General features: G+C 42.0%; 1 protein-coding gene across 1 annotated transcript; it reads left to right on the top strand.

Moving 5' to 3' along the window:
* The first annotated feature begins 18,215 nt into the window (after positions 1-18,215).
* On the top strand, positions 18,216-50,728 carry MYLK4 (myosin light chain kinase family member 4). The gene is made up of 14 exons (XM_081918207.1): positions 18,216-19,148; positions 30,376-30,442; positions 31,422-31,860; positions 32,570-32,844; positions 34,456-34,561; positions 35,458-35,551; positions 36,474-36,583; positions 38,565-38,706; positions 39,737-39,807; positions 40,908-41,036; positions 41,210-41,362; positions 42,532-42,610; positions 44,527-44,593; positions 48,956-50,728. Exons 1-13 carry the CDS (start codon positions 18,501-18,503, stop codon positions 44,572-44,574), a joined length of 2,361 nt encoding a protein of 786 aa, XP_081774333.1. The 5' UTR covers positions 18,216-18,500; the 3' UTR covers positions 44,575-44,593; positions 48,956-50,728.
* Positions 50,729-72,089: the final 21,361 nt, after the last annotated feature.

The following is a 72,089-nucleotide window of genomic DNA, read 5'->3' as shown; positions in this document are numbered from 1 at the left end:
AGGCTATGGGAAAGAAAACAAAAGTGCTCCAAGAATATAGTAATCCCAAAATGCTTCATAAGAAAAGAAAGAATCACCACACCACTGACTTTTTAAGACAGGAAGGCTTGTGCCGTGGTACCTCGGGCTACATACGCTTCAGGTTACATACACTTCAGGTTACAGACTCTGCTAACCCAGAAATAGTACCTTGGGTTAAGAACTTTGCTTCAGGATGAGAACAGAAATCGTGCTCTGGCGGCAGCAGCAGGCCCGATTAGCTAAAGTGGTGCTTCAGCTTAAGAACAATTTCAGGTTAAAAACGGACCTCCGGAACGAATTAAGTACTTAACCTGAGGTACCACTGTACTCATACTTTACTACTAAAGAAGACGCTAAATAGACTATAACTCAGAGCCAAGACAGAACATGGTTACTGGATTTTACTGGACTGCAGTCAAAGAACAGCGGGTACTTGCTTTTGTAGGAGAAAGGAAAGCGTTTTTCTCAAGCGACCTTGCTCAAGCTCTGGCTTTTGGCAGAGGCCAAACCAAATAGTGTTGGAGTTGCTAAAGCTGATGAGCTGCAGCAGTAGCTTCTAGGATAACATAGGTAAGTTCCAGCTTGGAAGCTTTGAACCCCTGAGCTACAGCTTGGGTAAGGGTCTAGGGTTGCCGTTTTTGAGCTATTTTTATGGGGAAATGGCAAAAACGGCACTGCCGACATGGGCTGCCGTACGTCTGTATTTTCCAGGACATTTTCCCAATTTCCACCCGGACACTGCTGCTGACTGAAGTATTCAGGATATCTCCAGGAAAATCTAGACATATGACACCCCTAGCGTGGTCCTCAGTCATATCCCTATATGCATGACGTTAAATATTCATCGTTTCGAATATCTGAACTGAAGTGTGGCTAGATTTGCTTCTCGTCAGCAAGAAGAAAAAACCTGGTCTAAATTAGAAATAGGGTTTCATTCAAGCTTATCGTAAAGAAACCATTTTTTAAAAATCCCTCTAAGTCAACTGTCCCTCAGACCTTGGGGGGGGGGGGTTGACTATATTTCGAAAATAAATAAATAAATGAACGAATTTCTATGCCCCACAAATAACCCAGAGATGCGTTCTAAATAAAAGGACTCATTCTGCTCATGTAAAAACACTCTGATTCCCGGAACATCCGCGGGCTGGATTTAGAAGGCGATTGGGCCGGATCTGGCCCCCGGGCCTTAGTTTGCCTACCCATGCTATAAGTGGTCTATTTATAACTTGCCTGTGTAATTCTGCATTAATTTGATACTGCATTAATTTGTAATGCTATGTGTTAGTGTTTTTTATAGTAATTTACAATGTGCAAAATAGGTAGCAAAACCATGGTTCTTAATGTATGTTATAGATGCCAATTCCCTGGAGCCCTGGGTGCCTGAACATCCACCAAATTCCCCATGAAGGGGCCAGGCACCCACAAATTTTGGTGCCAGGGCCATGGCAGCCATGGTCGCGGGGCCAAGTTGACACTCCTAATGCATGTGTCTTATGCTACAATCCTGAATAAACTGGTTTTGAGTACCACAGGGTAGTACTACAGAGTTGGTATGTTAGGATTAATGGGTTTCAAGATGGTGACCAAATTAGATCTTACTGGTCGAATGTATGATGTGGGACAAAGAAAGCAACTGAAAAGTTAAATGTACATTCTTAACAGTCTTATTGGAGCATGCTCCCAAACACAATAAAACTCCACTATTTCTCTATTGTCTCAGGGCATTCTGACCGGTGTGCAACTAAAGAACCAGTCTATTTATTTTCTTTACTGTATAGGAAGTTGGGTAGGGAAAAAACCCCCACAGAGCTGTGTTTATATACTCCAAATAAATAGTACAAGTGAATCCTTGAGAAATTAGAAGGGAGAAGTAGAGTGGGTTGACAATAGGAGAGCAATCCCTTAGGAATTTGAAGGCCACAAGGGATAGCGGAGCTTTCTTTGTCACATATTGCACAAGGCCATGGCATTTCCCCAGTGATTTCTGCATCCACAGCTTGTGGCAAAGGAGTTTTGAGTAGCATCCTTTTAGTTCTACAAATAGAACGGGGAGGTGGGGGGGGGGAGAGATAGAGCTGATGGGGCCAAATTAGGGGACAGGAGAAGAGGGCCTCTGAGGTAAATGGAGAGTCTGTTTCATAACAAGATGCTGCTCTTCTCAAGTTTCTCCATCCCAAGAGTGGAACCACTTGACACAGCAGTAATTTACAGCCAGTCTTTCTCCAAAGAAAAAGAAAGGCTTTCCCCCCCCCCTGCAAAAAAACCATCAGTCATTTGGATTATTTCTTGTCACCATTAATTAAAAGCCGATCTGTCCTTTCCATTTACAGTGGGGGTGGAGGAATCTTATGTCCATTTCCCTTTCCTCCTGCCATATTAGATTCCTGGGTTACATATCTACAGCCTATTCCTTAAAATTGGGTGGATTTTGTAACTTGAGAAAATTACGCTCCAGTTGCTCGTTCATAATTTTGTGGTGGTGATTGTTTGGTTCAGCAATATAGAGGGCCAGGTTCCACTACACAGTTGCAGTAGTTGGAGACAGCACAACAAGTCCTTCTAGGACAATGAGGCTCATCTCCCTCTTCCCCTCATGGGCCCCCATCCCCCAATCAGTTTTGGGGTTTAGGTATACCCTCAGAACGGTTCGTGGAGGAGGAAAGGGGAGATTGCTCCATCAGGAAAGAAGAAAATTGCAATCTCCTTAGTGCCGCAACCTTATTGTGTCCAGCTCTGCTTTTACATGTATGGAAGTGAGAGCTGGACCATAAAGAAGGCTGATCACCGAAGAATTGATGCTTTTGAATTATGGTGCTGTAGGAGACTCTTGAGAGTCCCATGGACTGCAAGAAGATCAAACCTCTCCATTCTTAAGGAAATCAGCCCTGGGTGCTCATTGGAAGGACAAATCGTGAAGCTGAGCCTCTGATACTTTGGCCACCTCATGGGAGGAGAAGACTCCCTGGAAAAGACCCTGATGTTGGGAAAGGTTGAGGGCACAAGAAGAAGGGGACGACAGAGGACGAGATGGTTGGACAGTGTTCTCGAAGCTACAAACATGAGTCTGACCAAACTGCGGGAGGCAGTGGAAGACAGGAGTGCCTGGCGTGCTCTGGTCCATGGGGTCACGAAGAGTCGGACACGACTAAACGACTAAACAACAACAATGCTTTTACAATAGAGACCAGAGACGGGGAGCCTGTGATCTCCAGATGGTAGACCACAACTCTCATAATCCTTGACCACTGGCCATCCTGGTGTGGGCAGTTGTAAAGATGGGAGTTTGAATCCATCTTCATCGAAAGGGTGATGGGCCCTCCAACCTCAATATAGTTGATTGATGCAGATCTGACAGCACAGCAAAATCGGAATCATTGGCTTTAATGGAACAAAGTTGCAGATAAGTGTGTATAGGATTAAAGCCTAAAGGTATGTGCAAGTGTCTCTGCATGTGTGCATCTCTTTGTAGTTAAGGCTGTAGTTAAGTGGTAGAAACTCTGTCTTGCATGCAGAAGGTTTCAGGTTCAATTCTTGGCAACTCCAAATAGGGCTATAAAAGACTCACACCTGAAACACTGTGAAGCTACTGGCCAATCAGCATAGGCAATCATGAGCTAGATGGACCAATGGGCAGATTTGGTATTAGGAAGCTGCCTGCGTTCCTATAAAGAAAAGGTTGGAAAGTCCAAAACAACCAAGATTGAAAGCCCCACATCTAAAGGAAAAAGAGTCTGGGACAGCACTGAGATGGGGTCCACATTTTGCTCCAATGTTGAGAAACCCAAAGGCTCACATCCCCATTTCCCCATGAAGCTCATTGGGTGAGCTTGGGAACGCCAATGACTCTCAGTCTAACCAGACTCACAGTCTGGTTGTGGTGATAAAATGGGGATGAGGAGAGGTCATGTACATCATGTTGAGCACCTTGGAGGAAAGGTGGTTTATGAATGCAATAAATAAACCTGCAAATTTGTAAATTAAGTGATCACAAGAAGGACATTTTGAAATTCTGGTGCTATCTCTTTGAAAGGAATTGTACCTCAGGAAGATTGCCTAGAACTTTGCAATATTTGGGGAAGGAGGGTGGTATGAAATTGCCTGTGAGGATTCGGCAGCAGCAGAACTATGTGAAAAGTGCTGCTGATTAAAAAATTATTGAGCAAAATGTTGGGAACGTTTGAGAAGTCTGAGGTAACTTTTGTGTTGCAAGGACTTTCAAATTAAAAGTAATGGTTGTGGTTAACAGTTTTACTCAGAGTGAAGCCCTGAAATGAATGAGCCTAAGTTAGTCATGTTCATTAAGTTCCATGGGTCTTCTCTTAGCCATGGAATACAAGATTGTTGAATACAAGATTCCCCCCCGCCCTTATACCTTGCTTAACCCTCTTTTCTTACTGGATTCCTTTAGCTATTAAGTACTGCTTGCCAGAAGTGCATTAACCATGAAAATGTTCAGATCTCTTGGTGAGATAGTATCTTCCCTTTTATCCATACAAATTTAACAAGTTGCCAAGTTCCTTTCCCACGTCTTTCTGTTCTCCATTCCATGTTCACTTAATTCTTGCAACCTATGAATGGCATTTGCATTAAGCCCTAAGATGTTGAGGTGGTGGTTGTTGAGGTGTTTTGGGTTTTTTTGCAACGTTTTGGAAGTATTACTTTGACACAGAACATTAAGGAGGTTGTGAGATTGCCAAGGTGTAGCGATTTTGGGCAGGCGGGAGGCTACGTCCTGTTCTATTAGTCCATGAAAGAAGCCAGCTGTGTTTGCTGGACTGGCACCAGATCCAGCCAAGCCTGACTTGAAAAACAAACATACAAAACAAAACAAAACAAAACATGCATATTGCTTATATTAAGACACTCAAGCCTATCAAAGGGCAAAAGTATGCCTACGAAAATGAGCATAGTAGCAGGTGTGAGAAACAGGGGATGAAGCAGGTGAATAGCTCTCTCTGTGTGTGTTTGTGTCACTCTCTCTTTGTGTGTGTGGAGGCGGGTGGCACTGTGGTCTAAACCACTGAGACTCTTGGGTTTGCCGATCAGAAGGTCAGCAGCTCAAACCTCTGTGATGGAGTGAGTTCCCGTTGCTCTGTCCCAGCTCCTGCCAACCTAGCAGTTCGAAAGCACGCCAGTGCAAGTAGATAAATAGGTACCGCTGTGGTGGGAAGGTAAATGGTGTTTCCGTGCGTTTTGGCACTCGTCACGGTCCTCCGTGAGCCAATAGCAGTTTAGTCATGCTGGCCGGATGATCCAGAAAGAAGCTGTCTGTGGACAAATGCCTGCTCCCTCAGCCTGAAAGAGAGGTGTTTGTGTGTGTGTGTGTGTGTGTGTGTGTGTGTGTGTGTGTAGAGATAGTTATAGTGAATCCAGAGTGAGGCTCTGCATTTCTGTACAAACTTACCTTGGCAGTAAATTCCATTGAACATGTATAGGGCTGCATCTCTAGGCATCTATTCTAGGAATGACTGAGGCTGGATCCAACTGTTTTAGAACATGTTGCTGATAATGCCAAGGATATCAATTCAATCCCTGTGTGGGACTGTAGGGGGTTGGTTTCTAGATGATCCTCAGGGTCCCTTCCACCTCTACAATTCAATGATTCTATGGTTGTAATTTTGTTTTTGTTTTTTTTCCTATGGGAAGAAAATGCGGGCTATAACAATGAAAAGAAATGAAAGTGCCACAGAGCTAGGAAACTGTAGTAAGGAAGCTTGGCTCTGGAAACATTCGGTCTAAAGGTCAGGCTTAAATGTTCAGCAGAAGCAAGTGGTTAAGGTTTCCCTAGACCAGCTGTTCTCAACCTGTGAGTCCCCAGATGTTGTCAGACTACAACTCCCATCATCCCTGAGCTCTGGCTTTGCTAGCTAGGGGTGATGGGAGTTGTAGTCCAACAACATCTGGGGACCCACAGCTTGAGAACTGCTGCCCTAGACTGTCCCTGTTTGGGGTGCAAGTGTCAGGGTTGTAGGAAGGGGGGGTGCAGCCGTCCAGTCCACCCCGGATGACATCCCTGAAGGCATGACAAAATGGCACACCGCAAGAGGCGGCACTTACCGCGGGGCCTGGCCTGCAGCGCACTGAGTCACACGTCTCTCCTGGGAGTGGCACAGGCCCCCGTGCTGCCCAAAATGGCAGTGTGGGGCTTGCGTCCGCCAGGCAGACTCCGTGGGCAGCTTGCTGCGGCGCCCCTCTGAGTGGATCGCCGTGGTGCTCCCATGGGCGGCTCGCCCCACCCCGCCCCCGCCGCTCTGGGTGCCGGAGCTGCTAGCTACACCCCTGGCAGGTGTGCTTGAATGTTGTTGTTGTTTAGTCGTTTAGTCGTGTCCAACTCTTCGTGACCCCATGGACCAGAGCACGCCAGGCACTCCTGTCTTCCACTGCCTCCCGCAGTTTGGTCAAACTCATGCTGGTAGCTTCTATAACTCTGTCCAACCATCTTGTCCTCTGTCGTCCCCTTCTCCTTGTGCCCTCAATCTTTCCCAACATCAGGGGCTTTTCCAGGGAGTCTTCTCTTCTCATGATGTGGCCAAAGTATTGGAGCCTCAGCTTCAAGATCTGTCCTTCCAGTGAGCATTCAGGGCTGATTTCCTTCAGAATGGATAGGTTTGATCTTCTTGCAGTCCATGGGACTCTCAAGAGTCTCCTCCAGCACCATAATTCAAAAGCATCAATTCTTCGGCGATCAGCCTTCTTTATGGTCCAGCTCTCACTTCCATACATCACTACTGGGAAAACCATAGCTTTAACTATACGGACCTTTGTTGGCAAGGTGATGTCTCTGCTTTTTAAGATGCCATCTAGGTTTGTCATTGCTTTGTGTGCTTGAATGCTCTCTTGCAAATAGCAGCCATGCATTTAGAAAAACATTATGTGGGATAGAAGAAAAGCAGTTGTACAAAAGCACTTATACTGTTCCCTGTGGCTGTTCTTATATGTGCAAAAAGGGTTGTTGTTGTTGTTTTGTTTAGATTTGCAATAATTCAGCATGCAATACCCCATTGGTATCCTAGAGTGGCATATTCCAATGTCAAGGCTTCATTCTGCTGAATGTATATTCAAGCCTGACGTATAAAATGCTAATATGAAATCCAAACCGTGGAAAGAAGCTGGCAGGGAGAGAGCCGCAGTGTTATAGGTGGAATGTCAAGGACGAGGAGCAATTGCGTAAGAACAACCAAGAAGACAGTGAAAGTTAGAAATGGAACATGCAGATTAAAAGAATGAACTTTGCGGTGGCAGTGATTACATTTCTGCAAATTGATGCCAGCTATAGATGAAAGGCTTCGGCTGAATGCAATTCAGCAATTCATCGAATCGTGTCGTAATTGAATGAAAAGCAGCCTGGCTGTGTGTGTGCAACTATACCAAGCTCTAAAAGAGCTGTAAAGAAAAATAAATCTTTGGAGAAACATGCTAGCCTGCATTCCCAGACAGAACGGAACGTGGATCCAGGCAATAATTTTTAAAAGAAGTGCTTGCAAAAACTGCAGATGCTAAGCACAGTTTTAAGAGGCATTCTGTCCCCATTTCCACACTTGGGAGGAATGCCATTTCTAAAACGATGTCTGCTGAAATATAAGTGTGCGTCATCTAAAAATAATGCATTTTCATTTTACCCAGATGTAAATGTATGCTATTTTAATTTATGGTTTAATGGGTTAATAAACTAAAACTTGCATGATCAATAAATTTATTTAACTGAGTTGCAGCACTAGTTATGTTTATTTTATTATTATTATTATTATTCCCCCCCCCCAGCCACTCTGGGGGGCTCACAGAATATATAAAACATAATAAAGCATCAAACATTAAAAACATTAAAATGAATATCCCCAAACAATCTCATGAAATTTACGGTATTGAAAATGCATCCAAGTTTCACTGTATAAAAGCCACTGTAGCCTATCTATTTAATTTATTTATTTCATAAAATTTATGCATTACTTGATTGTAAACAACAGCAACAACAACAACACCCTCAAAGCAGTTTTCAAAACAATAAACAATAAAATCAATAAAAAATTTACAACCCTACATTAAAACACTTGAAGTGGTTCACATGTTGGACTAGAACTTGGGACACAAGGCTTCAAATCCCGACACAATCTAATCCCCATGAAATTCACTGCATGACCTTCGGCTAATCACTGTATTTTAGTCTAACCTAAATGGGAACAGGTTGAATCGTATACACCACCTTGAGCTTCTTAGACGGAAGGTGGGGTATCAGTGCAGAAATCATATACGCAAAAGCTTGCTTTGCACCTTGAAATGAATTATAGAGACAATATTTCTTCAGTCGGATAGTAACACCTTGGGATAGGCTGCTGTCAAGCCTGTTGTTCATAAAGTGCCATTTACGTAGATGATGCCACATTAGTAGTAGTGGTAGTGGTAGTGGTAGTAACAACAACAACAACAACATATGATGATGACGAAGAAGAAATTCTTACTCTTCAGATTGGAGCAATGTGCACTCACCTTGTAATCACCAAGAAGTTTGCTTGTATAGTTTGCAACTTCTTTCTATGATTTTCCAGAAACAATTGCTTGCTTGCAGAGATTCCTAAATCATGGAAGGAAGGACGTGATTTCTACACACACACACACACACACTTGTATCTGCTGAACAGGGGTTACTGGATTTTTCACAAATCCTTTTTCTTCTGTTGTTTCCTTACTGATTTACAAAGAAGTTGTAGTTCTCAAAACATTCCCAACACCATCAAAGAGCAACAGATTTCTACATAAGGATATGAAAGCAAATTCCTACAGTGATAATTTCTCCCCCTCATCCCTGGTTGTTGCATACAGGTGATGTGACATGGTGCAGAAGTGTGGGAACATGATATTTACTCCTGACAGGAAAATGATGCAAAAAATGAAATCTTTTTTTAGGCATCTTCAGTTATTGGGTTGACGGAAGAGAAGCAATGTTTATTTAAAGGGCAAAGTTGGCTGCAGAAGACAATTTATGTTAACTTACTTTCACAATGTTTAATCTCAAATAGCTTAAATCTATTAAAAACACACATAGACACAGACACACATGTCTAGGATAGAGTTAGTAGCAACAATAAGAGAAGATAGCGGAAACAGATCTAGGTCAGGAGCTCTAAAATTTAAGCACCACATTCCCTCAGCTTAATCTGTGGCAGTGAGTGAAGCTGAAGCCAGTGGTGGGGGTGGCTGACTAGATTGCCCAGCCTACACTGATTCCCTAAGATATTGGAATTATTACTGAATTCCTTAATCCTTTGGTATTGATAATGGACCTCACCTGATTTGCCTTGAAGATAATATTCTGAACTGCTGTGAGCCACAACCCTATGGAATGTATTAGTGTGTATATTGATGGTTCTGCTGAATACAAGACCATGGACTCAGCTATACAGCTGCAAATAAAACGTTTTAAATGTGTTCTAAAGTGCAATATACAAATGTGACACTAGGCGGTGACACTGAGCTATGCAAAATCCAATGTGTTTTTTAAAACGTTTTTTAAAAAATCATTTTCACAGCGCTTTTTATATGTGTGTAGATTACACTCATGCCAAAGTTAGAATGCTGTTATCATTCTCCTAGGTATAAATGCCACTGAAGAGGTATTACGCAGGGACCTATTACCAGTGCTGTTATGTAACTGTACTGGCAAATCATGGCTCCCACAGTGCGATTGATCAATGAGGTATGATTCAGACATTAAGCACCGCTGATGCCCATTGATTACAATGGAAGCATGCAGAACATGCATTATTTCCCCATTGAAGTGGTTGAACTTAAATGTGCTCAATTTTGGCTGGATTGTACCCATTACTAGAGAGCACCAAGGAAGTTTTCAAGGCTGTTGAATGAGAGTATTGTTCAAATAATAATTTGGTTTACATCCAAGGATGTTTTAGTAGTATGTAGCAGTTAATCACTGTCTGAGCATATTCTCAGTGTTGGTGTATGCTTGGAGCAAATTTTCCCATGATCATGATGCTGTTTACGCAATCAAAGGAGAGCTAAAGACCTCTAATTAGTTGAGAGCTTTCCCCACTCTCAGAACCCAATCTACCTTTGATCCAAGGATAAATAACTTCCCCAGATTCCACCTCCAAGTGTCTTACAAAATGCTGGTCATTCACTAAAATGATGTTCTAACAGCACATCTAAAGAAGGTGATTTGGTCAGTACCCCAGTTTTAATGAACAAAGGAAACAGTAAGAATATCCACCAGTGTAGTGCAATTTTAATACTGTATTTTTCGCTCTATAAGACGCACCAGACCACAAGACGCACCTAGTTTTTCGAGGAGGAAAACAAGAAAAAAAATAATTCTGAATCTCAGAAGCCAGAACAGCAAGAGGGATTGCTGCGCAGTGAAAGCAGCGATCCCTCTTGCTCTTCTGGCTTCTGGGATAACTGTGCAGCCCGCATTCGCTCCATAAGACGCACACACATTTCCCCTTACTTTTTAGGAGGGAAAAAGTGAGTCTTATAGAGCAAAAAATACGGTACTTTATGAAGGAGTTAAGGTCCCAATTGAAGGAACAATCTGAAAGCTCCAACCTGACCATTCTTACGCAAAATTTTGATCAGTGTAACTTTCCTTCCCATGGAAATCGCATTTGCTATATTTTTAGTTGATTCCGACAGAGTGAGAAGCCGTTACTCGCATCCAATTTTCCACATAACTGCTTCTGACTGCTGTCCCTTTTAAAGTCTTTTCAGGCTATCCATCCAGAATTAACTTTCTTTTAAGAAAAGGCCTTTTGTGGTTTATAAATTTTTAAATGCAGGATGGGAGCTGCCAGAACAGCTTTGGAGAGCAACCAAAGATTTGAAGCAGTCTCCGTAACATGAAATGAGGTACAACTCCGACTGCACCTGGAGACAGTACCTCTTTCATTCGCCGTCTTCGGAGTTATGACACCTCTGGCTTTCGCCTCAGAACATCAGGAATTTTCCTTCAAACTGGCTTCTTGGAACGAGGCTTGTGCACTATTAGGGGATAATTTATCACATCATATTTCTCTGACTTGAGAAATCCAGCTTTTTCTTCTTCTTTTCAACAGAGTGGTATTAAAAAAGGAAAGAGAAAGAGAAACACGACAGCAAGGGCTGCTAAACTCATGCAGGAATCTTCAAATGGGGCCAGAGATAATGGACAATGGGGACTACAAGAGAGCTAACAGGCCACAGGGGGATAGTAGTCACCATCAATTATAACTGTACATAAAACTTCTCATTAAATTCCTGGTCCTCCATTCTTCGCCTGTAATTCACAAAGAGTTTCATTGATATTTGTTAGGCTAGTTTCGCGAGAGACCTCTGGTCGGCCAGAGTCAATTCTTCTCAGTAGTATAACACTGCTTTCCATCCTTGGTGGTTCAGGCATCTTTGCACTTAATGTGCAAGGATTTATTTATTTTTATATGCAAATTGCATCAGAGGAGGAGGAAGGGCTGATAATTGAAGGAATCAGAACTGGCACTGGAGGGCGAATTTAACTATTTTCTCCCCCTCTGCAATGCTCAGAAGGTTCCCCTTTCCAAAGCTACTGTTTTCCTTGGGGGGGGGGGCGGCGAGTAGGGGAATCCCCCATTGTAAAATTATTGCAACTCCCCCACCCCCCAAAAAGCTGAAACAACATGCATTTTTTTGGTAAAAAAGAAAATGCTGATCCAAAGATGTATATGTGTCATCTTGGCTCTGAGTAATTGTTGGGAATATTTAGGGTGGTGGCTCTGAGAAAAAAAGAGGACAGGCTTATAAATAGTCCTTTTGTACAACTCAAACATTTGGGCTCCCTGTTACCTTTCACCCAATATCTGTAAGTGAGACATGTTTTAACTAATTTAGTATGAAGATGTGGCTCACTTAGAGATTGTACAAACCTTGAGTTATGATTGCTGCCATAAATCAATCCATAGGAATTTTGGTTGAATATATAAAGTAATTGCTGAGATAGATACAGTGGTACCTCAGGTTACAAACGATTCAGGTTACAGATGCTTCAGGTTACAGACTCCGCTAACCCAGAAATAGTACCTCGGGTTAAGAACTTTGCTTCAGGATGAGAACAGAAATGCAGGAGGCCCCATTAGCTAAAGTGGTGCTTCAGGTTAAGAACAGTTTCAGGTTAAGAACAGACCTCCAGAACGAATTAAGTTCTTAACCCGAGGTACCACTGTAGATAGATAAATAGATGATAGATGATAGATAGATAGATAGATAGATAGATAGATAGATAGATAGATAGATGATAGATAGATGATAGATAGATAGATAGATAGATAGATAGATAGATAGATAGATAGATAGATAGATGATAGATAGATAGATGATAGATAGATGATAGATAGATAGATAGATAGATAGATAGATAGATAGATAGATGATAGATAGATAGATAGATAGATAGATGATAGATAGATAGATACACACACACATGCGCGCGAACACGAACGACCAAATAGTACCTAACTCCCACTTGATTGAACAAAATGTATCCAACAATTAGTGATCAATGCTGAGGGTGTAAAGAACCCAATGCAAATTTGGTAATACAGATCTTTTGAGAATCCGCTTTTACAGAAATAACATATATATCATTGGCTACAGTCTTCCAGGCTAAATCACAGAAAACATAAAGCTGCAAGGGATTAGAGGGGTCAATGAGGCCAGTCATCCCCCAACAGTGTAAGACAAGTCCCTGTCAACACTAGAGGGAAGGCACAGAAATCAAGGAGGGAAGGAAATGATAATAACACAAGGGAGAAAAGCAGGCAAATGTTTAGGCTGTGCTTCATTTGGACTAGGAAATTGATGTGCTTCTACCCTTAATCCTAACATTTATGAATCAAGCTTTTTCAATACACTGGAACCTGTTTGAGAAAAAATAGTATTTTTCAAACAAGCACCGAGAAAGGCGAAAGAAGAGAAGTGCCTTCAGGAAGAGAAGTTGTCTTTGCACGTCTTTTAACACGCAGCAATTGCATTTGGCTTTTTGAGGAAAAAATTAGTCAATAGAGGTCTTGTGAATCCTAGGGAAGGACATACTAATTTGAATGAGCCACAACTACAGTGGTACCTCGGGTTACATACGCTTCAGGTTACAGACTCCACTAACCCAGAAATAGTGCTTCAGGTTAAGAACTTTGCTTCAGGATAAGAACAGAAATCGTGCTCCGGAGGCGCGGCGGCAGCAGGAGGCCCCATTAGCTAAAGTGGTGCTTCAGGTTAAGAACAGTTTCAGGTTAAGAATAGACCTCCGGAACGAATTAATTACGTAACCAGAGGTACCACTGTGTAGGCAAAGTGGTCCCTGTTTTCTGCTATTGCACGACAGGGATAATTTTAACAAAAGGCTGCAGCCGACATGTGATGGTAATTGAACATTAGGTGTCTTGTAATGATTTATCACCAAGGGGATTTGCAGAACACTCGTGGCCAGTTAGCTTTTGGTAAGGGAGGTCAGGATTCATAATTGATTAACAGGTGGTAGAGTCATTGTGCCCGGAGGCCATATTGATGCTATAAATTCCCTATCTCTGCCTCATTGAGCATTGGCCCAGAACTGTCTCTCTGTGTGTGCTCTAAACATTGCCAATTCCTTTGGGGAGACCAGAAGGGAGCTGAATGGAGTTCCAGACAAGCTTTCGGGATGGCCCTATTCACACCGCATCCATATATCATTAGAAGACGCAGCACGTCACTTACTTTTTGAGTATTATGCGATTGGTTTAAGTCTTGTAATGAGAGATCCCCAAACGCAGTTGAAATCCACAGGTTCAGATTGTGTGTGTGTGTGTGTGTGTGTGTGTGTGTGTATATATATATATATATGGGTCTGAGCAAAGGTTTTGGTACAGTTGGATCCTGAGAGTTAGGACTCAGTCAAAATGCAGTGTTATGAATGCATTACAACACCGTGACACCAGAGGGCGCTGCAGAGCTGAAACCGCAACTCAATTATTTTTTCAATTCTGAGCTTTACAATGGTTTTTTTTGCAGAGCGTATTCAGAGCGGTTTTTTAATAGCTGTGTAGATTTAGCCTTATAGTGAGTTCCTGTGTTTACCATTCCTGATCTGTATTCACCTCCGAACTTCACTCTGTTTTTAGATAAGGTAGTTCTTTTACTATTGTGGTTTTCCAAAATGTTTCAAGGAACTCTGGGCTTTCTCAGGAATTGGTCAAGATTTCATCAGTGGGACCCCTAGGGCCTGAAAGAAAGCTTATCCACTTCTACTGACCTCCCCTTGCGGAGCCCATTTGCTGTGTTCTGGTGTGTAGTCAGAATCAGCAAGCATAGCTGGGCAACTGTTAAGTTTGGTTAAAATGGTTATATACGCATCACCCCTAAAGAGGAAGTGCATCACCAAAAAGTAACAAAATAGGGCACATATTTGCATAAAAATTGTATATCCTAATTTATATGTAGAGATGCAAATGTCACCATTTTGTAGATACAAAATGGCCTAGCTAAATCTAGGAAAATGGTTTACTCTATGGTTTAACCCCTGCATGCTTTCACTAGAGCTAGGCATGCTGGTTATATATGGCGCCGATTTATCCCACAGTGTCCTCATGCAAGGCAGGTGCTGGCATTTTTACAAGGGCTTGGATACCTTTTTACCAGGAATTAAGGAAATAAGAAAAAGAATAAACCATCTAAAGTAACAGGGGAAAGTGAGAAGATTAAGCTTTGGAGAACGGTGATATACAATGACTTCTGATTTATTGGTGATAAAATGGAGTAGTGATAGTCGCTTGTGAATTATTGTATATCCCTATAAGTGGCGCAAAGCCAGAAAAAGCCAGGACTGGACTCGGCTGCTGCTACAATATTTCTGTTCGGGTACCTGTCATGTTCAATGCCAGCAGCTGCCATAAATTATAAGATGCTCAGTCTGAGCCTTCAACAAATAAGCACTCTGGTGAGAGATGCTAGGTCAACGCAGGAGTGCAATACGTAACCAAGGCTCTTTGGGAAAAGGAACTCCAGTTTTCTCTTTCTCATAATACAAACTGAAGACAGAATTCAATCAATGGCATTTATAGGGATTTGCAACAAGCAAGAAGTTTGTTTGATGAAAGAGATGGACCTGGGAATGCATTACAAGGAGATCCTGTGAAGCTTTGTCACGGTTGTGGCCTTTTCCCCATAGATGCTGTGGTATATTACCACAGTGCATTGATGTGGGGCTGCCTTTGAAGACTGCAGATATTTCAGTGAGTTCAGACCTAAAGGTAAAGGACCCCTGACAGTTAAGTCCAGTTGCAGACGGCTCTGGGGTTGCTGCGTTCATCTCGCTTTACTGGCCGAGGGAGCCGACGTTTGTCCGCAGACAGTTTTTCTGGGTCATGTGGCCAGCATGACTAAGCCGCTTCTGGCGAAACTAGAGCAGCGCACGGAAATGCCGTTTACCTTCCCGCCGCAGTGGTACCTATTTATCTACTTGCACTGGCGTGCTTTCGAACTGCTAGGTTGGCAGGAGCTGGGACCGATCAACAGGAAATCACCCCATTGCATGGTTTCGAATAGCTGGCCTTCTGATCGGCAAGTCCTAGGCTCAGTGGCTTAGACCACAGTGCCACCCACGTCTCCAGTGAGAACATGGATGCAAATAACAACAACAACAACAACAACAACAATTTATTATTTATACCTCGCCCATCTGGCTGGGTTTCCCCAGCCACTCTGGGCTGCTTCCAACACAATATTAAAATACAATAATGCAAAATCAAATGCCTTCGCTTTCTTGGTTTTCTATCATGTTCCCGTTGAAATCTGCCTTTCAGAAGGACTGTACTGTAGAGTCTACCTCAGTAGCTGCCTTTCCTTATGACCATTGACATACGACCAACCTTTGGCCTCCGTTGTTTAACTTGGGATGGGGGTGGCTGGAGGGGAGATTGTGTTAGAATTATGTGCGACCCTTTTTCACTGGTAATCCTTTGGTGAGCTCCTCAAATGCCTCAGAGAGGAATGTTTCTGTAGAATTGTGTTGTTTTACAGATGGTGCAAACACCTCTCCTGGTGCTTTCCGGATAACAGGGAGGTGGTGGGTTTTTGTGTGTGTGTGTGTTGTTGTTGTTTTTTGCAGATGTCCAAGTGTCAAGAGGGTTTAGCTATTCTTTTAGCAGACGCAGTTTGGAAATCCCCGAGTGTTTTAAAACATAACTCTTCCTCGCTGGAGCTTGCCTGCTTCTGGCTCCTGTGGCATTTTCAGGGATGCCTTTTGTATTATTCTTTCCATGAAATAGAGATCCCTAACCTCTGGATTCCACCCCTCCCTCCTTTTTCGGTTTCCTGCTTTTAAATCAAAGCCGTTTAAATCAGTGTCGGGGAAGCATTCCCAGCTACGTTTGGTGCGTTCAATCTTGCAAATGTCTATTCTGTACACAAGGGGTCTTAATCCTGGGCTGTGTGAGGGCAGAACTTGTTATGTGGTAGTAATAGAGATGTATCTCAAAAAGACTGATGCCTCCATCCCTGGCATTTTATTGTCAGTCATTGGCACCATCAGCAGAACACAAGGAAGGTTTTTTGCTTTTTAGTAATTTGGTAACCCTTGAAAAACAGAAAGAAGTATATTCTTCAGCAGGGCTCTGGGGAACCACACCCTTTCCCACCTATTGTGATAATATAGGCTAAACCACTGTCAACATTTAGGTGCCAGCAGTTTTGCTTTGATGATGATGATTGCTGATAAATACAATCTCTGTTTGGCTTTGGGGGGTATATTGAGTTTTGGGATTTTTATTTTATTTTTTGCATTTACGCAGCTGCTGATTTTAGGTTTTATTTTATATTTGTTTAGAATTTGTTTTCATACAAATAGGGCCAGTTTGAGAGTTTTGCCTTCCTCATAGCAACTGTTATGACTGTGACTCAAAAAAGGCATTGGGGTGAGAGGGATACGTAAAAATCTCAGGGCACACTAGTAAAGGGGTCTGAAGTTCTGTCCAAAGGTCCAGATGGGGGGTGAGGGGCTGATGGGCCAAAGGACTTCCATTTGGTGAGGGGGGGTCACTGTAGTTGACCTGTGTCTTGAAGACACCATTAACCCAGAACCAACCCTTGTGAATAATCACCCAGTAGTCGGAATGGATTATACATACCCAGTGCCTAAGCCAAAGCCTACTGCCATCTGTAATCAATAAAGTTGTGGCCAATTTAGTTCCAAGATCTTGTTGTGTCGTTTTTGTTGCTACTGCCCCTTTCTGGTTCCTGGGTCACACTGCGCATGGGCCCACAACCAACCTCTCAGACTTGGCTTGTTCAATGCTCTCTGCGTGTGTTTGCGCATGTGCACACGTGCATACAAACGCATGTAAGTTCCAATATACATGTTCAGAGTTTCTGTGAACATAATGGCCTCCCCATTCATTTCAATATCAGGAGAATCTATTTGTAGTTAAGGGGAAGGCGACTCACCCAGGAGATTTATGTGCACCTCAGAGGATGCACAGAGTTTTGGATCAGAGCCCAGGCAAGTCATCGCTTGAGTTTCTATATTTACCTTTTGGGTTATACAGGGCATGGAAATGATTTGTGTAGATGAACGTGGTTATTTTATACTTGACAGATTTAAACTATGGTTGTGGGGAGAATGGCTGCTTTTTAAAAAGCCATACCCTCCCTTTCTCATCATGGCTAAAGCTATGAAAGAATGCTAGCTGCTTAAGTAGGAGGAACCAAAACGATTCCTGCAACTGCTGCCATTATACAGTAATTATGTTTGTTGCAAAAATAATAATAATGCGCTTGCTCTGTGCAATTCTTACTTTGCTAGCAGCCGGGATAGAAAATAATAGCAAATAATGTTTTCCTACTATGTTAACTTGGTTGTTGTCAGTAGGGGGGAGGGGGAAACTAATGCACCTCTAGCAGAGTTATAAATTTTCTAAACTATCTGTGCACAGCATTATTAAAAATAAATAAATCTGTGTACAAAGAATTTCTGCAAAGCAACTGGCACTCTAATCCAAACAATTAGCATTAAGCTGTAAAAATTCCAAGCACCCAAATTTAGCTTCCCCTTTAGCGCGGCTCTTATTTTGTTCAGCTCAGGGATCCAATTGGATACCAGATTCATATCTTTCACAAGCAGCCGTGTTGCTGCTGCCAAAGGGTCTTTGGCATCCCTGGACTTCTCAGATGTCTTGTAGCCTTTATGGTGTCCATTTCCACTTGGGTGCAAATAGTTCTTCTGCCCTCCCCAAAGACTGACGTCACTGACGGCAAGTGCATTTAGATGCTCAGCAAATGTCTGCCTGGAACTTCATTATTTTACTGCGCTTTCTAAAAAAAAGTCGAGAGTGGACTGCTCTTCTTCGATACCTAACTTGCAGAAATCTAAGTGGATTGAGCCCGATGTTCTGACAAGCACCAGGCTTATGTCCCTCAGGAAACTGGCTGCCAAGCCCTCTGAATATGTTATTTTCATTGATATCATCTATGCGTCTGTGTAAATAGTCAGAATGACCGCCTCCAACAAAAAGTCAGTGGTAAACTCCTTGGCCAAAATATTTGACCCGAATGCTTTACAAAACCAGCGACCTTCTACTGAAGAGGAAGACTCACCTGCTCCCCAAATTTCAAGCAAGGATGTCAGCCCCCCTGAACAAATGAGTGGGCTGGATATTGCTTCCTTGGATCAGAAAATAAGCAGGTTGTTGACTGGGCAAGACAATGTCCTTCAGAAGTTGGATTACTTTTCGCAGGAAATCTGCTGTATGGAAAAGAACATGGCGCTCTTAAAGGAAAAAGGAAGGGACTCTGGACTCCGACCATCTGCCATAACACCTGAGAAGCCGAATGGTTCTGATGTCACAACATTATGCCTAGAAATTCACAAGAAGCTTGCCGACATGAACAGAAGCGCCGAGCAACAAGCCAAAAGGTTAGATGGGCTTGAGCAATTGGTCCTGGGAGTCCAGCAACTCCTTGGCTGTTTGGTAGAAAAACTGAAGACTTCTACCATCACAGACCTCATCCGCAGAAATGAGGTCCCTCATAAGCTCCTTAGAGTCGGTGGCTACCTGCGGAAAGATAGACCGGGAAACCTTTTCAGGATGCAGACATTCTCGGACAAAAAGGATGCGCTGTTCAGCAAATGGAATGAAAAGGTGAGCCCAGCTATTTAAGAGCCTAATGTGCTTTCCCCCTTTCCCTCCTTTGTGCTCAGTGGAAGTTGTTTTGGGCTAGATCCAGATCTTCTGATACAGGAAAGGTTCCTTCCATTTGTGACTCAGATCCAGCTGAGGCTCCTCATGAGAGGAAGGGAGGGGAGGGGGTATCCAGAGATTTCCTTTCCACGCTGCAACTCCCAGCACCACCTCCAGCGTTCCGGAGGGTTCAACCTCAACCCTTCAAAGCCGTTTGGGAAGGTGCAGGTGCCTGCAGATAGAAGGGAGAAATTTTCCATCCAGGGCTCTATCTATATTTTTAGCGAAGTTCTGCTCCAGGCAGCCCTGGATCCAACCCCTTGTTTACTGTAACAAGTCATTCAGGTTTGGATTTTATTTTTATTTTTTAAAAGCTCCTAATTTTGAGCATTGTGAGCAATGCAAAATCACACCATAATAATGGCACATGCAGCTTTGTCTTAATGTTTGGGTAACAGTATGCCCATTCTAGAAACCACAAATAGGGGAGAAATCCCAATCTCGTTATTCTCAGTTATTATTTCAGCACAACCTGTTTCTAACAAAATGTCAGAATTTATTTCTGAGACTCTGGTTGTTTGGAAAAGTGCTTTATGAACGTAAATTACGGTAATATAAAGTACCTCCCTGCAGATTCTGTGTGCCATGATATATTTAAAAAAACCCAAACAAAGTGGCACTTCTTAATATTTAATTAAAGGTATTTGGCACTTTCATTCAGTAGAACTTTACATTTTCAGTTCCCTGAACACCTTTGCTGCAGGTTACGGGTTTTTTTGTAAAATATAAAAGGAACGCTGCACATGTAACAAGTTATTTCAGGATAGGCATGGGTGTAGATATTGAACTACTTTAGATGTAACACTAAACCATAGTTTAGCATTGCAGGAGTGAACCTGGGTAACCCCTGAACACCCTAGTCCTTCAGAGCAGTCACAAGGGCAGTTTGGGTGCTTTCACTTCCATTTTAGATTAACCGTAGCTTGCAGTTCCATCTAAACAAACTACGATTCATTCAACTATGGTAGAAACAAACTAATATCAAACCCAAGTTTACGATGCTGGCTTGTTTTTGCAAACCACAGTGAAGATTAACCATTAGACCATAGTTAAGTATTATAGGAGAACCTGGCTATTAACTAGTGGCAGGCGGATGTCCTCTTCCACACAAACCATTCAATTCTAAATCAGTTCCATTATTAGAAATGAACCCAACCCTTTCAGTCCTTTTTTGGATCTACTTCATTGGCACAGAGATTTTGAAATGTGATAGGAAAAAATGGAGTTTTACAAACTGGTCCCTAAGTCCATTGCTAATGAAATATACTCGGAGTCGAGAGTGGATTTCATGCTCTTTATTCAGCTCATAGTGGTGAGGAGCAATGGAAGTTCCCCCACAATATCTGCTTTATATACACAATGAGCTGCATGTGATCGGCTAATTCCTGGATTCTCCTGTAGGCCAATCAGGTTGTGGATTCACTTCCACCTGGAGCTGGACTAGGTGGCTCCTGCAGACCAATCAGACTGCTGCATTTTGGATCCTATTCAACTCAGTGCATAACAGCTAATATGACTGGAACGGAACTGCTTCAGTTCATAAGTAATAATCATAATTTCTACAGAACATTCAAAGTGTTCAGTGTGCATTATCTCAGTGATCAATACAACATCCCTGTAAGTGAGGCCTGCATTATTATCTCCATATTGACCATGAAGCTTAGACAATAGTGTCTTGCCTTCGTAGTCAGCCTCTAGCCGAGACAGGATTTGAACCAGGGGCTTCATAGTGTCCAGCTCACAATACTAGTCATTTCTCTATACTCATTGACTTATTAACTAGTTCATCTAACTTTAAGACTTTTCACTGCTGCATTCAGGGGCTTTGCAAAAGCATTATCCTTAAACAGCCCCACTTCCTTGTTGGATAACGCCTGGCTAGAGTAAACACATGTAATTCAATAAGGGCCAAGGGAGTCTGGGCAGCAGAAGGACAGCATCTTGTGAAATATTTCCTTTCAGTCTTTCAGGCCAAGGTTTCCCCATATAATCTAGATTACCTTGCAAGCACCGTTTTAAAATAGTGATAACCTAATGGAAAACCAATGTGTTGTGTAAGTGAATGAAACCATAGGAAGCATACGTATACAAGCTGTTTCGGAGTATCAAAATGAATCCATTGCAGGATGCAAATACATTTTAATCAACATTTAGGTTGTATATTGGTCAGATCTGCTGTTATTTGAACAGCATCAATTTGGGATAAAGTCCCACAGATTTAAACAAGAGACAAAGAGATGCATATGTGCAGTCAAGGAGCCATAAAAGTGCTAAACTTGAACGGATTGCACCTAATGTTACTGTGAACCATGAATTCTAAGTCTGATTTATTTCGGTAAATATTACGTGGCGAAAGGCTGTATCTGGAAAAGCCTGCTCAAGATTTCAGTCCTTCTGGGTAAACAATGCTGTTAGTTGCGCAGATGTGTGTCTAAAGAAGTCCAAATGGGCAAGATCGTGACACAGTGGAAAGCATAAGTAGTGTTTTAGTCTGAATGGGGCCATATTCCACCTCTGAATGGGGCCTCCTGCTGCCACCGCGCAATTTCTGTTCTTATCCTGAAGTGAAGTTCTTAACCCGAGGTACTATTTCTGGGTTAGCGGAGTCTGTAACCTGAAACGTCTGTAACTTGAAGCGTCTGTAACCCAAGATACCACTGTACTGTATTGTATTGTGTTATACGTCAGAGTCATTCAAAGAACAAGATGAGTCAGAATAGACTGGAAGTGCCTATGTTAAAATTAGCCAAAATTCCTTTTTCTCAGCTTCTTTTGCATAAGGACATTCAGATTGTCTATATGAATGAGGTCATCTCACACAGTTGACTTTATGAGCTGCTGAAATTGACTAACACTCTCTGCACACCATCTTATTTCAACTGGGGCTCCCTGAAAATAATCTGTGCATTTGTTTAGAAGCCTGTAACATCCACTGAATTCATCACACACACCTACACCTGTTTCTTGAAAGAATTCTATCTCCTGACACATTGGTTTTACCACTTTTGTTGTAAAATAAAGTCTTTCCCCCCTTTCTCCAGGTACCAGAGTTTGTTTTTTTAATAAAAAAAAATAGCCAGTAGTGAAAGGGGATATATCAGATCCCCAAAATTATAATGTCCATACTTTCCCAAGCACGGTAATTAATACTTGTGTTGGGAAAAATAATGGTTAAAATAACCCTAAGAATTCATACCTTATGATCCAGACCTCGAACATTTCATTCACAGCAAAATGAACTTTTATCAGTAAATGTTTTGAGGGCAGCCTCCCAGCAGCATATCTCTGGGCTCCCTTAACACCATGACTATCAACTTCCAAGGAGAATATTAAAGCACTTTTATTCCTCAGTATTTTTCCATATTGTTAGATTTGCCATTTTAGTTGTAATTGTAATTGTAATTGTTTTAGCATACCATTGTAATATACTTTGTGCTTCCTTCTGAAATTAAACGGGGGTACATGCATGAAATTAAACTTGCCTAACCGGACTGTATTTTAAAGGAATCCAAGATCAGTCTAACTGTCCATGAAAATAATCATTGGCTCAAGCTCATAAACCACAGCTGGATTTGTTAAACATGCATATTAAGTAAAACCAGGCTATAATTCAGATTTTCTTGAACAAACATTGAAATGAACTCGCTGTAATTCATTACAGCTGGGTTTGTCTCTTTCTTTCACTGCGACTGCCTGTCATGTTAGGCCCAGTATTTACTGTTGTTCTGAGTGCAATTGTCAATTAGAATATCATCATTCACTCTACAGGGAGGGAAAACAGTGGTTTTTCTATAGAACTACTGAAAGCTCCGAGGCTTATTCCAAACTGGATTGCACTTAAGAGACATGTATCATCAAGACACTATTTATTTATTTATTTATTATTGCTAACCATATACTCAGTGGACTGTGTTGAGGTCTCTTCTTGCTTAGGCTGTGCTTGTTTCTTTGTTTAAAAATTACGAATAGGTTTCAAATCTTGGGATGTGTCCCCCCCCTCCCGGTTTTCTGATACATCCCTCCTGTTTGGGGAGGGTGTGTGCTGTTTTGGCAATGGATGCAGCAGTATTACCAGGCTGAACTTTTGAAATAAAGGGAATAGTTAACTTCCACCTTCCTCAGCTCTGTGATTTGGCTAGAAGCAGTTTCCCAGAACTGAAAAGAGTGCTCAAGCTACAGAGAAAGATCAAGTCTTCAGGTGGTATCAGGGTGCTGTCAGTGGCTCCCGGCTGGTTGCCCAGGAAGTTGCAAAGACAAGGAAAAGTTTCTTACAATCCTTTTTTATTTCAAACTTTACAGAGAGGGGCTATAGAACCCAACCTCTTGGATAATGGCATTGTCTTGAGTGACTCTCCACCCCCCATCTCTCCCACTTCCTCATTCATCATCGTCGTCACCTCCACTACGGGTGCTGCTAAGCAGTGGTTAGGGGGCGCAAATTACTTGCCTTACCTCGGGTGCTGACAACCCACGCTACGCCACTGCTGCTAAGTGCCCTCTGCCTTCAAGCTCTTTGCTCTCCTACTTTTAAGGCTTGCCAGGTTCTGGGAGATGGTAGGTCTGGAGTGCTTTCTAATGACAACGTGTCAGTCAGCTGCTGCTCCAGCTTTGCCTACTCCTCTCCCATAATTTCCCATCTTTCCCCCTCATCTGCCTCTGAGCTATGACCTCCCACAAACCCCTGTTGTAAATCTATACTGTTTTTCTCTTCCCTGGAAGGGTCAGGATGGGGAGGCGGTCTCCACCATTCCTTCTCTGCCCGGTCCCTGACAGGTGGCCTCTTGCTCGGAAATGGCTCACTAAGGCTTCATTGATCCATTTGTGCATAATTCATAACTTGATAGGTTCAGCCCTCAACGACTCCTTTAACCAATGCAGTGACTGTTTGCACTGAAAAGTGTGGGAATGTTCAGGGGTGCAGGAGAGAATATATTGACTAATTATATCCTTATCCAATTTGTGCTAACAAGTTCCCAAAATATCAGCAGAGTTTATAAACATTCCCATTTTAGTTCGCAACGGTAACGCTTGCACAGGTTCGTTAGAACCTCTATAATAATTACTCTGGTAATTTCCCCTTTGTTCCCTCTTAAAATACAAGACACAACACAGTCTTTATAAAAGTATAAAAGAGTTTACTCACGTTCTGTTCACAATATGATCCCAGAAGGCAGACAGCTTAAAAAAGGTAAAATACACTCAGAATCTATCTTATAGGAAGATAGTACTGTCCTCTCTTGGCTGAGAGCCAAGAGGGCATGTTGCTCCTTCAGAAGATGAGAGAGAGAGATATGGCTGCCTGCCCTGTGCTTTTATCATTTACCTGCACAGGTGAGGCCACACCCACCTCTGGTCACATGCGGAGGAAGTCCGTCCCCATGAAGTTTACCTGCTTGCTAGACAGACATCCCTCCCCATGTTCTAACATGTACACTCTAGGAATGTTGTCATTGACTGCTCCTGTGTTTTACATCCCACAAAAAGTGTTGTCTTTACAAAGTGAATATGGGAACGTAAGTGAGTTCTGGTAGATCAGACTCTGGCATCCTGCTTCCTACAGTGGCGACTCTGGGAAATCCAGAAATAAGCCATGAAGAAGTTTCCCCCTCCCTAGCAATTGATACTCAGAGTTATCTTGTCTTTGAACCTGCAGATTTTATATAGCTATTAGGACTAATAGCCATGACCTGAGTAATGAAAGAAGGGATCAACACGCATGTGTAAAATGGCCCTTTGTAGTGTTTTTAATGTGATTTTAATTGCAGCTTGCATTGTATTAGCAGTAAACATTCTGGCGTGGTTGTTAGAATGGTGCCTTCTGGTGATAAATAGAGGAATTCTGACTCAAATCATCATATTCACCCGTTGATGGTTACTGCAGAACTGAAGCCATTGCAGCTCATAGACAGAGTTTTCTTATTATCGGAAGCTACCTCAAACACAAAGGGCCGGATTCAACTAAATTGTTGTGCTAGCACAATATTGACTCCAAGAGAAGAGGGGAAATGTTTCCACCTGACAAGCAGAAATCCTTGACCTGATAATAATAATAATAATAATGATAATAATAATAATAATAATTTATTCTTTATACCCCGCCAATCTGGCTGGGTCTCCCTAGCCACCCTGGGCATCTTCCAACAAAGTATTAAAATACAGTGGTCTGTTAAACATTAAAAGCTTCCCTGAGCAGGGCTGTCTTCAGATGTCTTCTAAAAGTCGGGTAGTTGTTCTTCTCTTTGACATCTGGTGGGAGGGCATTCCACAGGGCGGGTGCCACTACCGAGAAGGCCCTCTGCCTGGTGGAAGTGTTCTACCCAGAGGTTTCCAAATGCCTCACTTCACATAGTGACATATGAGTCACCAAGTTTAAAGTCATCAGCAGAGCTGGAATTAAGTGAGGTGGATCTGTGGTACCCAACCTTTTGTGCTGTTGTTGTCATCCTGGAAGTTCTGTTGATCCTGAACAACACACGACAAGGTGAAAAGACTGGTTCTCTGCTGAACGCAGAGTCATGACGCAGTATGTGTGGTGTGTCTTCCTTTTGTGACGCCTTGTGCTACTCTTTGTCTTGCTTTGTGCTGTGGTGTTGCAGGAGAACAGCAGCTAGAGGAATTTCATATCATAAATGAGGGTTTTTAAGAACCCATATGGTACACACGTAGGAGGCTGTCGGGAAATTTGAAACAGGAAAGTTTTATAAACCCCTTAGAAACTCCATGAAGGTTATGTAGATCCCTGACAAGTTTATCTGGTATTCTTTGATTTTGTATCCTATCAGTATGTACATCGGAACAAATGTCACAAGAAATATGGGGAGGAATCTGAAAGAGGAATGTTGGCTTTCAGCAGCCCCAGGGCATTTACTCAGGTGATGTCTCATGCCCTGATGCTAAAAAAAGTCGATATGTTGAGGCATCGGTATAGTTGCACGTGGGTTGCTGTCAGGGAAAACATGTCTACTCTGTATTGGTGCTTATATATCAAGATTCATGACGTTAGTTTGGCTGGGAATGGCATGCTGAAGTACTTGTTATCATCACTCAGATCAAGTAACTGAACCACAACTATTAATGGGGCTGACACAGAAGTGGGATATCTGATCCTAATAAATCTCCAAGAGATTTTTATTTTATTTTTTTATTTCCTGAAGCTCCCGATATAAACACTCATGTACAGGCAATGTAGTATTTGCAGATGCAAATTTCTATATATTATGACCTGTTAAGTGCAATTGAACTGAAGCCACAGAACAGTTCAGTTTTGGCACCCGATTTAACCTGATGGGATGATAAAGGCTGGGAGGTGGAGGCAACTTCATGAAATGTTCATTATAGTGCTTCTGGCAGTGGGAAGAAAATCAAAGGGTTTTATTAGGTGAATAAAGAAAGAAAAAAGAAGGTTGAGTATCAGAAACATTGCCAGGTTCATCCTGGTGGTGTATAAAGAAGGAATTCAGTGAAGTCAGGTGTTCATAAAAACTCCAAGTTAATTTTGGAACGAATTTCAAATTGCTACTAAAAGCACGATATTTATGCCTAATGACGCCTTCGTGTCTAATTCCTGCCTTTTTCAGCACATATTTCTTTCAAACAATCTCATCCAAGTACCAGGTCAGACTAAGGCATTCTGGATAGGAAATGGTGTCAACAGAGTTAACTTGGCTGCTCAGAGAACACATTGCCCCAGCAAGAATTTTAGGCAAATATTATGTTCTGGAAGCAGCAGCCAGAGACCTTATAGAAAGGAGATACTGTTGAGCGTGGTACAACACCCATTCGCCTTGAAAGCAACCTGTTCCACAGTGCTGCCAAATAAAGTGTGACCTGGCTGATTGAGGGAAAGTGGTAATTGAAAGCAAATATTTTGCAGGGTTAGAGCAAGGAGCCAAACAGCAGCTGAGTTGGGGAACCTGTGTCTTTGGACTGAACCACTTCAGACCATGGAAGTGAATGTACCAATGTAAAAATAATCCTTGCACATGGTAAACAAAATGTCAGGAAATAGATTTCAAGCCTACTCTTTTCCCTGACATGCTATTTTTCTATGTACAATGTTCATGAATGCAAAAATAATCCCTTGCACACAGTAAACAAAATGTCAGGAAATAGGTTTCTAGCCCATTCTTTTCCCTGACATGCTATTTTTCTATGCACAAGGATGTGGTTTTTGTTTTGTTGGGGAGTTGAGTCTGCCATGAAAGCCCCCACCTGAAGTCTGAAGTGGTATTCTCAGACATAGATTTGCCACTTCAACTGCAGTTGGGAAGAGATAGGCCTAAATGTAATACTCAAACACAGAGGAAAAATGGAAAACTCCTCAAACCCTTTGGATCAAAGTGTGGTTGCAGATTATCTTTCATAACCCTGTTGTAATATTATCTTATTTGAAACACCTCCATGCCTATGAGCCATAAACCATTCTACCTCAAGGGGCTTCATGGAAACAATAGGGAAGTTTTTCGGTTGATTGATAAAGGGTTGTTGTTTAGTTGTTTAGTCGTGTCCGACTCTTCGTGACCCCATGGACCAGAGCACGCCAGGCACTCCTGTCTTCCACTGCCTCCCACAGTTTGGTCAGACTCATGCTGGTAGCTTCGAGAACACTCTCCAACCATCTGTTCCTCTGTCATCCCCTTCTCCTTGTGCCCTCCATCTTTCCCAACATCAGGGTCTTTTCCAGGGAGTCTTCTCTTCTCATGAGGTGGCCAAAGTATTGGAGCCTCAGCTTCAGGATCTGTCCTTCCAGTGAGCACTCAGGGCTGGTTTCCTTAAGAATGGAGAGGTTTGATCTTCTTGCAGTCCATGGGACTCTCAAGAGGTGGCAATAATGTCTTGAGCAGGGGAAAAGGTGCGCAGACAGAGCGGTATGCTCTGTTGTGGATGGATCTCATTTTCCCTGGTGGCATAGGACCCAGGGTGGCTGAGAGGGGGCTGTCACAGATACAGCCCATAATCATTTAATATTTGGCAGCCATAACAGTTGGTAGTGGATCTTGGGTAATCAGATGCTGGGGGTCGGGTGGGTGGAAAGGCAACAGGGGCTATTTTACTAGACAACATTTGGTTAACATTTCTGAAAACTGAATGCAGATCACAGTGGACTTGGGACTGATCCTGAGAGGCAGTTCTTATTTTTCTGTGAGCAGTATATTCGTAAAAGCTTCCTCTAGATGTCACTGTAGCATTGTAGACTACGGAGAAGTTGTACCAGGCAGGGTGTAGCACATACTCAGAACTCCCGTGAATGTGCCAACATAATTTTATGGTAGCAAATCATACTGGCTTGTTTCAGCACCATTGTTTTCTAATGCATCTCAGTGATCAGCACATAACAGATTAAAATCAGATAACAAGACTATGCTTGGCAAACTGAAGAAAGCTAATGATAAACTCTGAACTTCTTTCCCGTTGGCTATTAATTTCAGTGATATACGTTTCACTTGTAAAATAAACCTTAGTGCCTTAGCTAAGTGGTTGTAATATGCAGAATGTTCATGGTAGGGATGGAGGAGAAATTTAGTTAAGTTCACAAATTATCAAATTCACACTTTCCTAAGAAATACGAGAACGGAAACACATTCATCCTTCAAAATTCGCATTTATCTGAATTTTTCGGTGCAGTTCTCCAACCAGATAAAGTTTACAACAATGCATATATTAGGTTAAAGTGTGCATAAATATGACTACATTAACAAAAGTAACACAAGATGCATTACATTAGGACAAATTGTTTGCAAAAATGTGTGTATTAATTAATCATAGCCACATACAAAATGCTGAAGAATTTTAAAGAGGATTTTTTTAAATCACAAATTGCTGCGGAAATTTGGAGAAATTAATATTAGGAAATGAGAAGCAGAGAACCAAAATTGACATATCCTTCCTTCCCTAATTCATGGATATTCTAACTGTTGAGGACCAAGGGGCAGTTATAGATTTTTAAGTCAATTTCCTAAGGAAATTGTTAGTAGAAATGGGGAAGAGAAGCAAGGGGACTGTGAAGACATGGAGAAGGAGAGGCAGAGAATCAAAATGACAAGAAAGATGAATAAGGATGGAATAACAACAACAACCACAATTTATTATTTCTACCCTGTCCATCTGATTGGGTTTCCCCAGCCACTCTGGGCGACTTTCAACAGAACATTAAAAACAGAATAAAACTTCAAACATTATAAACTTCCCTAAAGAGGGCTGCCTTCAGATGTCTTCTAAAAGTCAGATAGTTGTTTATTTCTTTGACATCTGATGGGAACCCTTCCACAGGGTGGGAGCCACTACCAAGAAGGCCCTCTGCCTGGTTCCCTGTAACTTCGTTTCTCGCAGTGAGGGAACCACCATACATTGTTTTGAAATAATAAGCTATCTAGCATTAACTCTCTGAGCAGTGAGGACCTTTAACAATGGTATTTTATGTAAATAGCCTACTTCAAAGTTTGCACAGAATTCAGTTCAACTCCATTTATAACGGTTGGTCATCACTAAATACTAAAAAGTACGAGTTTAAAATGTACAGCTAGCAATTGGGAGGGGAGAATCATTGGCCAGTCTGATAATCAAAACAAATAAGCATATAACTGGCCCCAAAACAGCTTCTTCTTATTTTTCTTCATTATTATTATTATTATTATTATTATTATTATTATTAGAATTTATTTCTGATTTGTGTCTATGTGTGAGTAGTGTTGGAGCAAAAATGGCAACATTACATATCGCATAATTGTCCAATTTGGAACAAAGGCACCAAATTCCAGAGGCTTTCCCATAACAGACATTCCTTTGAGAATTTCAGACAAAAATCTTTGTCTGAGCAAAATCTATGGTAAGAACCTTGACCACACTTAAACCACAAATGGCCAGCTCATGGGAGCTTTTGCATACCTTCCCATCAAATAAGCCAATGTTATTGTTTGGAAGTGCAGGACGACAGCTGCCTTCCCTAAAGTCTGTTCAAATAGGCATGTTCCAGTTGCAGGTAGTGGCCATGGGAAGTAATTAGAGGTGTTGCCAGAGTTGGATTTGATTAGAAGTTGTGGAAAAATATGTGGCTTACAGAAGAGAAGGCGCAAAGGAAGTGTATTACGAATTAAAGGTCTAATGTGTTTGCTTGCTCCTTTCCCCTTAGGAAAGATCATATCTAGCCGGAAAGGGAACAAAATTGATAAAGAAGAAGAAACCACCAGATTCCTCAGGTTAGTTTTTGTCTTCTAAACATAATGACAATACCTTTCTATGCCTAGCCTTGTGCCCTAGAGAAGAGGGACTAGGCTTGTCAAAGGGGAAAGCGGCTTTAGCACTGCAGGGCATTCTGAGGTGAAATTTCTCAACCTTCGCCTCTTGCCCATGGGACCTGTGCCAAGTCTACACCTCTAGACTAGCTTGTTTTACTCTTATAAGCCTAAACTTATTCCTGTAAATACAGTGGTACCTCGGGTTACAAACGCTTTGGGTTACAAACTCCGCTAACCCGGAAGTAGTACCTCAGGTTGCAAACTTTGCCCCAGGAGGAGAATGGAAATCGGGCAGCAGCAGGAGGCCCCATTAGCAAAAGCATACCTCAGGTTAAGAATGGTTTCGGGTTAAGAACGGACCTCCGGAATGAATTAAGTTTATAACCCGAGGTACCACTGTATGTCAGCCAACCAATTAGAACATGGGTAGGCAAACTAAGGCCCAGGGCCTGGATCCGGCCCAATTGCCTTCTAAATCTGGCCCGCAGACGGTCTGGGAATCAGCATGTTTTTACATGAGTAGAATGTGTCCTTTTATTTAAGATGCATCTCTGGGTTATTTGTGGGGCATAGGAATTTGTTCATTCCCCCCCCCCAAAAAATATAACCCCCCCCAAGGTCTGAGGCACAGTGGACTGGCTCCCTGCGAAAAAAGTTTGCTGCCCCCTGAATTAGAAGATTTCTCAAACAGAAATATTTCAGACCAAACTATACATACTGCAAACTATACTTGTTGACTCAACTTGCAGGATTTTTTGAGGTGTTGTTTTGTTCTTTTGTTCCAGTACATGGAATATCTTGGGTTACCTTTTGTATCAGGGTAGAATAAAGGGAGGAAAGAGGGAGAAACAAATAACTTCCCCCCAAAACAACTGAAATGCTGCCATCAATACATGTTCTTCTTTAATTCAAATGGCTGCTGTTTTCTGTTTGGTTCCAGAGGAATCTGATGGGAGCCCAGAATCGTTTTCCCACACAGAAAAGGTCCATAAACTCAACAAGGAGAATACTGAGAAGGCAAGTGCTCTTTTTGTTCAGAGAACTTCCCTTAAACCTCTTACTCATGAGTCAAAGGAGAAGGCAGAGGACAGCCATAGCAAAAATTGGAAAGGCTCGCTCCCGAAGACAACAGGGAAAAAACTGGCAGAAGCGAAGGCCGTTTGTAAAAAACCGAGTAGCGACGATACAAAGAGTGATGCTTTGGGAGTTGTAAAAAAGCATCAGAGGTCTGAAGAAAGCCCAGAGAAAGCAGGAAAAGATGCTGAAGGAACAGATACTAGCAGAGATGAAGAAACAGAAGTACCAGAAACTACATCCCCAGGTGAAGATACAGCAGAAGATCTCAGCAGTCCATCAAAAAGCCAGAGTCAAGATGTCAGGTAGGTTTTATATGATAATTCCTCAAATATCATGCAGTTACCTATTAAAGATTATTGCATGCATGAAGAGTGGGGCTTGGTGTGATTTATGCAAAGGTCACATACAACACTGAATTTGCATTTTAAAAATCTGTCATGCTTGGCAAAACAGACGAACATATTGGTTTGGAGATGGTGAAATGACAGAGCTCCACTAGCAACCAATAATGATTGAAATGTTGCTTTGTTTTATTTATTGATAGTATAACATACAAACATAGTACTATTACAAATAAAAGCATATCATTTTAAAATGTTGACAATGTGAGTTTTTACAACTGGTAATGATAGTTACTGATTGTTCCAATACACTCCCATTGAAAATTAATATTTGAATATTCTTCCCTTGCCTATCTAGTGATGTTTAATATCTCTGTATCCAAAATATATAGACCTTAGTATGTGTGTTCTTTGTGATCTGCTCTGGTCTGCTCTGAAGTTTGCAGAGATCAATAAAGTATAAAATGGTGAAGACACCAACTGCTTTTTCTGCAGTTACTTTATCGTATGCATTTTGTTTACCATATGCATATTGTTTAGGCATGAAACGCAAACACTAAAAAAAGTAACGAGCTCCTTACATTGTTTTGTTTTAACCTATATTTTTTTGCTTCATTCCAACTCCACTCTCACGATGCCATTAGAATAATCTGTATCCCTCATCCTGTAGGCATAAGGTCAGTGAAAAGGCCTCATTCCCTCCAAAAGATGAGCAGAATGGCAGCAGTAAGCGTCGTGTGAATGACTTTGGTCTTACCAAAGAGGAGAGCAAAAAGAGCAGGGTAGATGCAGCGAATGATGCTAAGGATGGACAGAAACCCAAAGGAGCGACGAAGCCGAAAGAGGCACAGCCTGCCTTGCCTGGGAAAACAAATGGATCTGATTCCACACCCAAGAAGACTGAAGATAAGCAAGAAGCTTCAATAGGAGACAGTATTACAATTGGTACAACCTGGCTTAAAAAAACAACATAGATATGCATGGTGATGATGCCAAGCAAAATGGAGTGTACCTTGCATCTTTAATTCACTTCCCAGGAGTTAATAGAGCTTGCATGAAACTTCAGGGGTGTTATTTTGTTAATTCACACCAGCTGACAATCCGTTTTGAGAATGGGGAAGTTCAAAAGCTTTCTGTGGAGTCGATTCTGAAGCCCCATGGCGACTTGTTCATTGGGGGTTGTGGTTGTTTTGTACCAACTAACAGGGCTAGAGGCTTTTGCAAAATGTGAGTCTTCATTTTGTTTTTTTATTTTGTGAAGTTAAGGCACAGTCCTCAGGAAGTTCACAAGATTCTTTTTTTACAGGAAAAATTCGTCATGGGGTGAGAAACCCTTGCAATACTACCCTTTATTTAATTCTTTTTAAAAGTGGTGATGTAAGAATCCACGGAAAGCCACTGGAAAGATATCACCTTGTTGTTGTATCTTTATACCCACGAGGCTCTTTTGAATTATTCACAGAGAACTTGATAGCTGCCCAGCTTGCTCAAAGATGGTCCCATGACTTGGATTCCAGATTCCTGATAAATCCAGTTCTTAGGAGCCTCTTAACGCAAACTGAAAAGATTATACTTTCTGGGGCAAATGGAAATGCTTTCATGTATTGTTATTTACACAAATGGCTTTTAGTAAGTACCATATTTTTCGCTCTATAGGACGCACCAGACCATAGGACGCAACTTGTTTTAGAGGGGGAGAACAAGAAAAAATAAATCTCCCCCTCTCTGCTCAGCGCCCCTTCAGCGAAGCGGCAGGAGAAATGAAGCCCCTTCCATTTCTGCTCCTGCTTGGCTGAAGGGGCGCTGTGCAGCTCTCCCTCTCTGCTGAAGCCAGGAGAGTCTTCTGCTATCCCTGATGCCTGGGATAGCATCTGAGCTATCCCTGAAGCAGCTATCCCTGAAGCCTGGAGAGCGAGACGGGTTGGTGAGCACTGACCCCTCTCGCTCTCCAGGCTTCAGTGAAAGCAACGTGAAGCCTCCGGAGCACGGAGGCAGCGCTCCCTCTGCGCTTCAGAGGCTTCGCGTTGCTATCGCTGAAGCCAAGGAGCCTGCATTCGCTTCATAGGACGCACACACATTTCTCCTTAATTTTTGGAAGAGGAAAAGTGCGTCCTATAGAGCGAAAAATACGGTACCTGACTTACAAAAACAGGCCCAGGACTTACCTCCCTAAACTCACAAGGTGGGTTGATGTGGTGGCTGTTTGTAGCTTTAACCAAATGAAGAGGTAGCCTCCGATTTCCACACCATAAGCCTTGTGTTTATATATCACCAACCCCTCATTCTTCCCTAGAATTCAAGTACAGAGGTGAGAATTTTGAAATACAAAATATACTCTGGTGCATGTCCGGAGTGAAGTTCGGTGTTGATTGTAGTCAATGAAACTCACCATCAGGCCTTGCTGAAGAAGGGGGAATTAATATTTTGTAAAACAAAGTGCATGTGTACTGAACATTGTAACACTGCTTGTTGCGTGGAAATGGTAGTTAATGAGCATAATAAGTCAGTTTCTTCATATCTTGTGAGGATTTCACATGCATTTCTTATCATTTGTAGAGTATATCTCACCACCGGCGGCTCCCTTTGATCATCGGATTGTCTCAGCTAAAAGAGCAGGGATCAATAGCTATTACCATGTCCACAAGGGTGAAGTTTTGGGAGGGTAAGTACAACTGAAGGTATTGTTAGCAGAATGAAGAATCTCTTCAAGTTGTTGAATATCACACTGCAGTGGATGGTTTTATGGTAGATTAGGCAATAGGGGTAACTAAAGTAAAACAACACGGACAACCATTTAAAGTGGTGTGGAAGATCAGTAACAAAGGCAATGTAACATATTGATAGTTTTAAATGTTAAGTTATATAGCATATTATTTTTCCATTTGGTATAATTAGCCATGTTTTCAATATATAGGTTAAAAGCTGAGGTAATATCCAACTGAGTCATATTCAGAATGGCCCCACTGAAATGAATGCACGTAAGTCCATTGATTTTAGTGTATCTACTCTGAGTATAGCTAACATTGAATATCACTCTGTATATCAATTGACTCAAAGCTTAGTGGGGACAGTGTCAACTTTCAAGGTTCACAACCATTCTTACCTGATCTCCAATTCTGTCCATCATTCCTTACAGGAATCATTCTCAGGAATCATTATTTTCCTCCTTCAGACTTACATTGGTGTGCCTTTCTTAAGTATATTTCCTCTTAATTTGAGGAGGTTTGACAGAAATAGCCAGGAGTCCAGCAGGATTGGTGGGGCAGTACCTCACAATAAGGGACAGTTGCTAGACCAGGCTTCCTCAAACTTGGCCCTCCAGATGTTTTTGAGACTACAATTCCCATCATCCCTGACCGCTGGTCCTGCTAGCTAGGGATCATGGGAGTTGTAGGCCAAAAACATCTGGAGGGCCGAGGTTGAGGAAGCCTGTGCTAGACACTGTTCTGCCTCAAATAATGAGATTCTAGTGAGGATAGAAAACTTGAATACTCATATCTCAAAGGAAGCACAATGGGTCTTGGATCCAGCAACATTTCCCTCTCTTCCTTTCTTTAGTGGACGATTTGGCCAGGTGCATAGATGTGAAGAAAAATCAACGGGTCTCAAATTAGCCGCCAAAATTATAAAAGCAAGAGCTGCCAAGGAAAAGGTAAGGGCAACTGGAGTGTAGGCCTACAGCAGAGGTTTTGTTATGCAAATTACTTTCCCGCTTCCAAGTGGCAACTTCTGTTCTACTGCTTCCCATATACCTTGGTTTATTACACTCCTGTTTGTACAACTTGTGAACACAGCTGTGGAACAGTTATTTCTTCCTCCACTTGCATTGCCTTTTGAATCCCAGCTCACTCGTGTCCACAGCCCATAATGAGATCTCCCTGTAAATCCATGGTTATAAATAAGCCGTATTATTTAATTTCTTTTATTGTATTTAATTTTTCTGCCACTGAGCCATAGTCTTGGCCTCTCTTTCCATTACACCAAGTTCAGGAGGGATTTATCCATCCTACCCCAGACACCAGGATTTCCCCACCTCTCACACTCTTACAATATCCTTACCATTTCTAGGCATGAGCTCCTTTCTCCTGTCCCCCCGCCCCCATTAGCTTAAAGCTATTTCCACTAGACAACATTTACAATATATTTTTGCTATTAATAGGGAGATACCCCGTCCGATTGTCCTACAAACCTAGGAACATTTTGAATGAAAAGTCAACAGCATGAAGGAGCGATAGCCAGTGTGGTGTAGTGGTTAAGAGCAGTGGACTCGTAATCTGGTGAACCGGGTTCGCTTCCCCGCTCCTCCACATGCAGCTGCTGGGTGACCTTGGGCTAGTCACACTCCTTTGAAGTCTCTCAGCCTCATTCACCTCACAGAGTGTTTGTTGTGGGGGAGGAAGGGAAAGGAGATTGTTAGCCGCTTTGAGACTCCTTAAAGGGAGTGAAAGGCGGGATATCAAATCCAAACCCTTCTTCTTCTTCTCTTCTATATCAGCGAGGTCAAGCAACAAGTGTGCATCCAATTTCTGCCATATTTATCATCATATTTAGCACCGTTCTTGCATTCTTCACAGGACGAAGTAAAGAATGAGATCAATGTGATGAACCAGTTGAACCACGTGAACCTCATTCAGCTGTATGATGCTTTTGAATCAAAGAATGACATTGTTCTTGTCATGGAATAGTATGTCGAATGTTACTTCTGTTTCCTTTTCTTGGGTTTTCGGTTATGTCCACACGTGTGCATACACACACAGAGAGTAAATGGGCCTTTTATTTCTGAGCCTTATTTTGACATGGGTTGGTTGTTTTATTTTATTTTATTTATCTCAGAATAAAACTTTATTTAGAATTCAACAATAACAAAGAAAAGAAAAACCCCACAGTTGGGTTGGTTGTTTTAACTGTAGCCACTGTGAGAGGGAAGGGTTGAACCTCTCTCTATGCACTACCATGCATACAGTGGTACCTTGGTTCTCAAACTTAATCCATTCCAGACTTTTAAAAACAACCCCTAAGACAGCAATTCAACATGAATTTTACTAATGAGACCATTGATCCATAAAATGAAAGCAATAATCAATGTACTGTCCTATAAAATAAATAAGACAGATGTTAAAAATTAATAATTCTTACCTGCACTGATGTTTGGAAGGGGGGCTTTTATCCATTTCCACATTCACACAATCAATCAGTAGCTGAACTGGGTTCCCACACAGTAAAAAAAAAAAAAAAAAAAAACCAAAAAAGCCTTAAAAACGCAAAATAAATAGCAAAAACAAAAGTGCCAAACTTAATCCATTTCAGAAGTCCGTTTGACTTCTGAAATGTTCGAAAAGGCGCAGCTTCTGATTGGTGCAGGTGCCCCGGAAACAATAGTCGACAACCACATTGGACGTTCGGCTTCCGAAAAACGTTTGAAAACTGGAACACTTCTGGGTTTTCGGCGTTTGGGAACCAAGACATTTGAGGACCAAGGTACCACTGTATCTCTCTCTCTCTCTCTCTCTCTCTCTCTCACACACACACACACACACACGCACACACACACACACGCACACACTCTCTGTATGTGTAGATGTATGTACATAGAGCTTCTCCATAGGAGGGGAATTCGGACTGGCATGGAGGACCTCTTTGCACGTATATCTGCATGTACAATGGGTACACACATCAGCGCCAGGGGTAGCACTACCCACCAAGACCCCTTCCTATGTTGGGTGAAAGCTTCTCCCAATGGCATTGTGTTCTCATGTTTTTGTGGGGGAAGGGTGGGATGCAATCTAAATCATGGGAAAACCAAATCCTGAAATGTACTTTTGTAATTATTTTTTATTTTCTTATTCTTTTTAAAAAAGTGTTTTTATTAAGGATTTTCTAGGGTCACCTATGGGATGCGGGTGGAGCTGTGGTCTAAACTATTGAGCCTAGGGCTTGCCGATCAGAAGGTCGGCAATTCGAATCCCTGCGACTGGGTGAGCTCCCGTTGCTCGGTCCCTGCTCCTGCCCACCTAGCAGTTCAAAAGCACAGCAAAGTGCAAGTAGATAAATAGGTACCGCTCTGGCGGGAAGGTAAACGGCGTTTCTGTGCGCTGCTCTGGTTTCGCCAGAAGCGGCTTAGTCATGCTGGCCACATGACCCGGAAGCTGTACTCCGGCTCCCTCGGCCAATAAAGCAAGATGAGCGTCACAACCCTAGAGTCGTCTGTGACTGTTTTAATGGTCAGGGGTCCCTTTACCTTTACCTTTAGGGTCTCCAAACCACATAAAGCGCCTCAGCTTTCCATTCATAGAATCCTTTCTACAGATGAGTCATATTTGAAGTGAGACACTAATATTATAAAGTTGGGGGAGAAGAAAGGTGGGGAGAGTGAGAGTGAGAAGCTGTTGGTAGACATTCATTCTTTTACATAGTGTATGTGCAAGGTTTTTGTGTCAGCGCCACATGGGTATATTCTCTTTCTAGTCATTTATTAGTTTTCATTGGTGGTGAGAGAGATTTGGGGGGCAGGGCGTGGTTGGTTGCCTTCAGTTGGCTGCATTGAGTTTCTTTATTTAAATAAAAAGTGTGTGTGTGTGTGTGTGTGTGTGTGTGTGTGTAATACACACACCCTTGATTATGGGTCTCTCCAGTAATGTGAATCTTGAATTCTCTCTTTTTTCCAGTGTGGAGGGAGGAGAACTGTTTGATCGAATTATTGACGAGAACTGCAATTTGTCAGAGATAGATACCATCTTGTTCATAAAGCAGATCTGTGAAGGGGTTCAGTACATGCACCAGATGTATATCCTCCATTTAGACTTGAAGGTACAGTGCATTGATTACACTACCCATGAGATTAAAGGCATCAATTTTCCTCCCTTGAGGCACACTCGCTTGGCTAAAAGCTGTTGGATTTCAGTGTTATACCTGCAGTTGATTCTCTCAGACTTATTTTTGTGGTCACTTAACGAACGACTGCACTATATTCTGCTTTCAGCAATAATGGAGTCAGAGGTGGGTGTCTGAAGACTCAAATCACACATCTGACATAGCGATCCTTAAAGCAAGTTCATTCCGATTTCAGCTGAGGTTGTGACATTTGAGAGCATCACCATATAAAAAAAAAGGATTCAAGCAATTTGTCTCCTGACAGCCCAGATGCATTTAATCTTTAAGTCTTCCCTCATAGTCAATATCTGGTGTTAATATTATTAATTATTATGATTATTTATTCAATTTATATACAGCCCTCTATCTAAAGATCCCAGGGCGGTGAACAACATTAACAACATAATAATCATAGTATAATAATCATGGTATAATAATCAAATCACAGAAAAAACACACACATATTAAAAAGGCCCACATTTAATACATTAGATACTGGATAGGGAGGGGAATAACAGTGAACTAAGAAGCTAAAGCTGAAAGATAAATGTTGAATAATGGTGAGTATTAAAATAAGAATGGAGGAGGTGGAGAGCTTAAAAAACAATCCATGTCTCAGCCTGGATTCATAATGGGCTACAAAATCACAACACAGACTTCCTGAAGTCCAGTCCGAGTGCTTGCAATCCCTTTCTGAAAGCTCACTAATGAGTTTTTTTATCTTGACTTGCTACACTATGTCAAACAGAAAAGCCACAGCAAGCGAAAACCTACCCTGGCAGAGCATTCCCAGCCTCAAATACCACATGATTACAGTCTGAGATGTCCACAGAGTCTAACCTGCTTCGTGATGCAGGCACTGCAAAGCATATTTTTGTGCTGTGTTGTATTTTAAATGTGCTGATTCCACTTCATGTAGCATTTCTCATAAATGTGTGCTCTCTCTTTTTTTCCTTCCTCCTGGCAGCCTGAGAATATCCTGTGTGTGAATAGAGAGACAAATCAAATCAAGATTATTGACTTTGGGCTGGCAAGGAGGTACGTTGCTTTCAGTCAAGGTACCAGCATCTTTTAGTTCCTAAATCCAAAGTCCATTTTCAAGTGATCCAATGCTGGGAGAAATGGCACAATAATAAAGAAAAGACTCTCTAGGCTACCAAAAGATGGCCGGTCTTGAACACATTTCCTGATGAACCTGATAGTACACATGTTGGTCGAAGTTTTTGAACAGGCAATCTTCACAGAAGGGTGAAAAGGCTGCTTTTGTTGCCGAAAATGCTGTCATAGACTGGAAGAGGGATCAAATTTTGCTTCTTTCCAAATAATTCAGAGCAAGATGCTATCGTGATACAAGATGCTCTGCAACAGGCAGCATGCGGTCATCAAAATAAACACAGTCCTCTCAAATTCACATTCTGATCCTCAACATGTTCAGTGGGTTGACTTTAGTAGGGCTTATTTCATGCCATATGTTAAGGATGGAGGTACTAAACCAAATGGCAACATTACAAAACAATGGCCGTACAAGAAAAGGAAGTTTGGGGCAAGACAACAAGAGATGCTTTCTAGTCACCAGCATGTTTTATATCAGGCATAGGCAAACTCGGCCCTCCAGATCTTTTGTGACTACAACTTCCATCATCCGTGACCACTGGTCCAGTTAGTTAGGGATAATGGGAGTTGTAGTCCCAAAACATCTGGAGGGCTGAGTTTACCTATGCCTGTTTTATATTCTCTGGCATCATCCTGACAGCTATCTGTTTGCCTGCCCCCACTAACTGCCTATTTAAAGCATCTTTGGGTGGAATTCAATGTCGTGTTCAGTGGAATATGTGTGAGTTCAATGTGGTCTGCCCACACAGTGGGATTCCCCCCCCACACACACACACTTCCTTCACTGCTGTCGCATGTCCCCTAAACCTAGTCTGGGTTTTCCCCCCAATCGTCCAGAGCACATTTAGGGAGCGTGGGGAAAGGAAAGGAAGAAAGTCCTGTGGACAAGTGGACCTTGTTCCGCTTGCTCATCAACTTAGTTGATTCCCAACCTTTGTTTGTGTTGAACTCTTAAGTATCTGTACATACTGTAGACGCCATCTTTCCTGTCATTGTTTCTCATGAATTTCGTTGTCGTTCATTAGATATAAACCAAGGGAGAAGCTGAAGGTCAACTTTGGCACTCCAGAATTCCTCGCTCCCGAAGTTGTAAACTACGACTTTGTATCGTTTCCAACCGACATGTGGAGTATAGGTGTCATTGCCTATATGTTGTAAGTATACTGCAGCCTACATTGTTCAGACTGTGTTTTTCTTCTACAGTTGATGTCAACTTGATGAAAGCTACTCCTGGACTCTGACTGTTGCTCAAAGTCCAGAAGGTTTACGTTGCTCCATGATCTACGTAATGCACAAAACGTTTTGCCTGTTTCCCTGTTTCCCGCAGGCTTAGCGGATTGTCTCCTTTCCTGGGTGATGATGATAATGAAACTCTGAACAACATCCTGGCTTGTCGGTGGAACTTTGAAGATCAGGAATTTGAAAAAGTGTCGGAGGAAGCTAAAGACTTCATCACTAAGCTTCTCATTAAGGAAAAGGGGTAACCAGATTCCAGTAGCTTCAATGTACTGTCCAACCAGAAACTGTTATCCAGTTTCCAAAACTGAAAAGTTCTTTTTATATGTATCTCGCAAATGGTAGAGTGTTTCAATGATAAAATCCATTATAAACAAGGAGACTTTTGAAGTGTGCATCCGGTAAAATGAACAGGGATAGTTCAGTCAGTAGAACATGAGGTTCTTAATCTCAGGGTTGTGAGCTGGAGTCCCATATAGGGCAGAAGGATCGGATTAGATGACCCTTGTGGTCTTTTCCAACTATACAACTCTATGATGTGACTAGATTTTAAGAACTTTTCTGTTTAATTCAACAGGAGTAAATTGAGCGTAGGTTAATAGTTAAATATCATTGTTCGTTTATCTGTTTGATTTATAATTCATCCACCCACAATCCTAAGGGGCTTTGGGTAGATAACAATACACTAAAACCAAAGTTTCATTGAGCAAATTCTCACATCATCTCTGTCTCCTGGTGACCAGAAGCCAACATTATACTACATTTGTCGGTTCCCTCACTGCGAGAAGCCAAGTTGCAGGGAACCAGGCAGAGGGCCTTCTCGGTAGTGGTGCCCTCCCTGTGGAACGCCCTCCCACCAGATGTCAAAAAGAAAAAGAAGACATCTGAAGACATCTGAAGGCAGCCCTATTTAGGGAAGCTTTTAATGTTTGATCTATTACAGTATTTTAATATATTTTTTTTGGAAGCCACCCAGAGTGGTTGGGGAAGCCCAGCCAGATGGGCAGGGTATAATAAATAAATAAATAAATAAATAAATAAGTTTCCAGGAGAAATTTTCCAGGCCCAACTAGTGCTCCATCCTGTTCTCACAGTGGCCAATCCAATGTCTATAGGAAGCCTGCAAGCAGGACCTGAGTGCACCCACTAGTATAAAGGCCCAATCGAGATCAGGATTGTATTCTGAACTGGGATCCTATGTGACTGCTTTTCTTCCAAAATAAAAGTGCCCAGCTTAAGCATGCTTTTAAAAAAGGTTAATAATGTAAAGTGTGGTTTGTTTCTCAGCCGTAAATTTAAAATTGCCTTTCAGTCAATCCTGGTTTTTTTTTGGGGGGGGCACATTTTAAACATGACTGCTATAATCGCTGTATAGCTATTAAATACTCACACTCATTTTTACTCTCATTTAAGCTGGAGGATAAGTGCAACTGCAGCCTTAAAGCATCCTTGGCTATTTGACCAAACACTCCATTGCAAATTGCAATCTAAGGTTTGTATATCAGAATAGAATTGTTTTCTTGTTCCTAAGCAGGGGCTCAGAGGAGAAAATGGTTTAGCTCATTGTGCTAAATGTGATCTTCCAAAATCCACACTTCCCAAACTGAAAGGTGAACCAAAGGAAATCTCTTCTTCAAAATTTGCACGGCTCTGAATTTTGTTACAGATAGGTAGCCGTGTTGGTCTGCCATAGTCAAAACAAAACAAAAAAATTCCTTCCAGTAGCACCTTAAAGACCAACTAAGTTAGTTCTTGGTATGAGCCTTCGTGTGCATGCACACGAAAGCTCATACCAAGAACTAACTTAGTTGGTCTTTAAGGTGCTACTGGAAGGATTTTTTTTTTTGTTCTGAATTTTGCGTTGCAGTTCTCCCAGCCAAACGATGCATACAAAAATGTGTGTTTTTGTGAAAGTAGCACCCACAAAATGCATTCGGCTATGTGGAGATTGCTTCCACATAATGCTTATGCTGGGCAAAATTACGTGCAAAAAGTATTAAGAGAACTGTGCACAAATTTGCATACAGATTTTCATGCGGGCTGCATCTACAGTGGGGCAAACTGAAGACTGGGGTGGGGGATGAGAAACTGAGAGTAACTGAAGTTGACAAATTCACCCATCTCTATTCCTATGTCAGTTCTGCTATTGAACCTATCTGGCTAGACTCTTATGCCTGTGCTAATGTTGGTATTGTTGGTGTTTTAAAACTACCAACTACTAAAGATGAATGAGTATTCAAATTGTGCGAGCACTTGGAGCTCACGAAGGTGACAGATGCAATAAGAGATAAACCTAAAAAGATGGTGAAAGAAGAATGGGAATGTTTAAATAATTATCTAGGGGAGAAGGGTTCATCAATAAAGACCTGGTTATGTTTAGAATGATACCGTATAGGGAAATGTTCCCTGATACCAAGATGAGGGATTCTATGGAATGCAGATAGAGAAAATTGATAAGAATAATGATCTGTTGTGACCTTGACGGAAGCGCACAATAGGCGAGCCTTCATGTGTTTTGGCTCATTTCCCTCCCCCGCCTTCTCCTTATTTCCTCTTTCTTTTTTCTTTCCCATAATGACTTATGTTCTATGCCATGTACTTTGAGATGCTACTTTGATATTTTTTGTAGTTTTTTAGCCTTTTCCATTATTATTATCAAGGATTTTTCTTTTGTAATTTTGGTTGTTTTTATCTATATTTGTTTAAAGCAAAAAAAACCCCCCAAAACCTACCAATGTATGTGTGGTGCCTATTGGTGTGAAGAAATTATGCTGGTTATTGTAGATGTGGATTTAAGAGTGTGAGGTGCCCCACCCCGGCACATGTTCTCTGGCTTGTGCCAAAAGAGCTTAGCCCACACCATTATAGATGCTCCCCACATGAATGCCTGATCATTCAAATACCCAATCTGTACAATCTCTCCCCTTTTGGAAGGGGGAAAAAATTAGGACGCACACCTATTTCTCTGCCACCATAAAGGCAGTCTGTGTCTTGATAAGAGTCTGAACTAAGTCTTGGAATCCATTGCATGATTTGAGCCTTTTAGATGTGCTTCTGAGCCACCTAACTAGAAATAGCACATACAGTGGAACCTCTACTTACCATCATAATCCGTTCCGGTGGCCTGTCCTTTGGGCAAAACGGGTCACTGGTAGAAGCGCTGTTGCGCGCATGTGCAGATGGTGGCTTCTGCGCATGCGCAGACGGTGGCAGCCGCTTCTGCGCATACGTGAATCATGGCAAATCCAGTATTTACTTCCGGGTTTTCCGCGGTCGTGACTTGGATCGGGCCCAAGTAGAGTCGGTTGGAAGCAGAGGTTCTACTATAGTTGCTCACTGTTTTAAATGTATCACAAGGCTTGGACTCTAGTTGAGCCGGTTCTGACATTCTCTTTTATCTCCCTGTAGAGAAAGGCTAAGGCTTCCGCTGGATCTCAGGCACCTGTGACTCCATAAGCTCTATGAGAAATGGAAGGTTGGTAACATTTTGGGTATCAGTGGAAAGTGTTGACTACTGCGCCATTGTGAAGGCCACTGCTTTGCTATGAAGCACCCTCACAACATGGATTAAAGGGGTTTCTTCCTACCACCATGTGGTCAAAAGAAATCACCAGATCTGTATAACAATAGATTATGAATGCATGCAACCATGTGCAATTGTTTAGGGCAGTTTCCATAACAAGTGTACAGCTTCAGGTTAGTGCCGGTGGGTTGACTTAACATTGACACCTGAAATAGTCTTTGATTAGTAGCACAAAGAAGAAGCGGCTCAGCCTCTGACAAGGGAGTCACTGTTGCTTACTGAGAGGCAGAGCGGCAAGGCAGGGAATTAGTTTATTTGTTATTGCAACCACTGTGGTCATTTCAACCATCATTACAAATAAATATACATCCTATCCTTGCTATACAGAATGCACATAGATACACCATTAAAAAGACAATGTTAGCCAATTTATACATACATACATACATACATACATACATACATACATACATGGGGGACGCGGGTGGCGCTGTGGGTTAAACCACAGAGCCTAGGACATGCCAATCAGAAGGTCGGTGGTTCGAATCCCTGCGACGGGGTGAACTCCCGTTGCTCGGTCCCTGCTCCTGCCAACCTAGCAGTTCGAAAGCACTTCAAAGTGCAAGTAGATAAATAGGTACCACTCCAGTGGGAAGGTAAACAGTGTTTCCATGTACTGCTCTGGTTCGCCAGAAGCGGCTTAGTCATGCTGACCACATGACCTGGAAGCTGTACGCCGGCTCCCTCGGCCAATAAATCGAGATGAGTGCTGCAACCCCAGAGTCGGCCATGACTGGACCTAATGGTCAGGGGTCCCTTTACTTTACCTTTACATACATACATACATACATACATACATACATACATCTTAAAATGCAAACCAAAACACATACGTTTCTATATTTCATTGACAATCAGGTGGCTACAGTCCGCCATATTATCCTTGATGAACATTCTTCTCAGTTTTGGGGCGGCAATCACAAATCTTGCCATGTTGTTTGTCACAAACTTAACAAAGCCAGACAACAAATATGTGCTCTCCACTTATTTGTCTGCTTCAGTCGTCTGACACAACAATTCAAGGATATACTTAGCTCTCGGTTCAGAATACAGAGGGCAATGTAATACATAATGGTATAGATCTTTAACCGCTTGGGTGACACATATACAAAGCTGCTTCTCTACTGGGATTTTCCTGTAGCGTCCCTCTAAATATTTTGAGGGCATTAGTCTGAAAATGCAGAGCCAGAAATGAACAAATTGGTAAATCATACAGATGGTTCTCAAAGCCGTGTCTTACTTTAATTAACTGTAGATGTAGAGAGAATCTTGATTTCCGGATTGCCTGTAGATCTTGTGCAAAGCAGTGAGGAGGACAGCTTGGTGCAAATTCGCCAGTGCACCCGATCCGGCACTGCTGCCAGTGCTTTTGCACCACAACGACCTTGCCACTCCCCTTCTTGCTCCCAGTAAGCAACAATGACCCACCTGTCGGGAAGGTAGTGTAGCAGCTCTGCTGCACCTGGCAAGACACTTCTGATACTAAGACTGCAGCCCTAAGCACACTTTTTCATTAGCAATGGATCCATTTGTAGCTCTCAGTCTAAGCCATCACATCCCTCAAAGATGCAGAGCAATGCAGCCCCCCCTCCCCAAGTATAATTTGGTTATCTAGCCAGAATTCAATATCCTGTCAGAACCATATCACAAAACTGTTCTGACCATTCTTGCACGGTATGTTTTCAGATTACCAGAATGATATTTTTTAAAAAAGAAAACACTATGGGAGCAAGTTCAAGGGACTATGGAGAATATCTGGAGATGGCTCCTTCTTGATTTTGGAAATGCTGAAAGCTCCTGCTTGCATAACCGCTTGTTATTTATTTTTTTAAACTTGCGAATATTAACTTAAGATATGAAATACGCCACTTTGCATTTTGAGTACTAATTCTGAGTGGTGTTTTGGTCCGTTTGGCAAGAGACGGTCAGTGCGATGGGGTTACATTTATAACTGGATGGCTTGTGGCATTGTTTTGCGAAGACTGCTCTGCAGAGCTTCAAGGTTTCTGGTTTATAGTAGATTCCTGTAAGTTGCATTACATGTCTCCATGTCTAAGCCACCAAAACCACATTGTTCCCAGTCACTTCAATCATGCACTGAGTCAAATTTGTGGGAAGAGACTACTTGCCTCAACCAGACAGGGTGGAATAAGGCAACATTTCTTATTTTGTCCGGTCTCCAATTTATTCCACATCTGGTGTGAACTCAGGCTCCAAACCTAACCCCATGGACCTGGGAGTAAGCCCAACTGAATTCAGTAGGACATGCTTCTAGGTAGACATGGTTAGGTGGTTTGCATGTATAGAAATAATAGCTACCCATGTGGGCCCACTAGGAAAAAAAAAAATTGCCACAATAGGATACCTTTATTTGTTGTTGTTTAGTCGTTTAGTCGTTTCCGACTCTTCGTGACCCCATGGACCAGAGCACGCCAAGCACTCCTGTCTTCCACTGCCTCCCGCAGTTTGGTCAAACTCATGTTTGTATCTTCGAGAACACTGTCCAACCATCTCGTCCTCTGTCGTCCCCTTCTCCTTGTGCCCTCCATTTTTCCCAACACCAGGGTCTTTTCCAGGGAGTACCTTTATTAAGACCAATTAAAACGTCACAAGTGAGCAAGCTTTTGAGTTGCCCAGAACCCCTGTTTAAGATGAATGTTAAGCAAAACAACAAGGACCTGCATATGCATCAGTTCTCAGATGCAATGTGGGACAAGGGGACCTCTGACGCAGGAACGTAGTTGCTGCTGTAAGGAAAGTGGAAGCAAACAAAACTGCTTAAAGAAAGAAGGAAATTCAGTGTGGGGGAGGTAGACGGAAGATTTTAGAAAGTACTGTCTGGCTGCTAAAAATAAATTAAAAATAAATAAATCCCTGCCTTGTGAGTGACCTCAAAGTCATTAGAAGTTCTCCACCCATTGCTTTTTTGTCATTCCCTTTTCTGAAAATGTGCCCAAATAAGTATACTGAGAACATTTGAAACAGCCCTGACTAGGAGATAGTCAAGAATATCTGTGTTTGAATGGATTCCATAGAGCTGGAGGAAGGTGGCAGCTTTTGTGGAGGGACAGTGGAGAGCTTAGGAGCTCTTTGTAGTTTGGAAGAGAGGGAGAGAGGTGGGGAGAGTTGTGAGTTCACGAAAGGCAGGACCTCTCTCTGGGGATCTGGTGTGAGGTGGCAGATTTATTGCCTTGTATATTTGTAAACAGTGTAAATATTAGAGAGAGAGCCTAAGAGAGCCCCCTGAAGGACCAGGTGCGCAGCCTGGGAGTCATTTTGGACTTACAGCTGTCCATGGAGGCACAGGTCAAATCTGTATCCAGGGCAGCTGTTTACCAGCTCCATCTGGTACGTAGGCTGAGACCCCATCTGCCTGCAGACTATCTCGCCAGAGTGGTACATGCTCTGGTTATCTCCCGCTTGGACTACTGCAATGCGCTCTACGTGGGGCTACCTTTGAAGGTGACCTGGAAACTACAACTAATCCAGAATGTGGCAGCTAGACTGGTGACTGGGAGCGGCCACCGAGACCATATAACACCGGTCTTGAAAGACCTACATTGGCTCCCAGTACGTTTCCGAGCACAATTCAAAGTGTTGGTGCTGACCTTTAAAGCCCTAAACAGCCTTGGTCCAGTATATCTGAAGGAGCGTCTCATCCCCCATCATTACGCCCGGACACTGAGGTCCAGCTCCGAGGGCCTTCTGGTGGTTCCCTCACTGCGAGAGGCCAAGTTACAGGGAACCAGGCAGAGGGCCTTCTCGGTAATGGCGCCCGCCCTGTGGAACGCCCTTCCAGCAGATTTCAAAGCGATAAACATCTACCTGACATTCAGAAGACATCTGAAGGCAGCCCTGTTCAGGGAAGTTTTTAATATGTGACATTTTAGTGTATCTTTCATCTTTGTTGGAAGCCGCCCAGAGTGGCTGGGGGGGCCCAGCCAGATGGGCGGGGTACAAATAATAAATTATTATTATTATTATAAGTCTCCAGTGCTTTTGCACCCAAAGGCAACCAAACCTAGATATTAAGTGGAGCATGCCACAGATTGAAAGGGGGCAATCTCTGAATGATCAAAGTGTGACTCAGGCAATGTTATTCATTTAACTGCATTCGTTAAGGGCCATTTTCCACATTCATAAATATCGCATGATAAAGCCCTACCAGTAAACAGCCCAGAATGCCGCTGAAGGATCACGTGTACATAATCCTGCTGCTGATTTTAACGAGATTTTTATCTGTTTCTTTTGCAGAAAAAGCTGCTGTGTGGTTACTGCTGCTATGACGTTTGGAAATTTAAAAAACCCAGCAGTTCTGGTGCTTCAACTTCCCCCCTTTCTCCCCGTGATGACTTGAGGCTTTTTACCAAGTGGACCAAGACCACTTTAGCTGCAGGATTGAGTCGCAGTAGTACTGAACTGCTTTCTTCCCCGGCTTTCTAGCTGTTTTCAGTAGCTGCTGAAGTTTCCAGGAAGGTGTTTCTGTTCAAAGGCGGCTGCTTGAATCTGTGCTTGAGGTTCTTATCATTGCTTGAATTTCAGCGTGATAGCTCTGGTTTTCCAGACTCGGCTGTTGAAAGAAATGGTGGGGATTTCTTTTAGATTACCAGATCTCCTCAGCTCAGCAGGTTAGGGTTGAACTCAACTGGGAGAGGATTGCTTTCAAAGAAACTGCATTTTTTGGGGCGGGGGGAGAGAAGCAGGTAGCAAATGTGGAAGATTGTGTGTGAAGTTTAATCTTTAAGACAAGGTGTTCTCTTCTTACCATATAATAAATAGAGTGATTCTATTACAGCAGTGTGTAAATGGCATGGAAGTATGTTTGCTCTCAGTGCACCATGAAATGCCTTTTCTGTGCCTGCTAACATATCACTCTGATACCATTTTTAATTTGGCCAGGTTATCTGCACAATTCGAATGCAGAGAAGCATGTGTTCCCCCATCTCGCCTCCGCCTCAAAATTTGGTAACCTTGTGCCTTTGAATATTTGTTCATATTCTTTAAGCATCATAATGGAAGGAATCCCAGTATATATTTATTTTTGTTGTTGAACAGAGCAGGTAAAAGAAAAGAAGAATGCTCTCTGAAACTGAGAATCGTAATATTTTCCTGGCTTGACAGCGGGCGCAGTGGGAAACATGAACTGAGTGAGGCTCCTAATTCAAATTTCACCTCAGCCACTGTCTCCCAAACTCAGCCCCTCATCTCAGTATTAGGATAACAAAACTGACCCACTTTACAAGTTGTTGTAAGGTTTACTGAGTCAATGCCTGTAAAACGTTTTGAACGCTCACAAAAATTCATATAAAATAGAAGGATTGCAGATATTGCTGCAACAGAATTAAGCCGTTGTAGTATTGTAGTAATGTTAAAATGCTGTCCGGCACATTTCATTATAGAAGATCTTCCATTTATCTAAATATGGCAGAATTTATCACTGCCAATGAAGGGTATTTAAGTTGTTATGTGGCCCCAATTCATTGGTCGACATGGCAATATCTCTATTGCAAGACATCAAAAAATAAAGTCCTATGGAGGCTTTGCAAAGAGCAGAACTTCATTTTCCTGTAGAATGAGGCAGAATCTTCCCTTTTATCCAGCCTCTCAAAGTTCCCATTCCTGTGGCGTTTGGAAGGAGAGCTTGGGAAATATATGAATAGAAGACCTTGCCGAAGAAACTAAGATTTGGTTTAACTGGCATATAAAAACACAATTATTGCTAACACAGCAACTTTTTGCCATGTATGTGTGATAGCTACCAGCTGCACCAGCAATGGGCGAGAGTGCTGTTCTCATCGCAAGTGTAATCCATGACAATGCAGCACCCCTCCTTTAGTGTAACAACTTTTCTAATTCTGACAAAATCTGCAGGCTGAACGTGGAAAGGGATTTCAATATACACTTTAGTGCCAGTATTAAGGGTTTTCTCTCTTCATAACACGCACAAGATGCATGCAGCTTTCAATCTTTAATAAATATATATATGTATTTGTGTGATCATGGTATTCTAACTGCTGTCTTCGTTTGGGGGGAAAAAAGAAGGGGGAAAGGACGACTTTGTAGAAAACTAGAATGATTTAGATTCAATCCTTCAAATTTCAATCTTTTGTAAGTTGTGGAACCAATTCAGGCACAATGTTTTGCATTCATAGAAAGGCTCATGGAATTAGTCCTCTGAGTGTGTGCATGTGTGCATAAATGCACACATACACATGAGGGAAAGGGTTGGTTTTTTCTTTTTCTTTTTTGCAAATTCACACAGCTTGCTTGATAATCTCACAACTCATGATTGGGCTCCTGGATGTTTCCTGTATATAAGATTGTTTAGATGTCTGGACAAACCATTGCCCCGCACACCAAAAATGAATGTGTAAGACAAGTTTTGGAATGGCGGGTCATAACTTTATTAAAATCAAGGACCTGCAAGGGAAGAACTAGAAAACAGTGCAGGCCAGCTATCTTGGTGAAGTGGACAAGGAGAGCTTCTGAAGTCTGTTGGAGGTAGCCTCAATAGTCCCATCAGAGGCCACACACAAAATTTCTACTCAGCTCCTAAAATTCAACAGGCTGGAGCAGGGTGCCATGTTGGCCAGAGAAGGAGGACAGAGAGGGAGGGTCTGGGTTACAAAGCCACTCAAATGTCACAGATTAATAGACTTGTAGAGTTGGGATGGGCTCCGAAGGTGATGCAGTCGAGCCCATGCAATGCAGGAATGGCCCCATGTGACATTATGATGTCACAGGACAGTAAACTCTTATGATGCCATTTCCAGTGGGATAGAGGCAAATGCAGCCCTGCAATAATGTGGAGGACTGAGATGCTGGGGGGGCAGGGGGAATGTCCAAGAGCCAACACAGTGATACAAAACATTATGCTAGAATTGGACCACGTGTAAGAGTTCTGTGGTCTTTGTGTGCTTTCTGTTGCTTCAGAAAGAGAGTACTCCTACAGGAATAGTAAAAGCCAGTACAATTTTTATTCTTGTCTTCAAATTTCCCATCGTGTTATCAATGGCAACCCTGAGTTTCGTGACAATCTATGGGCATTGTTGATAAATTGGCATTGGTCAAAGCCTTAATCAGGGATGTTTTCAAATGTCAGATCCACCTCATGACAAAACAGTGGCATGCCACCCAGGGGTACCCCAGTAGTTTCCAGGCTATTCTTGCTGCTTGCTCAGACATCTTTGTTTTATCAGGTGGCTTTAAAAGTGGTATCTGCAGTGCTAGCTTTTGCAAGCACAGGGGGCCTACGAAACATACTTACATGCTAACAGAGGCTACACATGGCAGAAGGAAACACATGATTTGAAATGATAGTAGCATGTTGGTGATCTAGTCCAGAAATCTCATGCCCACACCACAAGTTAGATGTAAGTTGTGAAAACTTTTCAGTGGTTGGAGATTTGAAATGTGGGCTATGTTCAGAACTGAGTGGTCAGAGGAGCAGAAGGCCACGGAAGAAGGTTTCAGTAAGTTGGGTTCAGGAGATCACTCAACATAGAGTGAGGTACAGGTAGAGTTGGAACAGGGAACAAGGTAAAATATTACAGGCTTGCAGACCCTACTTGGAACCAACATAACTCTAGGAATTCATGGACTTTCAGAAGGAAGACCATGCATAGCCAAGTAGGTCAGAGAAGAGAAATTGGTGGCTCTTATGAGGGAGAGATTACGGTCTGTCCGTCAGCCTCAATGACAGCATATGGAATAATCACCTTCAGTGATAGCTGTCCATCAGATCATTAGTTATCTAATAGGAATGCAGCCTATTCGACACAATGTGATTCACTGATGCAAGGGCACACATATCCCACGAGGTTTTGAAAACCAAGCTCTGTACTTATCAATAACTGGCTGTAAACTTGCGAAAAGCAACACTTGGTGGGTAACATACACAGTACACAGCAAGAAATCAATTCCATTGAATTAATACATATCCTCAGATATATGTTCTGCCCTGTATTTCTGAATGTCTGAATATAAGCAACCTGGCCATTGGTCTCCTTGTGCTTGCAAACGCTATCACAGGAAACACACCGCTGTCCCATTCACTTCAAAGGAAGGGAGCAGCTGTGTGTGTGTCCCTCTACAAATATATGAAGTTTCCTGCCTTGCTGCTGAATGGGGCAAAACATCAGAGCCCACATAGGGAGTTGAACCAAAGCTGAACTCTGTGGATTGTGCACAGTGCTATATCCTCAGACTGCTCTGCTGTGAAAACCCTCCTGAACTGAAGGTATGAGGGTTGGGTTCCCATTTGGTATCCATTGCAAATGAATGCCATGGGTTATATCCAGTTGTGCCTATCCATTCATAGAAGGCTCTTTACGACATTGCGGTTAGGAAGCAATGTTTGCAGACTTCCACTTTCTCCTGTAGATTTGAAAGCGCTCCAGAAGGAGGGGAGGAATCATTGAAAATTGCTCCCCTTCCCATACATTCACAAAAGCCACCACTGGATCGAAGAGGTTTCTATCAATGGAGGCACACAAACAAGTACAACCAGTGCTTTTCCCCCTTAATTTTTTTTTTTAGGGGTACTCTCATTTTGACTCAAGAAAATCACCATTTTATAGTTCGGATCAGGGAAAATAAATACAGTAAAAGGACAAAAGTACAAAGATTCGCAAAATCTTTAGGGGTATGTGTCCCCCTGCGTCCCCCCAGAAAAAAGCAGCCCCTTGTTTTTGCAAACTAGGCACAACTTCTACAAGGAAAATAAATTTTATTTTGTAGGTTCTTGGGTAAGGAGCAAAAGAAAGCAAACTTGGCTTTTAGGATCCCACAGAACCGTGTAGTAATCCTGAGAGTGTTCAGTTTCTTTACACTAATCCCTAAGTGAGATTGACAGGTATTTCACAGTCAGGTGTAACAGTCTGATGTAACTAAACGCTTGTTTGTCGCTATGTACAATGCACTGGAGACAATATGTTGAAAGAGATGAAAAATGCCACCTGTAAATAATGCTTTCAACAGTCGCAATTTCAAAACAGTTGTAATCATGGTATCATGTTCAAGGCACCTTTTCTTGACTATTAAGATTATATTAAAGTAATACTTGATCAACTAGAAGATAGCTACTTCTACAAGACTCATATAAATTATTATTCTATATTTATTGCACTTTGAACAGCATGCTTTTAACTCCACTTGGCTTTTTTATTTTATAAATGATATAACCACAGTTTGTTCTCTTCAGGTTTTTTTTTTTTTTTTTGTGTGTGTGTGTTTCACAACACAGTTTTTTCTGATTTTATACCAGGCTAATCAAAGAGAGTGAGTGTGTAACTGTATGTGTGTTTTTGCTTATCTGTACGGTATTTTGTTTTTAAGAGTTTTAGAAACTGTGAATTGCCATGTTTGAGAGCAGGTTGCTTGAGGAGGGCACTTTATTGCCTTCAGCTGTTCATTCACAGATGGGCAGAGGTGACTACAGCGATTGCTTTTGCAAACAGGGAACAGAACGGACGTTTCTCCTAATAAACGTGTCAAGATTCAGAATCCAGTGGGGTGTAATTCCAAAACGATTGGATATTTAGTGTGGCACAAATAGAGTCCACATAAACTGCAAACTGCTATGGATTGGGTGTACTTTTGGTGATAGTTGGGCCTTAATCACTTCGCAGTGGCTTCCTGCCTCTATTTTGTTCTCTCTCATTTGTGTCACTGCACTGATTGGTGCAATACATAGTCATTCTTATATTAAGGCTCTTCTGGGCTTAGCTCATTCTGAGAATTTATGGATTGAAATGGTATAAAAGGTTTGCGCAGAGTGTCTCTTTCTCATTGCTAGGAATCACAGCTATTCTGCACACACAGCTGTGATTGGAGGAAAGGGCTTTCAGGTCAAAATATACTATTTCTGTGTAGACATATATGAGTTTTATTAGCTCAGCATCTCTCAACTAAGCACTCCACACATGCAGAAATGCCCATAACAGAAGGTATCAATTTTTTACAGCATACTACACTTGTGATTAAGGGACGCGGGTGGCGCTGTGGGTTATACCACAGAGCCTAGGACTTGCTGATCAGAAGGTCGGCGGTTCCAATCCCCCCAACAGAGTGAGCTCCTGTTGCTCGGTCCCTGTTCCTACCAACCTAGCAGTTCAAAAGCACGTCAAAGTACAAGTAGATAAATAGGTACCGCTCCAGTGGGAAGGTAAACGGCGTTTCCGTGCGCTGCTCTGGGTCGCCAGAAGCGGCTTAGTCATGCTGGCCACATGACCTGGAAGCTGTACGCCGGCTCCCTCGGCCAATAAAGCGAGATGAGTGCCACAACCCCAGAGTCGGTCACGACTGGACCTAATGGTCAGGGGTCCCTTTACCTTTACCTTTACACTTGTGATTAACCTTGGATTGCCAAGAATTAACATGGGATTTCAGTTGCTGTTGTTGCTGTTGTGAGGCCTGCAGATTTTGGATGCGCCGAAATCACAGTCAGCAATCTACAAGGTCCCTAAGAAAGCTCACATATTTCAGAGAATAATTCATGAGAACTTCAGGTTTTGCTTCTGGTTCAATGGTGACAAAAAGCTGGAATGACTTCTAGAGTCTTGTGGCATCTTAAAGACTAACAGATGTTTTGTTCCATTTCATCAGACAGATGGTGGGCGGACAGGCAGGGTTTAGTATTTGCACCAATTTCTGCAGCAGCAAAGCAGCTCATGCCATGGAGTTTTAAGATCTCCTTCCTCTCTCCACCCAATCAATTCTACATCAATTTCATATTGCAGAAGAAAAGCTGACCCTAATATGGTTTTAAATATAAATAATATCAGGTGAACAAAATGCAAGGTTTCAGTTATGATTCAGAAGCTGACAGTGATGACTAGTCCACAGCAGTCTTGCAAAGACCTTTAAAAAATGTTTTGCTCTCAGAAAGAAAGGGTGCTGTATCTTAATGCATTATTTTCTTTACTAGTATAATGCTACGTGATTATGCCCAGTGTAACCGAGGCTTAATATTGCATGAATCCACAGTAGGAACATTAAGGGTTTATGCACACTTAACTTTCGCCCCATGCCTTCCAGGAACCCCAGAGCTTTCCCCATGAAAATTTGGGTCTTCTGCAGATTGCTGTTTGCTCTGATTCAGCAGTAAAGAGTGGATTTTCTCAGGGAAAGACAAGGGGAAGAGAAAGCACTCAGACATGGTGCTTTAAATCCCAAGCTGTGTTTGGAAAGCATTGAGGAAAGGTAAGTGTGGATAAGCCGTTAGACCAGAGGCTCTCAAAGTGTGTGACAGGACACGATTTCCTCCAGTGTTTCATCCTACCTGGGTTAAATTAAAAACACACCCAAGGCAGTGATATACTTGGTTGCACAAACCTTTCTCAATGCCTGGGAGGACAACTAATCAAATAAAGAATGGGGATTGAGTCTACATGGATTTAACCATATACTGAGACCAGTGCCAGATTTACGTACAAGCTAAACAAGCTATAGCTTAGGACCCCACTCTCTTGGGGCCCCCAAAAAAATTAAAGGAAAAAAACCCTGGATGTACATTTCCAAAATATAAGATTAAAAACAAATAAAATAAAACCTACATACAGCAACAGTGGCAAATGGCTTTAGATACCTATCAGGTCCATAAATTACTATATAGCATATTCTCAACACAAAAAACAGTGACAAATTGTTGTTGACAAAGGACAGCTGGACATACAAAGGGCCCCATTACCTTCAGTAGCTTAGGGCCTCATCAAACCTAAATCTGGTCCTGACTGAGACTTACACAAGTAGCAAAGTCCAAAGAAATTAAAATCCCAGCAACTAAATAATAATAAAAAAGAGTGTTAATTCATTGTCCCCACAGACTTCAATTCAAGTGGTGGGTGGAAACAAAGATCTAATACATAGAAAGGGGACGAGTTTGGAGGAACTCAGTATGCCTCTCTTATCAACTATCAGACGTTTTAAATGAGAGCCAGCTCCCACTTTGAGAATCCTGGATTTAGGCTGACATATTCACCTTCCATGAAGGCTAATAGTTCAACAATTAACTACCTATATATAATGTTAGATGAAATATGCATCAAGGTTAACAGTTTGTAAATATGCTGTTCAGGTCTATGTTTGAGATTTTGAAAGCCATTAGCCTTCCAAGTACGTATAACATGGTACTTAATACCTGTTCTGTGTTCTACGGTATCATATTCTTGACAGTAACAAATGGCTTGAATAGACTTTAAACTATAAAAATATGCAGAAGTTTATGTAATAAATGCATCTTTTTTAAAAGATGGTTTTTGTAGATTAACACATCCTCTTGTATTATTAAAATGTAAGACATAGCAATTATGCACACAAGTCATTGTAGAATAAACAATTACTTTATTTACTTGGAGGTTTGGGGTGGATTGTGTCTTTGTGTCCTAATTTTGCCCTTCAGATTTTAAATATGGTGTCCAGTTTTTGAATGTGAATCTTACCTCAGCATTCAGTTGTTTTACCACACTTCTTTGCATCACTTCATTATTTGGTAACTGTCAAAAAATAAAACTTCATAAGCTATCCAATGAAAATCATTACATGCTAGAGACCAAAAGTTTCCAAATATAAAAACTAAATGTCATTAGATGTCAATTATTGAAAGCAAATGTCATTGGATGATAACAAATGATATGACATTATAATATCTGATTATGTAGACAGAATATCCCATTAATATTCAGCATAAAAATTCACAGGGAGAATTACAAGAAAAATGCTTGAAAGAAAATTCACCTTAGATCCAGTCTGAGGAACAGGGTATCTTTACAACAAAAGCTGTTACATTCGAATTCAGGAGAGAGAGAGAGAGAGAGAGAGAGAGAGAGAGAGAGAGAGAGAGAGAGAGAGAGAGAGCGCGCAAAAGATGACACAGATTTGTATAAAAAGTGTGAATGCTAATATATATAGATATATGTGCAAATCTGGGAATAATTACTATAATACATGGGTAGGCAAACTAAGGAGGAGGGCCCGGATCCGGCCCAGTTGCCTTCTAAATCTGGCCCGTGGACAGTGTGGGAATCAGTGTGTTTTTACATGAGTAGAATGTGTGTTTTTATTTAAAAAGCATCTCTGGGTTATTTGTGGGGCATAGGAATTCGTTCTTTTTTTTTCTTTTCAAAATATCGTCTGGCCCCCCACAAGGTCTGAGTCACATGGACCGGCCCCCTGCTGAAAAAGTTTGCTGACCCCGCTATAATACATCTCACTCTAGTCAGAACGATGGTGGCCACATTACCTACTCAGTCTGCTGCTCATTGCAGCTTGAAGACTCCTACTCTCCCTTCTTGCATGCAACTTCAAGTATCTTGATTTCCCTGGGACATTCCCGGAATTACAGGAGCCATCCTGGCTTCTGATTTGATGCCGGAATGTCCCATTTCCCTCCTCCCTCCACTGCCACCACCACCAAGCTCAGCGGGGGGATGAGCTGGTGCTTGCAATGGTGCCGTACTTTCACGTGAGCCAGCTAACTCGTGGGGCAGCGCAGCACCAGAAGACACACGTCCCAGTTTTCACCAGAGGAATATGGGAAGGTGTGTTCTTGTGGTTCTTTATCTCTAAACCAGACTTGGCCTGGAAAATCAGAGATATGCCTGTCTTCCATAAACACATGTGTACCCTAACGTGTAAGTGCTTTGTAAGTAGCTTTAACTAACTCCCACTTCCCTTTCGTGATCATTAACTTCCCTTTCCTGTCCTTCTGTATCTTCTGTTTTCTATTAGAGCAACTCATGTGTGCCGTGCAAGGAAAGTGTGCCTCACGGTTTCCTTGTCTGCTTCCTAATTCTTCAAGCCTTTTTCAGGTTGCTCTAGCATTACCACTGCAAGTTATTTCCATTTCTATTCCTGCCTCATTTGTCTGGATTGACTTGGAGGTTCTCTCAACCACTTTTATCTTACCTTTGATTAGACACCAAGCCTTAGCCTTGCAAACCATCAAGATCTTTCTTCTCTGTCCTTGAGAGGTCCAGGCCATAGTTGGGGAACACTTTATGGCGTGACACAAACATACATCAATTGCAAACATGTCTGAATTAAAAAACAATTTGTTCGAAACAGCCTTTGAAGAATATGCCACATATTTCAAATATTTATTACTTTAGTCCATACAATTATAAATAGGTTGACCAGAACAGAAACAATTCTTGAAAGATCATATGTAGCATTAGTGAATTTCTCCCCTCCCCCCCACCTATCCCAATTATTTCAAACACCTGCTCCCTGTAAATTTTCTTTGCTGGCTCCTTTAATATTTTGAAGTGTTTGAAACACACATGGTGTGTCTTTCTTTTTAATTATTTTCAAGTTAATTTTAATTTTCTGAATTTCTTCAATCCTGCCCATTTCTTCAATAAAGTGAAACTTTAATTAATATTCTTCAGTTTAAAGTCTCCTAAAGTTTCCAGAGGGTACTTTACGGGCTGTTTTAATGACACTTTGGACTGGTCCTAGAGATTTTCCCAATTACGCAGTTAACGGCACCTTGTCCCATAGGCAAAGTATTTGAGAAATATTGTACGTTTGTCAAATAGTGACTCGCCAAAATATCCAGCTACGGCAATGAGAGGTACACCAGATTCTAGACAGTGCATAATGGGTGGGATAAAGGTAAAAATTGGCAGATTATCCTTTCTTTCTCTTTCCCCCTTTCCTTTTCTATCCATGGCTAGTGCCTTTTGATAGCTTACTTTATCCTCTAAGCACTTGTCCACTTCCCTTTTAAAGCCACACCACAATCTGTGGTCTGTGAATTCCATAGTTTAATTACATGTTGTGTGAAGAAGTACACCCCTTTGTCTTGTCCTGACCCCCCACAAGTAAGCTTCACTGGATGATCCTAGGTACTAGTGTTTTGGAGAGTATCTGCTTTGTTTGCTCCAAGTTGCATCACTTTACACCTGTTTACATTGAAATGCTTTTGGGAATGATTTGGGAAGGAATTCAGCTTAGTTGTACAGCATCTGCTTTGGTGCCAGGAATGCTGAAGTAAGAGTAGCGAAATCACAGCTAAGAAGCTCATATCTTATATATGACTTCTTTGGAAATTAAGCCAACGTCCAGACTTTAACATTCAAAAACTTTACTAGTGGAAACTTATAGTTGTAAATGAATTAAAACACAATATTTACAGTCACATGCTTACCCAAGCAGTCTCTTCTTCTAACTTCCAGACAACTGTATCTTTCCTCTCTTTTCAGAGCTCAACACTCACGCTTCTGTATTTCAGTTAAGTCATGCCTTGCTGCTCCTATGAGAGATTTCCACTTTCACCTTCTCCTGCAGCTTTGATCTCTTTCGAGCAGAGAAGAAGCTCTCCAACACTCGACTCAACTTAGCAGTGTTCACAGTGGATTCCAAAACACAGTCATCTTGCTTCACATAAAATGGAGTCTCTCCTTCACTAAATACCTCCCATGTGGCCAATGTTAGCCAATCAAATGAGAACAACTATAGATGATTATCATCATCATCATCATCATCATTACCATGCCACCCATCTGACTGGGTTGCCCCAGCCACTCTGGGCAGCTCCCAACAGAATATTAAAAAACACACAATAAAACATCAAACATTAAAATCTCTCTAGAATTCAGTTACTAACCAATCAGATTTAAGCATCTATTAATGCATACAAGTACTTACAATTACAGTAAATTAAATTACTATGCTTAATAAGGAAGGGCTGGGAATGTCCATCAGAAACCCAGGATGGCTGCTGCCTCTCAGTGTGGACAGTTAGATGGACTCAGCACGAGGAAGGTGACTATCAGGAGAAAGGCACAATCATGACTTGGCTCTCACACCATGCTATCTCTGCAGGGCTTAGTCTTCATTATGAGCCACTTTGGGCACCATCCCAATGGCAAAACAACCTGTTCTGTAGTCCAGGATGGAGTACAAAGAGTTCCATCATGCTAAAACCCACCATTTGAGGACCTCCCCTGCATACACTGAAGTCTAATGAAAGGACTCACCTGGGCATCTGATCAGGGCAATGACAGTTTTGGCTCTGACTTCAGGGAGGACTCCATGATGCCAAGAGTGCTGGAACTAATTAGAGGAGGCGCTTTGCCGTTTATTCAGTGACTCACTGTTTTCTCAGTTTCTCTGGACGTGACAATCCCACCTTCCTGAATGGTGCTTCTGTTGTTCCAGTTTTAGCAAGACTTGAGAGTATGGCAGTGAATTTGCAGAAGAGATTCTGCCTTCCTAATGCTGTGTGTCTGTGTGTTCAAATTCTTGAAATGATGTATGCTGATAATGTTGTTTATAGCCCAAAGTATCTATCGATACACCCAGCCCCAATCTGCGTCCTATTAAATCTGAAGCCACATTTATTTTAGTCACATTACATAAAAGTATTTCACTGAAAATCAGGATTGTCATCCGTTCACTTTTCTAGAGTTGTACAAGGTTTTTTTTTTTTTTGCTTACCAGTATGTGCAAGAAGGACAAGATGCACCTGTCTTCTCAAACATAACAACTTCTGACTTAACTCTAGAGGCAAGGTGGGCTAGGCTATGGAACGTAGCTCTTACAGAGAAACTTAGAACAAAGACCAAATGCAATTTTGAAACAGTTTATTCAGAACACTCGAAAGGACCATGATGTTCCCTCACCACCAGCAATACACTGTGATCTAAGTTATGCTCCAGCTCTTTCACCAGTTGCAGTTTTCTTAAAAATGAATTTATACTGTATTTTAATAATTATTTTTTTCTTTGTGGGCTGCCTGCCCTGTTATGTGATATATATATATATATATATATATATATATATATATATATATATATATATAATCCTGGGTGCCTAGATCCATGTTTGGGGCAAGTACTCTCTAAGAGAACCTCAGCAGAGATGTAAAATCACAAAATATGCAGCCCTGAAGGATAGGCCATTAGACCTTTAAAAAAATTTAGTTCCTTCCAAAGTTTCCCTCTTCCCCTAGCATAGAAAAAGACCACATGTTTGGTAAGCTAAAAACAGTTTACTTGCAAACTCTCCACAGGTCAGATTCATGTGTTTTTCCATACAGCATTCAGCTAAAGTTGTGCAGGCAGCAACGCTTGGTTCAGCTAACAGTGGTGAAAGTTCCTAAATTATTGTTACAGGAACATGGCTCGCAAGAGCCATGCAATCTGAGCTGCAGCAACAAGCTCAGAATGCCTGGCATGTTGGGCTTCTCTGGCAGACCGGGAAAGAACAATAGGCCTGATTACCTAGTTCCTCCAAAGGTGAGGTTAGCCAGGCAGGACAGCTTCCTCTATGGTCTTAACCCCTTCATGCATTAATTAGACTTAAGCATGCTGGTTATATGAGAGTGGTTATCCCACAGTTCCCTGAGAAGAGGGATTGATAGTTCAGCCGCTGCCGTGTGAAGGGAAGAGGCGTCTCCTAAAGTGCAGATGGGTCCTGAGCTAGATGTGACTTGAGATGAGACAGCTGCCTGTGTTATTGCATATTACAGTAAAAAGGAGCTTCACCACACTGAGCCTTCAAAAAAATATATGGATTCCTGGATTTGTTAGTGTGTTTGAAGACTTTTTGTTTCCATGCCATTCTTTCTTTTCTCAGGCTATTTTTAACAAGCTTATGTCTGGTCATCAGTATTGTGGGTAGTTTGTGGGTAGTATCCTAACGTGACAAATGACCCCACTGCTGAAACATGATTATTTAAATTGGTAACCTCATTTTACTAGAACAGTTGAGATGGAAAAGAGTCATTTTGGTTGTCCTCCTGTGTTAATGCGGTATATTTCCAGTGCATCAAAAAAGAGCCATAAGCATGTGAAAAGTTCAACAAGGACACAGTTTGGCCAAGAGTAGCCTCCGTTAATCTTGGTTACGTTTTTTTTTTTAGCCAACTCTAAGCACATTCCAACATTTTCCTTGTTTTATTAGCTGACACTAAGCGTTGAACAGAGTTTGCTTTATTCGCAGCAAGCCTAAATGCTCCTTCTGAGTAGTCACAGTTCATTTAGAATCTGAACTGTTCATCTGTCAACGGCGAATACAACCTGCCTTTCTTGTGCCAATTCTTCCAAATGCATTCGATGTTCGATAGCTATGTCAAAGCTAAAGTTTATTATTTAAAATATGATTAAAGCATTTTTAAAAAATAAGTAGTGTGAAACCATTTTTTAATCACACTGGTCAGCCTAAACAAAGGCTCCCAGTTTACAAATGTCAGTGATAAGACTGGGATAAAATAAGATAGTCCTCCTCTTCAGTGAGCATGGCTCTGCAAGAAGTCAGAGTAAGCTATTAGCAGTCCAAGCTATGTTTTTCAGAGTGGAGGAAGCTCAGGCAAAGTATCAGGGGATTTCACCAAATGTTCCCACCATAATAACCCGAAGTATATACTGTATACAGGAATTTATCCACAGAAACTACTATACATATCTAATGCAAGTCCTGCAAAAAGTAAAGATAGCTGTGTTGGCCTATAAAAATAACTCTTGAAAATGAGGAAAGTACCACACCAAAAATAATCTTGTTACAACTGTACGTATCATGGTTTGTTTGTTTTTTGGTGTGGTTTTTAAATATTTTATCAATGCCCAAAAGTGCAAATACTAAAAACAGTGAGGAACATAGATAGACAGACAGACAGATAGATGCACTCATCATTGCACACATAAACATTGACTGGACTAAGGGTTATAGCAGACTGTAGCACACATGGCATTCTGCACAAAATTTGCAACTGAAAAAGCAGAACTTAATGTATTTATTCTGGTTTGGGGGAAAACAAACCCAAATAATTTTTATTATTTGTAGCCAGTGGCCACTGAAACATAAATCACACGAAACAAACAATCTGATCAAAGAGTACGTCAAAACACAGAACTACAGAACTTTCAGAACTACAAATTATCAAAAGTTCCCCAAATGATTTAGATTTAACTTTTCAGGACTACACACAAGTGAGCAAAAGAGTTTTGAGTGACAGGAGCATTCTCCAAGTGGCTCCCCCATAGTCATACCTAGGTGGAGCATTGAGGAGATAATTATGCTCCAGAATGAGTGTGTTGCAGCGCTGATCAGGTTCTGTTTGGCGCAAAAAAATATATAATTAATTGCCTTCTCGTTGTATCTCTTTGGCTATATGGCAAAGGAGACTTCTTTTTTAAATTTAAAAACTGGCACCAAACTTATAGCCTATCAACACAGCAAAAAGGAGACAAACCTTTGGAGATCTGTGAATAAATATCTCGAGCGCCTGGAACACCTCTTTTTGTGGTGCAGAAAATGTTTGCCCCCAAACATTTCATTCATCTTTAAATACTAAATAACAAGCCTTTTCCTGAAAATGGCCACTGGGTGTCAGCTTTTCTGTTCTTTTACTCCGAGAATTTTTCTCAAAAGTATCCCAACAATTTTGGAAGCCAGTAAGTTCCACGTTCTTTTTATTTGTTTTGAAGTTGTGAGATACCAGAAGCTTCTGTCAGGACCCGATTAAGTAAATATATTTCTTATTTGGGGACACTAGAGCTCTAGCATCTCATATCCTTTTACAAGCACTGAACAAATACATGGGCGAATTACTATACACCATTCCTCACAGAAAGAAACATAACCTAATCTGAAATAATAAAAGCCAGTGAGATTAAGTAGAAGAACAACAGAGCTGGATCAGGGAGCCATGGGTCAACCCACAGGCTCACTGGGTGGCCTTGGGTAAACGCCCCCCCCCTACAGTATCGAAATTGGTAATTTTTAAAAAATGGACAACAACATTTCAAAATATTCAGAACAAACAAAATCAGATAGATGTCACCAAGTAGAGCTTGAGAAGTTGAATTAATGAATTCTCGTCAAAATCTGGCAAGTTTTTATAACTCTTAACAATATCCATGGTTCATGATTTAGAGCAAAGAACATGGTCTTTGTTTGCTACCACTGCGTCAAACAATATAGAGATACAGTGGGTTGTCGAACAGCTTGCCTCCCGAACAAATCAGCTCCCGAATGCCGCAAACCTGGAAGTGTTCTGGTTTGTGAACTGTTTTTGGAAGAAGAACGGTCAACACGGCTTCTGATTGGGTGCAGGAAGCTCCTGCAGTCAATTGGAAGCCACGCCTTGGTTGTCAAACACATGCCTTCACACTTCCAGATTGGATGTGATGCCCTCTGCCGTGCTTGAGGGCAGACACCAAAAGATGCCAACTGAGAAAGGACTCTGCCCCCGTGGAGATGGCAATCTGGAAACAGTGGCTCATGTTCTCCTGTCCTGTCCCCTTTATAAAGATCTGAGGAATGGGATCTTACCATCCCAGGCCGCCCATCTGCGGCCACATTGTTCTTTCTTTTATCAGATCAAAATGATCAGACAACAGCAAAGGTTGCTAGGTTTATCAAGGGTGCAGTGAGATTAAGGGCCACTATCTGAAGGATAATCTTGGTCATTTGATTGCCCTTTTTACCCATTGTTGTCTTTTTAATTGTATATATTGCTTGCTTTATGTTGCCATGGCCGTTGACTAATGCAAATAAAGTTTATCTATCTATCTTGGTTGTCGAACGGTTCCGGGAGTCGAACAGACTCCCAGAATGGATTACGTTTGACATCCAAGGTACCACTGTACTATTTAAATCCCTAACTACACTGGTACCTTGGGTTACATACGCTTCAGGTTACATACACTTCAGGTTACAGACTCCGCTAACCCATAAATAATGCTTCAGGTTAAGAACTTTGCTTTAGGAGAAGAACAGAAATCGTGCTCCGGCAGCACGGCGACAGCAGGAGGCCCCATTAGCTAAAGTGGTGCTTCAGGTTAAGAACAGTTTCAGGTTAAGAACGGACCTCCGGAACGAATTAAGTACTTAACCTGAGGTACCACTGTATAGGACTGTTTGCACAGGAAAATAGGAGGTTGACTTGTATCAGTTTGACGATTAATCCATCTAGCTCAGTATTTTTTTTTTTAATAATATTTATTGAACATTTTCAAATATAACAGAAAAAAGAGAAAAGAAAAATAAAACATCCATTTTATAGCCTTATTTTCATTGATATACTTTCAGGACTTCCCCACCCCACCCCCTTTTGTATTCCAATTCCTTCAAATAGATTCAACAAGTTCTTACCCCAAATTTTAGACTTATTATAATTAACCCATTGTTAAAAATGTTTTTCCATCCCCTAAGATCGACCCCGCTCCCTTCCACGAGTTCCCCTCTTTAATATGCAGAACAGGTTAAAATACAAAAAGATAGAAAAAAGAATAAAGTATAATTTAACACCCTTTGGATTCCAAAATCCCCCCCCCTTTCCCGGTTGCGTTCCCCAGTATCCATCCCTGCTGTCATCCTGGAGATCCCACATCTAGGCCGAAATCCTTCACAAGTCCACTTTGCCGTCTTTTTAAAAGTCTTTGCCACCTTTTTAATCATCTTTAATTTCAAACGTCCAATCCTGGAAGAACTCTATCTCAAAAAAGGTCCATTTTTTTCCATCCAGATCTCTGTATTCAAGAGCAAAAACTCCAACTTTGTTTCTTTAGGCCTTTCAAATCTGGATGTCCCAAATGCCATCTAGCTCAGTATTATCTGTTCTGATAATTATCTGTTCTGCTCCCCACAGCAGGGATAGGGAAGAATACACAGTTTCCAAAACAATATGCAAACCAAAGAAAGAGAACCAGCCACACTTCAAAATGGGCACTTCTCTGAATTTTGCAATGCAGCTTTGTGGTCAAGTGCAATGTACAAAAATGTCTACCCTAGGGTAAAGTGTACATAAAATGCATGTATTATTGAAAATACAATCAAATATTAGGAGAAACTGTTTTGCAAAAATGTGTATATTCGGATAAATTTGCACTAAAATGCTGGTGAATTTTCATGAAGTCCTAAAAAAACACACCCTCATACTATTATGTAAATATGGAAAACTGAACTTTAGGGAAATGAGAAACTGAGAGAAACCAAAACAGACAGATTTGCCCATTCCTGCTTAGCCCCTGCACAAGTGGGGGAAAGAGGATGAGGAACCTGTGGCCTTCCATCAGCTGCAGCCAGCATAACCGATAGGTATGATGGAAGTTGCACTCCAGCAACAATTTACGGACCACAGACTTCTCATCCCTGTGCTAGAGTATCACAAGGAGTTCAAACTAGCTTTTATTATTTGACTTTGTTGGTTGAGGAAGTAAATTTAAGCAGGGAATAATTTCTGTATCACCTGGTGCCCCAATGGCATTGTAACCATAAGAAGCTATCGGAAGAACACAAACACACAAAACTGTTGCTAGAAATACCTGGAGGGCAATAAATCTTTTAGGAGCCGCCTTTCTCAACCGTGGGCCCCCAAATGTTGTTGGACTACAACTCCCGTCATCCCTGAACACTGGTCCTGCTAACTAGGTATGATGGGAGTTGTAGTCCAACAACATTTGGGGGCCCACGGTTGAGAAAGGCTGGTCTAGATCAATGTTTCTCCACTGGAGGCCACAGGTGAAATTATATAGTTTATATAATTATAAAAAATGATAACTAAAACATGTTCTATTTACAAACAAAATAGCCAGTGGCATAGCGAGGGTTGTCAGCACCCGGGGCAAGGCAAGTAATTTGCACCCCCTAACCTGTGGATTTGCACCCCCTAACCCTAACCCCCAGATGTTGCACCCGGTGCGGCCGGGCCCCCCTGCACCCCCCACGCTACGCCACTGAAAATAGCTACCTTTCTACCGGTAGGACAGGGAGGGGCCACAGAAAGGAAAGCAGGTCGGAAGGGGGCCATGCTTTGGAAAAAGGTTGAGAAACACTGGACTAGATGGTACGTGGGAAACCAAATATTCTATATATAGTTGACAGAGATGGGAGGGAGATGAAGACATATGATAATGATAATTATAGCAATAATTTTTATTATTTATACCCCACCCATCTAGCTGGTTTGCCCAGTCTGAATGCTTAGCAAGATAGCTGTGAATGCCGTCACAAAAAGCTTTAATGTCAGGATACCAAGGTACAAGCAGACAATGGCAAATGCAGGTGATCCAATCTTTGCTCAGCATCAGGTGTGCTGGTCTCAGAATAGAGGCCCGATCAATCAGCCATGTCAGGGCCTGGAGCCTGTCCTGCTCTTCAGGTTCAGCAACGTGGTGCTCTGGAAAAGCAGTAGAGTTGTCAGCTCTGCAGGAGCAAGGCCTCACTGTTTCACAGAAAACATTGGGTCCTTGACCATTTTTCATTGCTTTGAGAACAGATTCCTGGCATTAACCATGCTGTGTGGTTGCATAAGCAAAGCTGGGCTGCACCCTGGTGTTCCCCCCCCCCCTCTCTCTCACACACACACACACATACACATTGGATATATTTTAAACAAATATGTTCAGTATGTTAAGCAAGGATAAAAGATGTTGCTAGCCGGAGCAGAAGACATCTTTCTACTCCCACTCCTGGAGATAGGACTGCGATAAGACAGGCAAGCTGTGTTCCTTCTGGTGAATGGAGAGCTGAGCCGTAACCGCTTGAACTACCTTTACTGGAAAGGATTTACCTGTGAAGGATATGAATGATCTGAGACCATATTTCAAGTCCACAAGGAAGGGAGGGCAGAAAAGGAAAGTGAAAATGGAAAAGACAGGCAGCTAGTGAAGGATGTTTGATTCCTGGCTTAGCCTTTGGAAACGGATTACAAGAGCAGAAAAAGAACCTAAAAAATAGGTTATGCTACTGTAATGTCCAAAGGGACGCAGGTGGTGCTGTGGGTTAAACCACAGAGCCAAGGACTTGCTAATCATAAGGTTAGTGGTTCAAAGCCCCGCGACGGGGTGAGCTCTCGTTGCTCAGTCCTTGCTCCTGCCAACCTAGCAGTTCGAAAGCACATCAAAGTGCAAGTAGATAAATAGGTACCGCTCCGGCGGGAAGGTAAACGGCGTTTCCATGCGCTGGTCTGGTTCGCCAGAAGCGGCTTAGTCATGTTGGCCACATGACCCAGAAGCAGTACGCCAGCTCCCTCGGCCAATAAAGTGAGATGAGCGCCGCAACCCCAGAGTCGGCCATGACTGGACCTAATGGTCAGGGGTCCCTTTACCTTTACTGTGATGTCCATTCAGCTAAGTTCACAGTTCAGTTAGAGTGCCCATTTCCAAAACTGCAGACATTGGCTTTAAATAAACATTTTACTTTTTTATCTGAACAACTACAGATGCATTTTTCTTGATGGTTACATATTTTATTATTATTATTTTTAAATGAGAAACCTCTATCTCTCCAGATGTTGCTTAAGGATGATGGGAGCTGCACAGGCTCCCCACCCATACCCTACTGCTTATTTTCCCTTGTCATTCCCAGTTTTGTTTTCCCACCTGACAAATACAAGGAGAGGAATTGTTCCTGGCATCTGCCGCCATGCCCCCTACTGACATGGCTGACCTACAGGCAACCATCTGAGATGAGCTGGGAAGCAGGAGTTGTGCCAGGGAGTCATTGCAAAGAAACAAGCACGAAACCAGACTCAGGGAGCATCTGGGGCTGGAGCTGTGGGTGAAGCTGGAATTTAAGGCTGGAAGGTAACTCAGGACCAAAAGACAAAACATAAGGCAGAACCAAGGGACAAATCTGGAGACAACACCAGAGAGCAAGTTAGACCAAAGCACAGCCAGAGGAACACATCAGAGCTCAGGAAGTCCCTTGTTGTACTGGCAAGGCATAACTGAGACTGGAATTTCTCTTTCAACCATTCCTGTCTGGAAGGATCTAATGGCATTAGGCTGGCCTGGGTCAGGTCAGGCAGTTTGGAAGCCCGGGGTGAAAAGATGAGGTCAAACAGACTGAAGTTGAATGGAGGTGAGGCGGAGGAGATCCGGGGTCTCCAAGCTGAGCCAGGCAATGCTGATATTCTAAATCTAATTTCAAGCCTGGACCAAACTGAAGAGGAATTGATTGCTGCTGTGTCCCTTCATGTTGCCGTGTCTTTTAATGCTTTGGCAGCTCCAACTGGAATAACTTGCCATTGGCTTTAACCCCGAATTTTGATACAGTGCATGCCCATGTGTGATCGTAGGCCTGTTCCATCGCAATTCTTGCAAGGTTGCCATCGGTTCCTGCATGGATCTGTTCAAAAAGTAAAGGCTCTTCCATGGACAACTGTCCCAAGTTCTCATATCCTTGTTGTATTTGCTAGTCTGTTAATGTGGGCTGGATGTTTTTAACATATGTAGTTTTTCTCTTGGTTTAAATGTATGCTTTGCTGTTGTTTAGTCATTTAGTCGTGTCTGACTCTTTGTGACCCCATGGACCAGAGCACGCCAGGCACTCCTGTCTTCCACTGCCTCCCGCAGTTTGGTCAAGCTCATGCTGGTAGTTTCAAGAACACTATCCAGCCATCTCGTCCTCTGTCGTCCCCTTCTCTTTGTGCCCTCCATCTTTCCCAACATCAGGGTCTTTTCCAGGGTGTCTTCTCTTCTCATGAGGTGGCCAAAGTATTGGAGCCTTAGCTGCAGGATCTGACCTTCCAGTGAGCACTCAGGGCTGATTTCCTTAAGAATGGATAGGTTTGATCTTCTTGCAGTCCATGGGACTCTCAAGAGTCTCCTCCAGCACCATAATTCAAAAGCATCAATTCTTCGGCGATCAGCCTTATTTATGGTCCAGCTCTCACTTTCATACATCACTACTGGTAAATGTATGCTAGTTTTCTGTAAGTTGCATTGAGTTGCCCTGGCAAGAAAACACTGACTAATAAATATAAATAACAACAACAACAGAAGAAGAAGAACAGAATAGCTTGTGGATCAGATCAATGGCCCATCTAGTCCTGCATCCTGTTCTCTGGTTGGTCCTCACAGTGACCAACCAGAGGCCTGCAAATTGGACATGAGCACAAGAACACTCTCCTATGGTTTCTATCACAGCTCTCTCAGCTTATCCACCCAAACATATGTAAAGACCCTTGTGTGTGTGTGTGTTGTTCAGATTCATACTAATAGCACAGATTATAAGGGGTTTTGACATTTAAGGCAAATTTGGTCTTGCATCTCCCCAGCCCCCACTCTGAAAAACATGTACTTGTAAAAAACAACAACGAGGAGCCGTTTCCAATCCTGAATTGCAGTTTCTCTTGAGAAAATCTCCCTAAGGCTTTGCTGTGATTGCTTTCATGCTGTCAGCTGGGTCAATACTAAATACGCTCTGGAACGAGCTACTTTCTCTATCCATCTTGTTTATTTGTATAACGGGAACAAAATATGCAGTGAAATCCACACCGTCCAAGAATTTGAATTTCCTGGAAAATTCTGCTCCAGAAGCATGAATGTGTGAGAGATGGAAAGGCAACTACTGCACTCACTTTGGGGGAAGTTGCTTAATAGTTTAAGGGGTAAATGAGGGCAATTTTTGTGCAGCTACAGAGGTGGCCTCAGAAGCAACTTCCTTGCAATGTCTGACCATAGTGTATGCCAAAATGGCCATTCCTTTCCAAAACAGCCCTTTATAGAGCCATCAGAGAAGAGTACAGTTTTCCTTCAAAGACAAAGGTAAGCAAAGCATTGTGCTGTGCATAGTGCCTAGCATATTGGTCACTGACTATAATTAATCGAGTCTACCACTTGCTTCTATTTTGTCTGCTTTTCAGTGGATTTGTATCTGGCATTTCCTTGGGTTATTCAAGGTTTAAACGTGCCTCTACTAATGTAGAGTACTACTAAGTTCATGGCTTAATTACTACCAGGGCTTTTTTTCAGCCGGAACTTGCCAGAACTCAGTTCCGGCACCTCTCAGGTGCCCACCATTGCCATTATAATTATCCCACAAATATAAAAGCACAATAAAACATGAAAAACTTCCCTATACAGGGCTACCTTCAGATGTCTTCTAAAGGTCGTATAGTTACTTATCTCCTTGACATCTGATAGGAGGGCATACCACAGGGCGGGTGCCACTGCTGAGAAGGCCCTCTGCCTGGTTCCCAGTAACCTCACTTCTCACAGTGAGGGAACCACCAGAAGGCCCTCGGAGCTGGACCTCAGTGTCCGGGCTGAATGATGGAGGTGGAAATGCTCCTTCAGTTATGCAGGGTCAAAACCGTTTAGGGCTTTAAAGGACAACACGAACACTTTGAATTGTGCTAACCAAATAGAGCTGACCCTGGCTAAGCTTTGCTAGAATCATTTTTTTCCGTAGCTTATACCAGGAGAAGAAAATGTACTTTTTTCCACTGAACACGATAAGAGAGCTAGATCTGTCTTTAACCAAAACTCATTCTGGTTTTGCTTAGATGATTAAACACTGATTTGTCTGTGACAGCTGGCAACATTTCTCTGGCATTTTGTTGTGGAAACTCACAATGGATATCTAAAGTGCCTACTCCAACCCTGCAAAATCATGCCTAAGTGTTGCCTTCATGTCATATCCCTGGAACTTCTGG

This window comes from Podarcis melisellensis, assembly GCF_964234715.1.
Source record: "Podarcis melisellensis genome assembly, chromosome: 7".
Lineage (NCBI taxonomy): Eukaryota > Metazoa > Chordata > Lepidosauria > Squamata > Lacertidae > Podarcis > Podarcis melisellensis.
Note: the sequence above shows the minus strand (reverse complement) of the source record. Positions and strands in the feature narration are given on the sequence as shown.

Coding starts and splice junctions, on each gene's coding strand:
- MYLK4 (XM_081918207.1), top strand. CDS start 18,501: ATGACCGCCTCCAACAAAAAGTCAGTGGTAAACTCCTTGGCCAAAATA. Junction 39,808..40,907: donor GACTTTGGGCTGGCAAGGAG/GTACGTTGCTTT, acceptor GTCGTTCATTAG/ATATAAACCAAGGGAGAAGC. Junction 41,037..41,209: donor GGTGTCATTGCCTATATGTT/GTAAGTATACTG, acceptor TGTTTCCCGCAG/GCTTAGCGGATTGTCTCCTT.